The sequence below is a fragment of the Phasianus colchicus genome, chromosome Z (genome assembly GCF_987193195.1).
Source record: "Phasianus colchicus chromosome Z, bPhaCol1.hap1.1, whole genome shotgun sequence".
In the NCBI taxonomy this organism is placed as follows: Eukaryota; Metazoa; Chordata; class Aves; order Galliformes; family Phasianidae; genus Phasianus; species Phasianus colchicus.
The window spans coordinates 9564955-9634618 of NC_143476.1; the positions used below are offsets into that span (position 1 = coordinate 9564955).

Sequence of the window (69664 nt, forward strand, 5' to 3'; positions counted from 1 at the left end):
GCCCACACAGAGTGACAGCAGCTTTCGCTGTGAGCAGATTCCCAGGGGGCCTGAGCCATGGCAGTTCTTGATGGCAGCATGTTCCAATCAGCCCTGGAAGTCTTCTCTGGACGTCTGTCGCATTCTGGAATCCACACTGAGGACGCAGTCGCTGTGTCAGAGCAGCTGGCAGAGTCACGGGGAACCGTGACGTAGTTGGCCCAGGGAGCAACAACAAGGCCTGCACTGCTCAGCCAGCCCAGGCCAAAGGGGAGCACGAGAGAGAGCAGAGGAGAGAGGGGGGGAAAGAGGGCCAGGAAGGAAAGGCCTGTGCCTGAATGGACGTGTAGCAGCAGCTGCTGACAGCAAACTCGGTGATGGCAGGGGCACAGCAGAGCAGTGCAATGCTGGCAGCTTCCTGTGTCTTTCACACAGGCACTGCAGACATGGCCAGCACTGGGAGATCAGCAGAACTGCTGCACACCTCTGCCAGCCCAGGCCAGAGGAGTGCAGAACAGTGAGCTGCTGCTGAGGGGAGAGAGGATGGCCTGAGAGCTGACCTGAGAGGCAGGGCTGGCTGTGTTACAGCAGCCTCTGTGTCCTCCTCCTGTGTCTGTGAGGGCCAGAGGGCCAGAAGAGAACATGCCCAGACAACGAAGCCCTGCTGTCCTCTGCTGCTCAGCTGGAGAGATGTTCCGCCTTCCTGAAGGACGCTGATCCAAAGGGAAGGAATCAAAGGAAGTCCAGGCTGGCTGTCCTTGTGGGCATCAGCTGCTGGCAGCTGCCTCTGTGCTGCCATGGGCAGGGCACAGCACACACAGTGTTTGCAGTTCCCTGTGTGACACTGGCCCTGGTGACCTGACAGCCATAGGGAGACAAGAGAAAGAGCTGCCTCCCTCTGCCAGATGAGGCAAAGGTGAGAATCCCAGAATCACAGCATGGCCCGGGTTGGAAAGGAGCTCAAGGTTCATGAATCTCCAACCCTTGGCTCTCCAAGGGTGCACAGGGGGCTTTGTTCTCCCTGTGGTGCAGCTTCAGTGCCAACTCACAGCTGAGCTGGTTGGCACACTGTGACAGCCTGCCGCTCTGAAGCTCTTGGGGCAGTGCTCAGTTCTTTCTGAAGTACTCTGGAAAATGCTGCTTCTCCTTCACCAAATCAATGTCTGTTTCCAGACAGACGTCTTTTTCTCCTCTGTACACACAAACAGTATCTTGTAACTCCCTGGCACAGTGCTCAGAAGTGATACTTCTGGAAGCACGTCAGAGAAAAGTGGCCTTGTCCCAGTGGACTTTCAGAGCAGATGAGAACAAGTCTTGGTTGACGGCTTTCTTCAGCTTCTGGAACTGCACAGGCAGGTTGTGTGTTGTCATACTTTATGCCAGAGTGCCAAACTGAAGCAGTTTCTGCAACCTCTTTTTTTCATACTTGTCACTCTTTGCTATTTCTGAGACCTTAACTTAGTCATTTTTAATGCACTCTCATCTAAACTACTGTGTCCTCCAGTGTCAGTGTTGTATGAATCAGGACTGTGGGATTTCATCAGTGAAAGGATTCTGCTCTAATGACTGTCATTCTAAAGCTGATATTGTTTCTACCGCATCAGGCTTGCAGGAAGCATCTTTGATCAACAGAGAAATCAGAAAAATTGCTTTTCCTATTGCAGTTTCCTTTTAACTAGTGATGAAAGCTGTCAGTTTATTTTTGGCACCAGAAATCCTGGGATGCAACCAGGTTAGATAAGAAGTGAAACTGAGTGCACAGTAAAGGAACATAGATGAGATAGCATCACACAGCTCTGGAAAAGATGTTCCAGCTCTGTGTCTACCTACACCTTCAGGAGATGAAAAGTACTGGCTTACTGAGGTGTCCTGGGTTGCAGGTTCTGTTAATCTCCATTTTTGGAAGAGCTGCTTGCAATAAATACCTTGTAAGGTGAATGAGCTTGATAGAAGTAGGGTGTGAAAGAGATGGATTTGCTGTTTCCCTGAAGGTGCAGGAGTATTGCTGTGCCTACAGTCAGTAAACAAGGCAGAAATCACTGTGTTCCTCAGAATGAAAAGGAATAAAAATCTTTTTGTGAGTGACAGCACGCCTGAATGAAGCACAAATCTAAACATTTAAAATAAGGGCTAGTGTCAAAGGGACTTGCAGTAGTTCTCGTGAAGAAATATTTGATGCTTCTTTATGAAAGTCATCATAACAAAAGTGTACTGATGTCTTTGCTGAGGATTTCCTTGGTTCCAGCCTGAAGGTGTGCGCAGGCATGAGCAGGCAGTGCTGAGCTGCAGGTGAGTGCCTGTGTCCCACAGCAGGAAACCCGTGGATGTCTTCAGGGGTTTGAAATGGGCAGAGCAGTAAAACCTGCACGCTTTCACTGAAATTGTCCTCTGCTTTATTTTGTAATCTTAGTTTCACCAATGCTTTCCAATATTATTTTCGTATGAATGCAGATACATGGGATAGGATTTAAAGTTTTTATGGTGCTGCTGTATAGTTTTCTGTGGTCATCATAAGCCAATAAAAAAAATAAATGGTAATCAGGCAATCTATTAACAACCTGTGGCACGTGTAAAACAATGAAATTCCTTGCAGGAAGACAATATTGCCATATAATAATCTGGCTATCCAAAACTGTTAATTATACTTGATGAGCTGGAGATAATCCTGAAATGGGAAACTTTGATCTTAGCCAAGAATAATAAAACTTATTATCATTCTTAAATTGGCAGCTGCTATCAAAAGCCTGTGTCTTACTTCCCTTTTAGTAACACTGGCTAAATCAGAGAAACTGATAAAAGAATTTCATGATTGCAGCTTAGGGATTCTTTCCCACTTGACCAGAAGTAATCTATGTCCAAAAATGTCTGTAAATACTTTTTCTATCTTATTTTGCCAGATGTATTGATATTTGAGATGAATGGCAAAAACATTTTGCGTACATAGATAAGCAGTGCAAATTTGCAGGATTGTTTTAGAGAAAAAAGCTCCGGTTATCAGATCGTTTCCATACAGAAATAAGATTTACAGAAAAATTCTCCTTATTATTATTCACGCATGAATAAGTACAAAAAAGAGATGTGGGGGATGTTGTTTCAATTCCAGCTGATTGTAGGAAGGACTGTCAGGATGGAAAGGCTAGTGTCTGCCATGGGCAAAGAAACACTTCTGGTTTTCATCTTCTCTTTGCCTTTGAGTGTAAGAGGCCATGAGGAGAGTGTGCCCTAAACTTGGACCCTTTTTGACCATTGCAGCAGAGATGGAGAAGTGTTCAACCTTCTAGAAGGACTTCAGGACAAAGATATGTAATGAAAATAAGTCCAGGCTGGCTGTCCTTGTGGGCATCAGCTGCTGACATCTGCATAGTTGTTGCTATGGGAATGGCAGAACAGCTGGAATGTTGCATTTCCTTGTGTGACACAAGCACTGGTGAATTCAAAGCCAGAGGGGTATAATAGAAAGAGAATCACCTCCCTTCCAGATTAGGCAAAGGTGAGTGGGATGTTGTTTCAATTAGTGCTGAAGTCAGGAAGACTGTAAGGATGGAAAGGCTGGTGTTTGCCATGGGCTGGGAAACACATCTGGTTTTCATTTTCTCTTTCTCTTTGTGTGCCAGAAAAAGAGGAGAGTGTGCTCTCACCTTGGACCCCTCCTGCCCTCTTCTGCTGAGATGGAGAAATGTTCCAGCTTCTAGAAGGACATCAGAACAAAGATGTGTAATGAAAATAAGTCCAGGCTGGCTATCCTTGTGGGCATCAGCTGCTGGCATCTGCATTGCTGCTGCCATGAGCATGGCACAGCAGGTAAAAGATTGCTTTTCCTTGTGTGACACAGGAGCTCTTGACTTGACAGCTAGAGGGATGCAATAGAAAGAGCTGCAACCTCTGCCAGACATGGCAAAGGTGAGTGGGATGTTGTTTCAGTTGCTGCTGATGTCAGGAAGGACTGTAAGGATGGAAAGGCTGGTGTTTGCCATGGGCAGGGAAACACATCTGGTTTTCATTTTCTCTTTCTCTTTGAGTGCCAGATAAACAGGGGAGAGTGTGCCCTCACCTTGGAACTCTCCTGCCCTCTTCTGCTCAGAGGGAGAATGGCCAAGCTTGTAGAAGGACATCAGGACAAAGATATGTAATGAAAATAAGTCCAGGCTGGCTGTCCTTGTGGGCATCAGCTGCTGGCATCTGCATTGCTGCTGCCATGAGCATGGCACAGCAGGTAAAAGATTGATTTTCCTTGTGTGACACAGGAGCTCTAGACTTGAAAGCTAGAGGGATGCAATAGAAAGAGCTGCAACCTCTGCCAGACATGGCAAAGGTGAGTGGGATGTTGCTTCAGTTGCTGCTGATGTCAGGAAGGACTGTAAGGATGGAAAGGCTGGTGTTTGCCATGGGCAGGGAAACACATCTGGTTTTCATTTTCTCTTTCTCTTTGAGTGCCAGATAAACAGGGGAGAGTGTGCCCTCACGTTGGAACTCTCCTGCCCTCTTCTGCTGAGATGGAGAAATGTTACAGCTTGTAGAAGGACATCAGGACAAAGATATGTAATGAAAATAAGTCCAGGCTGGCTGTCCTTGTGGGCATCAGCTGCTGGCATCTGCATTGCTGCTGCCATGAGCATGGCAAAGCAGGTAAAAGATTGCTTTTCCTTGTGTGACACAGGAGCTCTTGACTTGAAAGCTAGAGGGATGCAATAGAAAGAGCTGCAACCTCTGCCAGACATGGCAAAGGTGAGTGGGATGTTGTTTCAGTTGCTGCTGATGTCAGGAAGGACTGTAAGGATGGAATGGCTGGTGTTTGCCATGGGCAGGGAAACACATCTGGTTTTCATTTTCTGTTTGTCTTTGAGTGCCAGATAAACAGGGGAGAGTGTGCCCTCACCTTGGAACTCTCCTGCCCTCTTCTGCTGAGATAGAGACATGTTCCAGCTTGTAGAAGGACATCAGGACAAAGATATGTAATGACAATAAGTCCAGGCTGGCTGTCCTTGTGGGCATCAGCTGCTGGCATCTGCATTGCTGCTGCCATGAGCATGGCAAAGCAGGTAAAAGATTGCTTTTCCTTGTGTGACACAGGAGCTCTTGACTTGAAAGCTAGAGGGATGCAATAGAAAGAGCTGCAACCTCTGCCAGACATGGCTAACTTGAGTGGGATGTTGTTTCAATTAGTGCTGATGTCAGGAAGGACTGTATGGATGGAAAGTCTGGTGTTTGCCATGGGCAGGGAAACACATCTTGTTTTCATTTTCTCTTTCTCTTTGAGTGCCAGATTAAGAGCAGAGTGTGCCCTCACCTTGGACCCCTCCTGCCCTCTTCTGCTGACATGGAAAAATGTTCCAGCTTCTAGAAGGACATCAGGACAAAGATATGTAATGTAAATAAGTCCAGGCTGGCTGTCCTTGTGGGCATCAGCTGCTGGCATCTGCATTGCTGCTGCCATGAGCATGGCAAAGCAGGTGAAAAGTTGCTTTTCCTTGTGTGACACAGGAGCTCTTGACTTGAAAGCTAGAGGGATGCAATAGAAAGAGCTGCAACCTCTTCCAGACATGGCAAAGGTGAGTGGGATGTTGTTTCAGTTGCTGCTTATTTCAGGAAGGACTGTAAGGATGGAAAGGCTGGTGTTTGCCATGGGCAGGGAAACACATCTGGTTTTCATTTTCTCTTTCTCTTTGAGTGCCAGATAAAGAGCAGAGTGTTCCCTCACCTTGGACCCCTCCTGCCCTCTTCTGCTGAGATGGAGAAATGTTCCAGCTTGTAGAAGGACATCAGGACAAGGATATGTAATGAAAATAAGTCCAGGCTGGCTGTCCTTGTGGGCATCAGCTGCTGGCATCTGCATTGCTGCTGCCATGAGCATGGCACAGCGGGTAAAAGATTGCTTTTCCTTGTGTGACACAGGAGCTCTTGACTTGACAGCTAGAGGGATGCAATAGAAAGAGCTGCAACCTCTGCCAGACATGGCAAAGGTGAGTGGGATGTTGTTACAATTAGTGCTGATGTCAGGAAGGACTGTAAGGATGGAAAGGCTGGTGTTTGCCATGGGCTGGGAAACACATCTGGTTTTCATTTTCTCTTTCTCTTTGACTGCCAGATAAACATGGGATAGTTTGCCCTCACCTTGGAACTCTCCTTCCCTCTGCTGCTGAGAGGGAGAAATGTTCCAGCTTGTAGAAGGACATCAGGACAAAGATATGTAATGTAAATAAGTCCAGGCTGGCTGTCCTTGTGGGCATCAGCTGCTGGCATCTGCATTGCTGTTGCCATGAGCATGGCACAGCGGGTAAAAGATTGCTTTTCCTTGTGTGACAGGAGCTCTTGACTTGAAAGCTAGAGGGATGCAATAGAAAGAGCTGCAACCTCTGCCAGACATGGCAAAGGTGAGTGGGATGTTGTTTCAGTTAGTGCTGATGTCAGGAAGGACTGTAAGGATGGAAAGGCTGGTGTTTGCCATGGGCTGGGAAACACATCTTGTTTTCATTTTCTCTTTCTCTTTGAGTGCCAGATAAAGAGGACAGTGTGCCCTCACCTTGGACCCCTCCTGCCCTCTTCTGCTGAGATGGAGAAATGTTCCAGCCTCTAGAAGGACATCAGAACAAAGATGTGTAATGAAAATAAGTCCAGGCTGGCTGTCCTTGTGGGCATCAGCTGCTGGCATCTGCATTGCTGTTGCCATGAGCATGGCACAGCAGGTAAAAGATTGCTTTTCCTTGTGTGACACATGAGCTCTTGTCTTGAAAGCTAGAGGGATGCAGTAGAAAGAGCTGCAACCTCTGCCAGACGTGGCAAAGATGAGTGGGATGTTGTTTCAATTATTCCTGAAGTCAGGAAGATTGTAAGGATGGAAAGTCTGGTGTTTGCCATGGGCTGGGAAACACATCTTATTTTCATTTTCTATTTCTCTTTGAGTGCCAGATAAAGAGCAGAGTGTGCCCTCACCTTGGACCCATCCAGCTCTCTGCTGCTCAGAGGGAGAAATGTCCAAGCTTCTAGAAGGACATCAGGACAAATATGTAATGAAAATAAGTCCAGGCTGGCTGTCCTTGTGGGCATCAGCTGCTGGCATCTGGACTTCTGCTGCCATGAGCATGGCAAAGCAGGTAAAAGGTTGCGTTTCCTTGTGTGACACAGGAGCTCTTGACTTGAAAGCTAGAGGGATGCAATAGAAAGAGCTGCAATCTCTGCCAGACATGGCAAAGGTGAGTGGGATGTTGTTTCAATTAGTGCTGATGTCAGTAAGGACTGTAAGGATGGAAAGGCTGGTGTTTGCCATGGGCTGGAAACACATCTGGTTTTCATTTTCTCTTTCTCTTTGAGGGCCAGATAAACAGGGGAGAGTGTGCGCTCACCTTGAACCCATCCTGCCCTCTTCTGCTGAGATGGAGAAATGTTACAGCTTGTAGAAGGACATCAGGACAAAGATATGTAATGAAAATAAGTCCAGGCTGGCTGTCCTTGTGGGCATCAGCTGCTGGCATCTGCATTGCTGCTGCCATGAGCATGGCAAAGCAGGTAAAAGATTGCTTTTCCTTGTGTGACACAGGAGCTCTTGACTTGAAAGCTAGAGGGATGCAATAGAAAGAGCTGCAACCTCTGCCAGACATGGCAAAGGTGAGTGGGATGTTGTTTCAGTTGCTGCTGATGTCAGGAAGGACTGTAAGGATGGAAAGGCTGGTGTTTGCCATGGGCAGGGAAACACATCTGGATTGCATTTTCTCTTTCTCTTTGAGTGCCAGATAAACAGGGGAGTGTGTGCACTCACCTTGGAACTCTCCTGCCCTCTGCTGCTCAGAGGGAGAATGGCCAAGCTTGTAGAAGGACATCAGGACAAAGATATGTTATGAAAATAAGTCCAGGCTGGCTGTCCTTGTGGGCATCAGCTGCTGGCATCTGCATTGCTGCTGGCATGAGCATGGAAAAGTAGGTAAAAGATTACTTTTCCTTGTGTGACACAGGAGCTCTTGACTTGAAAGCTAGAGGGATGCAATAGAAAGAGCTGGAACCTCTGCCAGACATGGCAAAGGTGAGTGGGATGTTGTTTCAATTAGTGCTGATGTCAGGAAGACTGTAAGGATGGAAAGGCTGGTGTTTGCCATGGGCCGGGAAGCACATCTGGTTTTCATTTTCTCTTTCTCTTTGAGTGCCAGATAAACAGGGGAGAGTGTGCCCTCACCTTGTAACTCCCCTGCCCTCTTCTGCTGAGAGGGAGATATGTCCCAGCTTCTAGAAGGACATCAGGACAAAGATATGTAATGAAAATAAGTCCAGGCTGGCTGTCCTTGTGGGCATCAGCTGCTGGCATCTGCATTGCTGCTGCCATGAGCATGGCACAGCAGGTAAAAGATTGCTTTTCCTTGTGTGACACAGGAGCTCTTGACTTGAAAGCTAGAGGGTTGCAATAGAAAGAGCTGCAACCTCTGCCAAACATGGCAAAGGTGAGTGGGATGTTGTTTCAATTAGTGCTGATGTCTGGAAGGACTGTAAGGATGGAAAGGGTGGTGTTTGCCATGGGCTAGGAAACACATCTGGTTTTCATTTTCTCTTTCTCTTTGAGTGCCAGATAAACACGGGACAGTGTGCCCTCACCTTGGAACTCTCCTTCCCTCTGCTGCTGAGAGGGAGAAATGTTCCAGCTTGTAGAAGGACATCAGGACAAAGATATGTAATGAAAATAAGTCCAGGCTGGCTGTCCTTGTGGGCATCAGCTGCTGGCATCTGCATTGCAGCTGCCATGAGCATGGCAAAGCAGGTAAATGATTGCTTTTCCTTGAGTGACATAGACTCTGTTGACTTGAAAGCAAGAAGGATGCTATAGAAAGAGCTACAACCTCTGCCAGACATGGCAAGGTTGAGTGTGATGTTGTTTCAGTTGCTGCTGATGTCAGGAAGGACTGTAAGGATGGAAAGGCTGGTGTTTGCCATGGGCAGGGAAACACATCTGGTTTTCATCTTCTCTTTGTGTGCCAGAAAAAGAGGAGAGTGTGCCTGCAACTTGGACCCCTCCTGCCCTCTGCTGCTCAGAGGGAGAAATATCCAAGCTTCTAGAAGGACATCAGGACAAAGATATGTAATGAAAATAAGTCCAGGCTGGCTTTCCTTGTGGGCATCTGCTGCTGGCATCTGCATTGCTGCTGGCATGAGCATGGCACAGCAAGTTAAAGATTGCTTTTCCTTGTGTGACACAGGAGCTCTTGACTTGAAAGCTAGAGGGATGCAATAGAAAGAGCTGGAACCTCTTCCAGACATGGCAAAGGTGAGTGGGATGTTGTTTCAATTAGTGCTGATGTCAGGAAGGACTGTAAGGATGGAAAGGCTGGTGTTTGCCATGGGCAGGGAAACACATCTTGTTTTCATCTTCTCTTTGTGTGTCAGAAAAAGAGGAGAGTGTGCCTGCAACTTGGACCCCTCCTGCCCTCTGCTGCTCAGAGGGAGAAATGTCCAAGCTTCTAGAAGGACATCAGGACAAAGATATGTAATGAAAATAAGTCCAGGCTGGCTGTCCTTGTGGGCATCAGCTGCTGGCATCTGCATTGCTGCTGCCATGAGCATGGCACAGCAGGTAAGGGATTGCTTTTCCTTTTGGGACAGCTGTTAAGCCATTCTCATTCACCCTTTGCATCCACATCATACAGTTTTTTCCCACACTGCTGTTTCTATCCAGCAATGCGCATATGTGCAGTGCTACAGAGGTTGGTGGCCCTGCCTGTGGCAGGGAGTTGGAGATTCCAGATCCTTGAGGTCCCTTCCAACTCTGGCCATTCTGTGTGTGTGTGTGTGTCTGGCTAAACACCAATTGTTGCTAGCTCAGCAGGTATACTGCTAATTATTGAACTCCTGACAGCTGCTTATCAACACTTGGCCACTATTTCTGGACACCTGCTCATCCCTAAAGAGAGAGAAGTTTGGAAGGAGGACAGTGGGGAGTCTCTTGATGCCTGCCTGTTGCATCCCAACTTGCCCACAGAGTGAGTCAATTCGGCCTTGTGTGGAGGCCCTGGCTTCTTTGGAGTCTGTTTTTCTTTTGCTGAGCTTCTCCTAGCCAAACAGAATGGCCTTACAACATGCTTTCTGGTCCTTAATACTAAACCCATGCAATTTGTAACTATTACAGTTCTGTAAGTGAGAATTGATCACATGATTGAACAACTGTATTTCTAAAATATGTTATGAAATAACTTCTTTTTACTAATACTAATAAAGTCTTTCTACTTTTTCAAACTGTTTCTAAGGGCAAATTACAAAACACATGGTGCTGTACTGCTTCAGAGCAATCCTACATTTGATAGCCAGTGCAGAAACAACATTCCATCCTACAGCATTAGCTAGTTCAGAGGTACCAGGCGTGTATCTGGATGTGGCTGTTGTGCATAACTGGGGCTGAGGGATCAGAAATGACAGCTCCACTCTTGGAGACCACAGAACTAAAATGGAAAGATAAAATAGTTGCAGGGCACTTGTTCTGTGTGCCTGAAGCAGGGACCGATTTATGGGGGAGAGATTTAACAGTTAAATGAGGATTACAGCTGCAAGTCTGTGAAACAGATATCAGGTGTCAATGAATGTGTTAACAGCTGTGATGAAGAAGAAATGAATCCAAAGCTGTGGGCAGGGGAAGGAAATCGGGGTGGACTCACAATTTTCCCTTACAAAGAACTGCCCAAGGAGGGAGTGGAGCTGTGAAACAGCAACAATATCCCATAGCCTTAGAAGGGAGAGTGGGTCTAAAAGCTGTAACACAGACAGTGGTTAAGGATGTCTTCTGGAACCTTGTCTGTGGCCTTATAACACCCCAATCCTGTCAGCACGGAAGGCAGACGGCACGTATCGGCTGGTGCAAGATGTAAGGAAATGACTGAACCCGTTCTCAAAAGACAGCCTGTGGTTCCTAAGCCCTATACCCTAATGAGTCAGATCCCACACGGACAGCAGTGGTTTGGTGTGAGAGACCTCACAGATGCTTTCCGGACAGCCTTTGGACTCAGAGAGAAATGGCTGCGTTTGTATGAGGACACATTGTAATCCTATCGTGATTCGTGATGATACTGTAGATACTGGAACTCGTGCTAATCTTTGTCTTTGCAGCATTTGAAGCAAGCAGCTGGTGCTGCTGTCATGCAGAAAGCTCCCTTCCAACCACTCAGCAAGCATTTGGATGAGACAGCTTCCTGCTGGGGAGCCCTCCGACATCACTGCTGCCTCCTCCAGAACCATACCTGCAGATGCTTCAGAGCTCTTCAGCATGGACTTCCTTCCTCCCATCAGCAGCTGCTCCTGCACTGACCTTCATTCACACTGGGATACCATCTGCTTCCAGCAGGAGCTGACCTGCGAGACAGAGAAAGGAAACGTGGGATGAGCACCAATGCAGAAGCACAAGGCTGTGTCACCACCACGTCTTGCAGCCTTGGGAAGTCAGCTGCAACTGCAGCCTTGGTCAGAATTCTTTTGCTTTGGGGAACAGATGGACTCGGAATGGAAGGACACGAGAAAAATGACATCTGTTTGAGCTCAGCAGACTTGAGAGGTGGGCCTGGGTGAACCTCATGAGGTTCAGCACAGCCAAGTGCAAGGTTTGGCATTTGGGCCGGAGGAATCCCAGGCATTCTTTTGTCATCGTGGTGGTTTCCAATAGACCCCAACAATGAGACATCAGGTCGCCGTGTGGGCTCCTGGGTGACACTGCCATTTCCCAGCCATTGCAGCCTAGGGGCAAATAAAGTAAAATACTTCAGAAAGATCTCACACTGATTGCATACTTTACTGTTCTTTTACACAAAACAGAAGGGGAGGGCAGCAGATGCATGCAGCTGCATCAACACCCAGGCTGCTAAAGGAATGGAAAGACAGAAACATCAAATATCAATGCCTTATTCTAATGCAAGGAGGGAAACTTTTTTCAATGTTACTTTTTATCATTTAAAATAAGCAGTTGGCACTCTTAAAGGAAAATCCTAGGCCCCAGGTTCTGGCAGTGTGGCAATCTGGCACAGACTCAGCTGTGAATGATCCAAACAGTCTGTTCCAGATTTTAACATCCCTTATATGCATTCACAAGTTTTCTCTCTTGACTTCCCCTTACAGCTGTTAGATGCCAGCAAAACATCCCACAAACACTCCTTAACTCTGTGCACACAGGCACCCATCCAACCAGAGCCATCAGTCATTCCCAGCCATGCGCTCTTCCTCCAATCATGGTCAGCATCACACGGCCGTCATGCAGCTCACTTGACTCAGTTTTTCTCTTCTTTCTGGAGGTGGCCTTGCTTCTCAGCCTTACCTTCTCGTGATGTTTATCTCGCTCTGCAGCTCCTGCTCTGAATAGGCTTTCTTGTATTCCCGCATGACAGGCACAAAATGCAGCCACAGCCCCTGCCACCAAGCAGCACACATTACCTGAGGAGCACTTGGCAACTCCTGCAACCTGAGCAGTGCCAGGAAGACTGTTTCACTTCTGCTTCTCCTGGCTCAGAAATTCATTTTCCTACCTAGAAAATGGAAAAAGAAAAGAAAGAAAAAAAATCCTGACATTAGCAGACACAATTGATACTATGGAATTCTGGAAGGCAAGGGATTTGCCCTCTATGATGAGAAGTTGAGTGCAAAGAACTAAGAAGAGCCATGAGCAGGTTGTGAACTTGTGGGTAAAATTAGGAACTGCAGCAGTGCAGGGCTTCTGGAGGTGAGGGTCTGCTACAGCCGCCTGGAAAGAGAGCCTGTTGGTGGGAGCTGCTTACTGCAGCCAGCAGAAGCATCGCACTCACTGACTCTCATCCTGATGGGGGATTCCAGTCAGTCTGGGAAATCAGCATGGCTGGCTGCAAGCAATCTGACAGACTCCTGGAGTGCAGTGAGAATCACTCTGTGGTGCAGGCATTGGGCACAGCAAGCAGAAGGGAAGCATTGCTGGACATGGTGCACACCAGGGGTTACGACAGGAGGCGGTCAGGGCTGCAGTGACCATGCCCTCCTTGAGTTGGTGATCTCAAGGAATGCGGGCCTGGCAGGAAGCAAAGGCAGGAGCCTGAACTTCAGGAGAGCCAGCTGCAGGCTGTTCCAGGAATTCTTGGACGAGATCCTCTGGACAACTGTTTGTAGGGGCAAAGGGATGGAAAAGAGATGGTCACTTTCTCAGAAAAAAACTTGCTCAGGTTGCAGGCTGAGCTGCAGGAGAGGAAGGGGAGGAGGTGCCAGCACGGCTCTGCACGATGCTCTGCCACACTGGGCAGCTTGATCATGGCTCAGCAGTGGGATCCGACGAGGAGAAGGGGAGAAGGAAATCAAGGATGGGAGGGAAACATCATACCCAGTCGGTGAGTGTCTGTGAATTCTTGCAGACCCAGAGATTCCCAGGTTGTTTCTGCTTTCGTAGCATTTGTGTGCTGCAGGGTGAGCAAAAGGTTCTGCTGCTTGATTCTTCTGCAGGAGCCGCCTAAAAGGGAAATGGCCACTGAGCTGCAGACCAAGCAGTACTGCCTGACGTTGGCCAGGGGGAGCTTCTCCTGCTGCAGTGTGCTGATGACAGGTCTGGAGATGATCTGCAGGGCCAGCTCGTAGGTGGGAGCCAGGAAAGGACATGATGGGAGGAGAGAGGTGTTAAGCAACATCCAAGGCATGGAAATGCATCAGAAAGTCCTGAAAAGCATCACATAGCCACAGCCAGGAAGCTTGGGAGTATCATGAGCAGCATCCAGGATGCGAGAGATTATTTGCTACCATGCCAAATGGTAGCAGAGCTCCCCCTGCAGACATCCCAAAGCCAGACAAAACAGGAACAAACCCGGAGCTGTGCTGCACGCACCCCACGGCCACAGCATTGCAAGCTGAGGTGCCTTGCTGTGTGCTGCATTCATCCCAGTCCGTGTGAATGAAGACTCTGGAGGCAGTCAAGGCGTTGGTTGAGCACAAGTGTGCTTTTATTATTATAGAAAGGACAGGAGGGTGTGAGAGGTCCACGGTGAAGATGGGACTCATCCTGTCTTGTCATGGAGAGAGTGGCTCAGAGCTCTCAGTGCTGCTGTCCGGTGCCTGAGACTGGAGGCCTGATTGAAAGTCCCCCTGCAAGAGGCTCTGCTCCTCCTCACTGATGCTGACCTGCTCCTGCATGGAGGTGCTGCTGTCGGGGCACTCACACTGTGCTTGGGATGGGCCGCACTGCATGGACTCCTGGTTACAATCCAGGCTGGCGACTGTGGTGTCTTGCAGGCCCAGGTCAGCAACTTCAGCAGAGCCAGGTGTAATGAGGGCATGGACTTCGATGAGCTCCTTCTCTCCATCACTGTTTTCATGTGGAAGGCTGCTGTTGGAACTGCAGCAATTTGTGCTTCCTAAGAGCTCTCCACTGATGGAAGCACACAGAGCTTCCTCGCTACTTGCCCTGGATCTCATGGCTTGGCAAGGGCTCGATTCACCTAGAAAGGATACACAGGGGTTAGTGTCAAACTTTCACAAGCTGAATTATGACAGTGGTTGATCAGAGGTGTACTGAAGACGTTAGGCAGGGGCTGGAATGGCAGAAGGAGATACAAGTGCAGAGCAAACTTGAATTCTATGTTCCTGAAAAGCAGGGATTTGGAAGCTGCATTTGCACCCTTACCTGCCAGGACTACCACTGCTGTTTCTGAGGGCTGCCTGGCATTGCGCTGCAGTTGGCATTTGCTGCCAGAGGATGGCTTTCTGAGGCTGAAACAGCAACACCAACTGCTAGCTGGTGATTCCTCCTTCTTGCTGGGTGGATTTTGTCTGGAGAGAGAAAACAGCCAATGCTGTGAGTCGTGCGTGATGCAGGGTGAGGGAAGAGCAGCACTGAGCTCTTGGCAGCAGTTGCTTGTTCCTAGCACTGCCTGGTTTCTGCAGAAACACAACTTAGAAACTCGCTCTGTTTCCAGCAGTTGAGGATGGCTCCGTTCTACAGCTCAGCCCTGAAGTCTTGCTGGCTAAATTCCCCTCAACTCTGTCAAGCAAGATGCAGAGCATGTGAGCAAAGGCTCCACAGCTGTACAGCACAGCATCTGAGGGATGGCTTTGATGGAGCTGGCAGGTGTAACTGCTTTCTGAGGAACCGTGCAGCCATAAAGGAAGTTCAGAAGCATCTCTGACTCTTACATTAGCACCTCATCGGCCTCATCTCACTGCCATGTTTAATTTCTAGTGCCAGCAAGTCTGACCAACTGCTCTGCTTAGAGGAGAACTGGATTTGGTTTCAGGCACGTGGCCCTGACATCTGGAAAATCCCACCTTAGCCTAACTTACTTTCAGCAACTTTTGGCACTAGAAATACTGGGAAAAAAAACCCACAAAAACCCTCCCAAACAATGATGCTAGGTGCTGGAAAAGAAAGTCCTCTTTACCTGTCAGATGGAAAGTCGACGACGGTGTGGAATTTGCCCTGCCCAGCTGCAGGGCTTTCTTCCACTTCAATGTCGTGGCTGCTCTCTGTCACAGGGGGAGAGCTGCTGTGGCCTCGCCTCTGTACCTGTGCCTCCTCCAGGCTGAGCAGCTTTGTGGCAGCAGAAGAGACCCCCACAGACTTGGGCCCTGGGAGAGAATTGTGCCCTGTCAGGGAAAACCACAGGTAAGAGCGAGGATCAGAAAGCAGCAGCACAGCCACCACAGTTCTGGGGGAGGTGCTGTATTTTTCTCAGGCTTGCTTATCCGAGCCACTGGAAGAAGAGGAGCCCAAAATAACCATGTGGGCAGAGGTGTGTTTATAGCAAAGGACATGGTCATCATTAAGAGCAGCTTACCCCTAGATAAAAGGGGCAGGGAACTGAGAAAGCTTCGCTGCCACGCTTGCATCAAGCTTTTCCTGCATGCAAACCATAATAATGATGGTTTCCTCCTTGTGAAGTTTGGGCTTGGACATTCTCAGCATCCAGCAACAGGATGCCATACCCTAATGGAAGCCCAGAGGTCTGCTGTCCCCTTGATGGTAAAAGAGTATCTCAAAGGTCCCAGAGAAGGCCTGCATTTGGTCAAGGTGTCAGGTCAAGATCAAGATAATGGAGGAAGACACTCACCTGCTGCATCTGCGATGTCTGCTCTGGATTTGGAGCAGAAGAGGACGTCGGTGTGGTTGATGATGAATTCCACCACATCCGACTGTGTCTGCAGCTCCATGCAGGCAGCTCTTCCACTGGCGCAGGCAGACTCGTTCTGCTGTGATCTGTAGAAAAGGCAGATTTTAGAAGTCATTTCTCCAAGACCGTTTCCCCGAGTCTGAATTGTTGCAGCCAAAAGCTGTCAGCTGAGGCTCTGGAGACTTCCGCAGTGGGCAATCAGTGATGCCACTGCAGAAATTCCCCTGGATGATCAAGGACACGTCAGTCCCATCTCACCAAGACTGCAGAAATTGTCACCTAGACATTGTGCCTGTGGGGTTGGAGAACAGCCCAGGCTCCTGCTCTTCTGTCAGCCACAGATTTTACAGGAGAAGAGCACATTTGATGGAGAAAAAGAGAGGACTGTTCTTTTTTAGTGGAGAACATATGAAGCGTTGTGTTGAAACAGAACCAGAAGTTTACCTTAAGAGGTTTGGAGCCCACACAATGGCTAGGTTCTTGGCATGCATGTTTGTTATCGTGGAGCTCCCAGCCAGACACGCCAAGTGTCTCATCAGGAACTCCAGTGTCCTGGAAAACAAGAGAGGCAAACGTTCAGCACCAACAAGCATGCCGTGCTGCAATTCAGAAAGACAAAGTCTGGAACCGCATCGTTGCCCTCTGCAATGCAGCAGGGCTGAGCTCAGCAGGCTGAGGGCAGCACTGACCTGTAGTGAGGAGCGGGCAGCTGCTGGATGACGTCCTGCATTCTGAGCAGCCGCTCCTCCTCTGTAGCGGCACCAACAGCATCCTGGAGTAGTGCAGAAAGGGAGCGAGACACCAATCAGGCTAGTACACCACTGCGAGTAAACCTCGTGGGGCTGACAGCAAAAGGGCCTCCGAGCTGGGGCACTGCTGCAGCCATCTGCCAAGAGGCCCAGGAAGAGGGAAATGAAAGATGTGGCCTTGTGCTTACCGAGAACTTGCCGTACAGCTGGTGGGTGAGCAGAGGGTTCGGGAGCTCCCTGAAGTACATCTTGCAGAGGGAGCTCACGCTGTGAATGTCACGGACGGTGAGCTCAGGAATCTGCTCCGACTCAAATTCCTGCCTGGAGAGAGGGACGCAAACCCGGTTGAGCGAGAGGAAGGCAAGCCCAAAGCCACACCAGATGCACTCAGGCTGTGTCAGTCGCAGCACTCTTACCGCAGTCTCTGGATGTTGGACGCGACGCCGGACAGGCGGTATATCCCCTGCACCACGCCGTGCTGCTCAATGAACTCAGCGCAGCTCTGGAGGACCTGGGGGACTGAAGAACACGTGCCAGCCGTCAGTGGAGCTCCTGATTCAGTCGTGCTGCAGGCTGTGCTTCACATCCCATCCACTAAGCCCAGCCAGGCTTGGCTGAAGCAAATGCAGATGTGCTTGTCTCTTAGGAGCATCCGCCTCACTTTATCCTTCAGCCATCAACTCCCATTACACGTGTCTCCAAGGCTATCAGCCTGCCCCCTGCTAGATATGAGCTCCCTTTCATCTTCTTTAGATGCCCAGCAGAGGAAGATCTCAGGAATGGGCAGCTCCTTACCATCACGACCGGAGTGGAGAAGATGCTCTCCCAGGTCACCGCCAAACACCCTTTCCTTCTCCACCTCCCGCTCGGTCGGTTTCTTTGGGCGGGCCTTCACCAAGGAACGAAGGAAGGTGAGGATCTTGCTGCGTTTCTTGGGCACTGCACAACAAAAGGAAGAAACCAGGTCATTTCAGGTCTGGCTCCGTTGGACGAGGCCGAGCACAGCACATTCTACAGAGCACGTCAGAACGGGAAGAACATTACCAACCAGTACATACAAAAAGGGATTTTCCCCATCTCTGGAGGAGCCCAAGGCCAGGTTGGATGGGGCCCTGGGCAGCCTGATCTAGTCTCACATTAACTGTGGGGGCTGGGAGACCATCCTGAGGCAGGAGGGTTGGAGCATGATGATCCCTGAGGTCCCTTCCATCCCAAGCCATTCTATGAAGATTCTATACTTTTCCCAAGTCCAATCATAAACACAGGAGGATTGGGCCAAATCTCTGCCCCATGGTGTGCATGAAGAATCATCAACCCAGAGGACAATGTGGCATGGATAAAGGAGGTATTAAACATGGAACACACCCCAAAAAAGACTCCCTTTTGCTTCCCCACACCATCAAATGTAACATCCCTACCTGGCTTTGGCACAGAGTTGATGAGTGCCTCAGGAATGTTCTTATTAATGAGTTCCACACACTCCCCTGGGAAAAATCCAACCTGTAACAAGAAGAGAAGCCAAATATTGCATGCAGCACTTCTCAGATCTGAACTGTTAAACCAAAAGCCACATAACATTTCCCTCGGAACGTGCTTGCCTGACGTTCCATAAGACTATCCAGCAGAAAATGGCCATAGTTCACAGCATAAAGGTAATAATTTTTCAACATTTGCAGCCAAAGGCAAGGTCCTCTGACACCGACACAGGGAAACTGTTTATGTCCACTAGGCGTCCTGTGCAGGCAGAGCAGCTCTAAGCTGAGATTCCTGCCTTTACTGAAGTTGCACTCTCCAGTCTGAAGCTTGTGCCTACCTGGAAGCCGAGCTTGCCTCTCCACCAGGGGGTCAGCTCCTTTGGTGGCATGTCGATGACACAGATGATGTCTCCCACCTGCAAGAGAGTGCAGTGTCAATCCCAGCTTCAGCACGGTTGGGAGGAAAGCACAGCTCAAATGACTGCATTCTTCTGCACTGCCAAACATCGCCGAGCATTAAAGCACTTGCACCAGTGCAGCTCTGAAGGCATTTGCCATTGTAAAATTGAGCAACAAGGAACGCCTTGAACTGCTTACCTCAAAGGAGAGTTCATCCGCTGCCTGGGCAACGTATCTCTTAATAGCATGGGCAGCAGCAATAGCTGGAACATTCACAGGTGCCACCTCATGGTCCAGCAGGGGCTTCCCCTTGTTCTCAGCCTGAAACAGAGAGCACAGGCCACGGTGAGGAGCTGGGAACCAACAAGGAGGATTTCAAGGTGAGGAGCACATCTGCAGAGAAAGCTGCAGGAAATGCACTCGGTCCTTATCATGGGCACTTCAGAAGGAACTGCAAGTCTAATAACGGCTGTTTCTCTCCCTGGTGTGCAGCAGGCACACGCCAGGCAATGCAAAGATGCATCTCTCCCCACCCAGACTAATCAGCAATGGCACTGACGCAGACAGGTGGCCTTGTCCATTTTGCCCCCTCCTTTCCTGCGCTCTTTGTGCAGGAAGGCTGGCTGTTTCAGATGCTAGGAGACCGTGAAGAGGGAAACCAAAGCTACGGCTGCAGTTACAAGGTGCAAACAGTTCCATTGCAAGCACCAAGCAGCTCTCTTGAGCAGTCCAACCAACAGCGAGGCCAAACAGAGCAGAGAATGATTGTTGATTCTGCAGCCATTTCAAGGGAAAAGTCAGTAGAGGACAAACACCACAGCCGAGATGGCTCTGGTACTTTTATAAACTTGCCACTCTTGCACTACTGTCTTGCCACAGAGGAGCTCTCTTGGAAAGCAGGAGAGCACATCTGCGGCTCACTCTGCTGGCTGCAGTCAGGGAACAAAGACCAATCAGAGCTTCATACTCTACCTCTGTCCATGCCAGGTCAGGCCCACAGCTGATCTCGCTGCACGCCACGGCCATCAGCGTAGGTGTGACAAGCTGGAACTGAAAAGAAACACACTTTTATTTTCTCTGTTCACATCTCTGCTGTGCTCCCTACAGCTGTCGGGCACACTCACACAGCCCAAGCACGCCTGCTGGTGTCCCTGGTGATGCTGTGCAGCTCTGCACAAGCTGGGGCTGGGACTCTTTGCCTAAGGGATTGGTTTCCTGTAGACCAGCTGGTCACAGCACCACAGACAGCTTCCTTTTGAGGGCTGAGCTGCAGAGCACGTGGAGAAAACCCACACGTGACCAGCGTCCCATCAAAGCTGGATGAGGCTGTGTTACTAAACACGGGGCGTCACGGGCTGCTAAAGCATGTGGGGGGACAAACCATGGCAGGTACCTGGCAAGAGATCAGAACGAGGGAGAGAAATCTCACGAATCCGCAGCCGTTCCTTGTCACTTTGCTCTGATCTTCCACGAGCAAAAGCTGCAGCAGGGAAGCAGGCAGAGGGTGGAGAGAGGAGAGAGAAAGAGCAGGTCAGTTTGCTTCCACGGTTTAGCAAAGACTACGAGGGAAAAACCAAAATCTGCCCTCCCTCAACTTAAAAACTTAAGTTTTCAACTTAAAACCATTTCCCCTTGCCATGAGGTCTCCCCACAGCCTTCATTTCTCCAGGCTGAACAAGCCCAGCTCCCTCAGCCTGTCTTTGCAGGGGAGGTGCTCCTGTCCCCTGATCATCTCTGTGGCTCGCCTCTGGACCCTCTCACACAGCTCCCTGTCTTTCTGGACACTGTACTGCAGCTGGGGCCTCACAAGAGCAGAGCAGGGGGGGACGATCACCTCCCTGTCCCTCATGGCCACCCCTCTGCTGATGGAGATAATGTGATCCTATGAGCTCCGCCAGCCAGCAGTTCTCAGCACTCACTGTCCCCCCGTCTCTCCCACACTGTCTCAGCTTACCTACAAGGTGCTGCACAGGACGGTGTGAAGACAAAGGGACGCAGTCGGTGCACAAGTGCAACAAGCGAGCTGCTCAGTCAGAGCTCCAGCGCTCCAATGAAGGGACGCAGCACGCACTGCTCCTCCCCTCATTCTAGCCCTTATGACATCACTGAGGGCCACCAGGCTGCTCCACCACGACGGACAGGGTGGGGAGGCAAGACCAGTCACAAGGGCAGAAGATTCCAACAGCCCAGCCCAACGTTCTGGAATCAGGGGCTGCTTGGAATTCTACCCCAGCCAAATCCTGGAGAAGCTGGCACGGGGTCGTCATGACCAAAGCGCAGGACCTGGCGCTTGCTCTTGTTGAGCCTCGCACAACTGGCCTCAGTGCATCCCTCTGGAGGGCCTTCCTGCCCTCAGCCAGATGGACGCTTCCTCCCAGCAGCGTACCTTGCAGTGCTGGGCCCATGTCAAATCCACACTAGAGTGGCTTTTGTTACATTCAAGGGCATGTTGCAGCACCCATCTATTTCACCTGGAAGGAAATAAAGCAGGAGATGGGAGAAACACAGAACTACTGCCAGACTGCTTTATCCCTTTCTCAGCCCAACTTCCCTTGCCTCATCCCCTACCCCAACTCCTAAATGATGCCCACAGGCTGATAGTTGGATCTCAAGTCCATAGGAATCCTTTCACAGGACTCCATCAAAAAGGCTGTCACACTTGTTCCGTACACTCACACTGACCCAGCAGTGGTATCACAGTCACTTAACACACACACAACAACCAAACCCCGAGCATGCACATCCCTTCCTGCGTGACTGCAGCCCACAGCTCCCCTTCACACCTCCGTGGATCTCTGGTGTTTTACACGGATGCAGCCTCGCTGCAGCTCCGTGGCTGTCACACAAGGCCTGCAGGACCTCTTTCTCTGCAAACCCCGTCTGCAGGCATTGGTTCACGAGGTTCACCTCCTGCCCTCCTGAGCAAAAACAAGCACTAAGAACAAGAGCAAAGCACGCTGGACTCGACCTGGCTGGATCCCCAACCCTCAGTCCTGTCAGACGGACCCTGGTGTGGAGACTCATCCCCAAAGCCTGGCTGGACATCAGCACAGGCATCATTCTTCAAACGCCCCATCCAAGCAGCAAGGGATCAAAGCGTTGGCACAGCTGAAACAGAAATGCTGTGTGAGTTTCCTGTTAGCACTGAGCAGGAACAAATCTACCGCTGAGCAGCAGGATGTGAGACAAGCAGCAGAAGACACCCAACCTGCAGAACCAGCTCGTTTGGGGTCGGTCCAGATGTTTGTCTGCTCCCTTCCCTGGCCCAGGCCAAGCTTGTGAGCTGCTCCTCCTTTGTGCAGGGGGAAATGGTGCAGATGCCATGTGGTGGCTATGCACAGCATGCCTTGGACTTGCTTTTCCTCTCTCCATCTGCCATTAGCAAACAGCATCTCCAGCCTCCAGAGATCACTGAGTCCAACCCCTGCACAACAGTGAAAAAAAAAGATATGATAAGGGGTACTTAAAGCACAGCATCTGTAATCAGATCAGACTCCTGCACTGTGAAGACTTCCATGAGTATTCCTGCAGAGTGCATCACTTAGTCTCTCTTTAGCCTTGTGTTCATGGTTTTCCTGTAAGAGCTTGTCTAAACACTGCCTGTAATCGTGGTTATGCTAGAAGCATTTGGATTTCTTGATCCTCAGTGTAATTTCAATAACAAATCCAGATGTTTTTTTGTTAGGGACAGCTTTCAATTTCTCAACTGAAATTTCAATATTGCATTAGGTGTTGACAACCACGGGGCTGCAGTACAGAGAATTACAGGAAGATTAATTTCTCCATCTCCATGCTCCTAGACATTTATGATTACAGTGATGTAGTTATAGACAAAGTTGCAAGATACCAAAGCTAGAATAACCTCTTGGTGCAGCAGGATGTCTGGAGCCCAAGTGCAGAGTCTCAGTGTTCCCAAGCCTTGAAGAGGTGCACCGTATGTGCTGGGGCTGATGACACAGACACTGGAGCAAGGCCAGTGTGATGTTAGAAACTTGACCAGCAGCTGATCTGTTGTCAGCCATTTCTGGACACAAACGGGATCTGGTCGACTTAGGACATGACCTTTGGGCTGGAGAGCAACTCCCCGAGGAATCACACAGCCACTGCAGACCGTTGGCAAGAACCCCATACCAAAACAGCTCATCTGCAATCAGTTTTTAATCTGTGCAGCAGTGAGTGGAACAGGCGCACGCTCTCTGGAATTGCAGGAATGTTCACAAGTGGAATGTACATCACCTGTGTGCTCCAGCTCTTCTGTGTGCATGCTAGGAGCAGTGATCCCCCTGCACCCAGGGCTGCAATAAGGTCCTGTGGGCTTTCTAACCTGCCAACCAGCAGCCCAGGCTGCCCAGAGCCACATCCAGCCTGGCCTTGGATGCCTGCAGGGATGGGGCATTCACAGCCTCCCTGGGCAACCTGTTCCAGTGCCTCACCACCCTCTGGCTGAAAAACTTCCTCCTCACATCCAACCTAAAAATCAACACCCCCTGTCTCAGTTTAAAGCCATTCCCCACTTGTCCCATCACTATCCACCCTCCAAAACAAAACACCTCGGCTGTTCAACACTGAAAGAGCAAAATACCCCACAGCTCTTACTTCCACTGTATGCATTTAATTCCAAACTTAAGGTCACAGGTTAATTACTCATGTGATCCTTCCTGACAGAAGAACTACTCGTAGTGATGTGTAGGAGTAAGGAACAGTTTGAAAAGGTCATGGACATATTAGAACTTGCAGCATTTATCTTAATAGATGCCTACATTGCAAAGCATTTTGTAAAACACACGTTACAAGTACTGTGCATTGGATTACACTATATCAAACTCTAAGTAACAATACAGGTTGCTTTTCAATCTACACTTACATGTTTTCTTCCAACTCCTTGATAAAATTCTTTACTACCTTCAGTTTTACAGCCAAAGCAGTGTTTGAGCTGGTAATGTACTCTTGAACAGCACTGTTGCCTTTAACATTTGTATGTTTAGATCTGAAGAGAGAATTTGGTCATTATTTCATGATGAGAGAATCTTATATGACAAAACAGAATTACAAAAATCTGACAATACTGTAAAATGCCAGCGTAAGAATGTGGCTTTGATTTTTTTTCTTTTTTTTTCCTCTTTTTTCTTTTCTTTTTTTTTTTTTCTTTTTTTTTTTTAAATGGTGAGTGTACCATTAATTCAAGACAAGAATTTTGTTTGTCAGTCGATCTCTATAACTGTTCTTGGCATCATTCTGTAGGATGAACTAGATACATGGAATTTGGCACTGGCTCCCCAGGGCAGTGGTTTGGCACTGAGCTGACAAAGGCCAAAGAGCATTTGCACAATGCTCTCAGACACAGGGCTTGACCCATAGGAGGTCCGGTGTGGAACCAGGAGGTGGAATACATGATCCTCGAGGTCCCTTCCAAATAAAGATATTCCATGATCCTCTAATACTTATATTCCCAAGTCCTGTACACAGCGCTCAGGTGCTTAATTGAAAGGTTCCATGAAACAGTGAGGTATCTATGTCCCTTTACCACCCAGTTATTCAATTTGCCACGTGGATCTTTTATCCAGTCACATTAAAAAACCCCTCAAAGTATTTCCTTCAGTCTTCCATTCTGATAGAGCTTTCTGGAGCAAATAAAGAGTTGCAACTCAGAATGTCCACACCTCCCTTCCTGCACCCTGCATACTTTTTTCATTGCACTGTGATTACGTACCATTCTATTGTCACCCTCATTCTGTCATTATCTAGGCAGTTTACTGCCATTAAATTTTCCAGCAACAGATGCCCACAAGTACAGCCAGCCTGGACTTATTTCCAATACTTACCTTTGTCCTGATGTCCTTGTAGGAGCTGGGACATTTCTCCATCTCAGCAGCAGAGGGCAGGAGGGGTCCAAGGTGAGGGCACGCTCTCCTCTATTTTTCTGGCACTCAAAGACAAAGGGAACAAGAAAACCAGATGTGTTTCCCTGCCCATGGCAAACACCAGCCTTTCCATCCTTACAGTCCTTCCTGCCATCAGCAGAGATATTTTGCTTTCTTGTGCCACTTCATCCCTTTAGCATCTGGCATTCTAACAAAAAAGTACTTACAAGGAATTTTAATATTTTCATATTAAATGTCAGAATTAGAACCATTATGTTTACCAAATATTTAAAACGTTCAACCCAGTGAGAAGTGAATTGATGTTGCATTTAGCATTCAGATAAGAACTTGTATACGAAGTAAAAAGTGCTGCTTTCATAAACTATAGTCTCATTGTCAAGCCTTGCGCTGTCTCAGCAGATTATTACAGAATGTTCATTCAAGCAGGAATTCAGAGATGCGTCTGAATTGATAAGAACAACGAATAATTAAGAAAGCTTGACTGCAGTCTGCTTGAGGATTCCAGTCTGAAGTGTGTTCCACCTGGTGACAACTGGGAATGTCTTTCTCTCACCATTAGAACCATTGCACCTCTAACTAAACACATAGCTAATCACCACTGAAAACCTAGATGCAATTTCTGCAGTGCACAGACCGACTACATGCTGATTAACATTCAGAGAGATTGTGCAGGTGTCCTTTTAGGAACTGGCCTACAGTATGCTAAGAGGGATGGATGTGGGGACATTAGGATAACGTGCCCTCTGCCTTTTAAGACAGCCCCAGCAGAGCAGGTCAGCAGGCTGAAGAGCTGCGTGGGTCACCAGGGCTCAGAGACTTCACTCGGCCATCTGCAAGTTGAGGGACTTCAGCCCAAGCTGCCCTTTTCCATGCAGGCAAGGAGGCCAAGAGAAGGTGGATCGGCACGGTTCTGGTGCAGACAGGGGCTGCAGTGTGAGCAGGCCTACACAGACAAGGCTGTGCCCACACAGAGTGACAGCAGCTTTCGCTGTGAGCAGATTCCCAGGGGGCCTGAGCCATGGCAGTTCTTGATGGCAGCATGTTCCAATCAGCCCTGGAAGTCTTCTCTGGACGTCTGTCGCATTCTGGAATCCACACTGAGGACGCAGTCGCTGTGTCAGAGCAGCTGGCAGAGTCACGGGGAACCGTGACGTAGTTGGCCCAGGGAGCAACAACAAGGCCTGCACTGCTCAGCCAGCCCAGGCCAAAGGGGAGCACGAGAGAGAGCAGAGGAGAGAGGGGGGGAAAGAGGGCCAGGAAGGAAAGGCCTGTGCCTGAATGGACGTGTAGCAGCAGCTGCTGACAGCAAACTCGGTGATGGCAGGGGCACAGCAGAGCAGTGCAATGCTGGCAGCTTCCTGTGTCTTTCACACAGGCACTGCAGACATGGCCAGCACTGGGAGATCAGCAGAACTGCTGCACACCTCTGCCAGCCCAGGCCAGAGGAGTGCAGAACAGTGAGCTGCTGCTGAGGGGAGAGAGGATGGCCTGAGAGCTGAGCTGAGAGGCAGGGCTGGCTGTGTTACAGCAGCCTCTGTGTCCTCCTCCTGTGTCTGTGAGGGCCAGAGGGCCAGAAGAGAACATGCCCAGACAACGAAGCCCTGCTGTCCTCTGCTGCTCAGCTGGAGAGATGTTCCGCCTTCCTGAAGGACGCTGATCCAAAGGGAAGGAATCAAAGGAAGTCCAGGCTGGCTGTCCTTGTGGGCATCAGCTGCTGGCAGCTGCCTCTGTGCTGCCATGGGCAGGGCACAGCACACACAGTGTTTGCAGTTCCCTGTGTGACACTGGCCCTGGTGACCTGACAGCCATAGGGAGACAAGAGAAAGAGCTGCCTCCCTCTGCCAGATGAGGCAAAGGTGAGAATCCCAGAATCACAGCATGGCCCAGGTTGGAAAGGAGCTCAAGGTTCATGAATCTTCAGAGCCTGCCGCTCTGAAGCTCTTGGGGCAGTGCTCAGTTCTTTCTGAAGTACTCTGGAAAATGCTGCTTCTCCTTCACCAAGTCTGTTTCCAGACAGACGTCTTTTTCTCCTTTGTGCACACAAACAGTATCTTGTAACTCCCTGGCACAGTGCTCAGAAGTGATACTTCTGGAAGCACGTCAGAGAAAAGTGGCCTTGTCCCAGTGGACTTTCAGAGCAGATGAGAACAAGTCTTGGTTGACGGCTTTCTTCTGCTTCTGGAACTGCACAGGCAGGTTGTGTGTTGTCATACTTTATGCCAGAGTGCCAAACTGAAGCAGTTTCTGCAACCTCTTTTTTTCATACTTGTCACTCTTTGCTATTTCTGAGACCTTAACTTAGTCATTTTTAATGCGCTCTCATCTAAACTACTGTGTCCTCCAGTGTCAGTGTTGTATGAATCAGGACTGTGGGATTTCATCAGTGAAAGGATTCTGCTCTAATGACTGTCATTCTGAAGCTGATATTGTTTCTACCGCATCAGGCTTGCATGAAGCATCTCTGATCAACAGAGAAATCAGAAAAATTGCTTTTCCTATTGCAGTTTCCTTTTAACTAGTGATGAAAGCTGTCAGTTTATTTTTGGCACCAGAAATCCTGGGATGCAACCAGGTTAGATAAGAAGTGAAACTGAGTGCACAGTAAAGGAACATAGATGAGATAGCATCACACAGCTCTGGAAAAGATGTTCCAGCTCTGTGTCTACCTACACCTTCAGGAGATGAAAAGTACTGGCTTACTGAGGTGTCCTGGGTTGCAGGTTCTGTTAATCTCCATTTTCGGAAGAGCTGCTTGCAATAAATACCTTGTAAGGTGAATGAGCTTGATAGAAGTAGGGTGTGAAAGAGATGGATTTGCTGTTTCCCTGAAGGTGCAGGAGTATTGCTGTGCCTACAGTCAGTAAACAAGGCAGAAATCCTTGATTGCCGAGGATCGCCGCTTCGGAGCTGGTCCAGCCAGAAGCGCAGCGACTGATCGCGAGGTACAAGGGGGTTTCGGTCGGTTCCCTCACTCAGGGATCCCCGAGAGAGCAGAGTAGCCGGGCAGCTCTCGGCCGGGAAGTTCTCGCGAGAGCGGACGTCGCGGCGGGGGCGTTGCCAGGGCAACGGTTCCGCACCCACCCCTTCTTGCTTTAAAAAGCCTCGGGGAGGGCAGCGACGTGTCGCTGCCCACCAGAGAAGGTGTGTGGGAAACACCTGGGCTTATCTGTCGAGGAGAATCAGTAAGCCACTCCTGCACGGAACTCCCCAGCCTAGGACGGTTGACATTGCCAGGGTGAGTGATAAGTGGGGGGGCTCCTGTTAACGACCCGGCAACGGTGCGGGGGCAGCGCCAGCACTACCGGCAGCAGGGCGGGCCTGATCAGGCACACCCCGTTAAGGCTATCTAATAGTGTTGGTGTGCCTGCTGGTTGGCAATGCCTGCACCCCGGAGGAAGGCTAATAGCACAAGAATTGTGGAGTCCCAGGTGGAAGTCCCATGCTCCCGCAGAAAAAAGGCTGCGGCCATAAAGAGTGTGGAGACTCAGACTGAGGCCCCAACGCGAGATGCTAGTACACAGGTCGCTGGCTGTTATGAGTGCCAGAGCCTGGCCTTTGCAGTGCTGGGTGATGACAGTGGTAGATGTATAAGATGTGACCAACTGCATGACTTACTCAGCCTTGTGGTTGACCTGAAAGAGGAGGTAGAGAGGCTGAGGACCATAAAAGAGTGTGAGAAGGAGATTGACTGGTGGTGCCAGTCCCTATCGGCCCCGAGATCTGGGCGCATAACTGAGGCATCATGTGGAGCTTGTCACCCCCCCCTGCCTCATAAACAGGTGGGAGAGGGGAAGCGGCACGTGGGTGCAGGGAGCCGGCGGGCTGACGGTGCTGCAGTGAGCCTCCTGTCCTCTCCTCCTCCTAAGAACAATTCAAGAAAGGGGGATGAGTGGAAACATATACCGGCTCGACAAAGTAGGCGTCCCCCATCCCGACCATCCTCGGCTCCCCAGGTGCCTCTGAGTAATAGGTTTGAGGCCCTGGAACTCGAGGGAGAGGTGAGTGAGGATGTAGGGGGAGGTCAACCTGTGAGGTTGCCTCGGGAAAAGCACTTGGCCCCACGCCTCAAGACTGCCTCTGCCCGGAAGGACAGAAGAGTGGTTGTTGTAGGAGACTCCCTGCTGAGAGGAACAGAAGGTCCCATATGTCGGCCTGACCCTACCCGCAGGGAGGTGTGCTGCCTCCCTGGGGCACGGGTCAGAGACATTTCTAGGAGACTTCCTGGTCTGATTCGCCCTTCCGATTATTACCCATTATTGATAATCCAGGCTGGCAGTGACGAAGTTGCAGAGAGGAGTCTCAGAGCTATCAAGAAAGACTTCAGGGGACTGGGGCGGGTAGTCGAGGGAGCGGGTGTGCAGGTGGTGTTTTCTTCCATACCTTCAGTGGCAGGGCGGGATACCGAGAGATACCAAAAAACACACCTCATAAATAAATGGCTCAAAAGTTGGTGCAAATCCAGGGATTTTGGGTTTTTTGACCATGGGGAAACTTACTCAGCACCTGGCATGATGGCAGCAAATGAAAGTAGTCTGTCTCTGAGGGGGAGGAGGATCTTAGCTGAGGAACTAGCAGGACTCATTGACAGGTCTTTAAACTAGGTATGAAGGGGGAAGGGAGCAAAATCAGGGATGTTGAGCTTGAGCGAATCATTCCAGGGCTCGTACCAAACCTGCTGGGCGACGACAGTCAAGTACGAAGGGATGGACTGGGGCAGGGGGGTGTTGGGGATGCTGCTGTTCTAGGGGAACCTAGACCATCTATAAAGGCGGTGCGACGGAAAGCCGAGCTGAAGTGCCTTTATACTAATGCACGCAGCCTGGGAAACAAGCAGGATGAGTTGGAAACCGTGATGTGCTTAGAAAATTACGACCTTGTTGCTATCACGGAAACGTGGTGGGATGATTCCCATAACTGGAATACCACCATTGAGGGCTATCGGCTCTTTAGAAGAGATAGGCTAGGTAGGAAGGGTGGGGGAGTAGCCCTCTATGTCAAAGAGTGGATAGACTGTGAGGAGCTTCCTCTGAGAAACAGTCATGATCAGGTTGAGAGCCTGTGGGTTAGAATTAGGAATGGGTCTAACAAAGGCCAGCTGGTGATAGGAGTATACTATAGGCCACCTGATCAAGGGGAGACTGTTGACGAGGCTTTCTTGCTTCAGATGCGGGAGGCTTCGTGCTCACGGGCTCTTGTCCTGATGGGGGACTTCAACCATCCGGATATCTCCTGGATAGATCACACGGCGAGTTGCAAGAGGTCCAGGAGGCTCTTGGAATGTGTTGATGATAACTTTCTGGTCCAGGTGTTGGACAGACCGACCAGAGGTGAAGCGCTGCTGGACCTGCTGCTCACCAATGTGGAGGAAATAATTAATGGTGTTAAGGTCGGAGGCAGCCTGGGTTGCAGTGACCACGCTCTGATTGAGTTTGTGATCTCGAGAACTGTGGGCCTGGTGAAGAGTGGCATCAGGACCCTGAACTTTGGGAGAGCAAACTTTAAGCTGTTCAATGGACTGTTGGCCGAGATCCCCTGGGATGCTCTCTTTAAAAACAAAAATGCTGAAGAGAGCTGGTTACTCTTCAAGGATGCCTTCCTAAGAGCGCAAGAACTCTCTGTCCCACTGAACAAGAAAGCGGGCAGAGGAGGGAGGATGCCAGCGTGGCTCAGTAAGGACCTGCTGAGAGAGCTGAGGGCGAAGAAAGGTGTGTACAAACTCTGGAAACAAGGGCATGCCACCTGGGAAGAATACAGGGATGTTGTCCGGACTTGCAGATGTGGGATCAGGAAAGCCAAGGCGCAGGTGGAACTGAACTTGGCGAGGGACGTGAAAAACAACAGGAAGACTTTCTATAGGTACATTAGCCAGAAGAGACAGGCCAAAGCGAGTGTACCTCCTTTGGTAAACGTAAAAGGAGAACTGGTTTCAACGGACGAAGAGAAGGCCGAGGTACTGAATGAGTTCTTTGCCTCGGTCTTCACTGGCGGCCAGGACTCCAGTACTCCTTCCGTCCCTGTGCCCTGCATCCCTACACCTCTGGGTGGGGACTGGGGTGGTAAATCCCCCCCTGCTGTGAGGACAGAGCAGGTCCGAGACCGCCTCATGAGACTGAATGTGTACAAGTCTATGGGGCCGGATGGCGTGCATCCCAGGGTTCTGAAGGAGCTGGCTGAGGTGGTTGCCGAGCCGCTCTCCATCATATTTGAGAAGTCGTGGCTGTCTGGTGTGGTCCCGGATGACTGGAGGAAGGGTCACGTCACTCCCATTTACAAGAAAGGGAGCAAGGAGGACCCTGGGAACTACAGGCCGGTGAGTCTCACCTCTGTGCCTGGGAAGATCATGGAACAGATCATCCTGGATGACATGCTTGATCACATGAGGAAAGGGCGTGTGATCCGTGACAGCCAGCACGGCTTCACCAGAGGAAGGTCATGCTTGACCAATCTGGTGGCCTTTTATGATGGAGTGACGGCATCGGTGGACAAGGGAAAGGCGACCGATGTCATTTACCTGGACTTGAGCAAGGCCTTTGACATGGTCCCCCACCACATCCTTCTCTCCAAACTGGAGGGATGTGGATTTGATGGGTGGACCACTCGATGGATAAGAAACTGGTTGAAAGGCCGCAGACAGAGGGTGGTCATCAATGGCTCCATGTCCAGGTGGAGGCTGGTAACGAGCGGCGTCCCCCAGGGGTCTGTCTTGGGACCGGTGCTCTTTAACATCTTTATCAATGACATTGATGACGGAATTGAGTGCACCCTCAGCAAGTTTGCTGACGACACCAAGCTGAGTGGTGTGGTTGACACAGTTGAAGGACGGGATGCCATTCAGAGGGACCTCGAGAGGCTAGAAAGGTGGGCCAGGGTGAACCTGATGAGGTTCAACACGGCAAAGTGCAGAGTTTTGCACTTGGGCCGGAGGAATCCCAAGCATCCCTACAGACTGGAAGGAGAGGTCCTTGAGAGCAGCCCTGTGGAGAAGGACCTGGGGGTCTTGGTAGACGAAAAACTTAACATGAGCCAGCAGTGTGCCCTTGCGGCTCGGAAGGCAAATGGGATCCTGGGCTCCATCAGAAGAGGGGTGGCCAGCAGGGACAGAGAGGTGATTGTTCCCCTCTACTCTGCTCTTGTGAGGCCCCATCTGGAGTACTGCGTCCAGGTCTGGAGCCCCCAGTACAAGAAAGACAGGGAGCTGTTGGAGAGGGTCCAGAGGAGGGCCACAAAGATGATCAGGGGACTGGAGCACCTCCCCTATGAGGACAGGCTGAGGGAGCTGGGCTTGTTCAGCCTGGAGAAAAGAAGGCTGCGGGGTGACCTCATTGCAGCCTGTCAGTACCTAAAGGGAGCCTACAAAGAGGAGGGGAATCAACTCTTTGAAAGGGTAAGTGACAGCAGGACAAGGGGAAATGGTTTTAAGCTGAGGGAAGGGAGATATAGGTTGGATGTCAGGGGGAAATTCTTTACGGAGAGAGTGGTGAGGTACTGGAACAGCTGCCCAGGGAGGTTGTGGATGCCCCGTCCCTGGAGGTGTTCAAAGCCAGATTGGATGGGGCCCTGGGCAGTCTGGTCTAGCATTAGGTGGAATGGTGGTGGCCCTGCATGTGGCAGGGGGGTTGGAGATTCATGATCCTTGAGGTCCCTTCCAACCCTGGCAATTCTGTGATTCTGTGAAATCACTGTGTTCCTCAGAATGAAAAGCAAAAGAATAAAAATCTTTTTGTGAGTGACAGCACGCCTGAATGAAGCACAAATCTAAACATTTAAAATAAGGGCTAGTGTCAAAGGGACTTGCAGTATTTCTCGTGAAGAAATATTTGATGCTTCTTTAGGAAAGTCATCCTAACAAAAGTGTACTGATGTCTTTGCTGAGGATTTCCTTGGTTCCAGCCTGAAGGTGTGCGCAGGCATGAGCAGGCAGTGCTGAGCTGCAGGTGAGTGCCTGTGTCCCACAGCAGGAAACCCGTGGATGTCTTCAGGGGTTTGAAATGGGCAGAGCAGTAAAACCTGCACGCTTTCACTGAAATTGTCCTCTGCTTTATTTTGTAATCTTAGTTTCACCAATGCTTTCCAATATGATTTTCGTATGAATGCAGATACATGGGATAGGATTTAAAGTTTTTATGGTGCTGCTGTATAATTTTCTGTAGTCATCATAAGCCAATAAAAAAAATAAATGGTAATCAGGCAATCTATTAACAACCTGTGGCACGTGTCAAAACAATGAAATTCCTTGCAGGAAGACAGTATTGCTATACAATAATGTGGCAATCCAAAACTGTTAATTATACTTGATGAGCTGGAGATAATCCTGAAATGCGGGACTTTGATCTTAGCCAAGAATAATAAAAGTTATTATCATTCTTAAATTGGCAGCTGCTATCAAAAGCCTGTGTCTTATTTCCCTTTTAGTAACACTGGCTAAATCAGAGAAACTGATAAAAGAATTTCATGATTGCAGCTTAGGGATTCTTTCCCACTTGACCAGAAGTAATCAATGTCCAAAAATGTCTGTAAATACTTTTTCTATATTATTTGGCCAGATGTATTGATATTTGAGATGAATGGCAAAAACATTATGCGTACATAGATAAGCAATGCAAATTTCCTGGATTGTTTTAGAGAAAAAAGCTCCGGTTATCTGATCAGACTCCTGAGATTTACAGAAGAATTCTCATTACTATTATTCATGCATGAATAAGTTCAAAAAAGAGATGTGGGGGATGTTGTTTCAATTCAAGCTGATTGTAGGAAGGACTGTCGGGATGGAAAGGCTAGTGTTTGCCATGGGCAGGGAAACACATCTGGTTTTCATTTTCTCTTTCACTTTCAGTGCCAGATAAACAGGGGAGTGTGTGCCTGCAACTTGGACCCATCCTGCCCTCTTCTGCTGAGATGGTGAAATGTTCCAGCTTCTAGAAGGACATCAGGACAAAGATATGTAATGAAAATAAGTCCAGGCTGGCTGTCCTTGTGGGCATCAGCTGCTGGCATCTGCATTGCTGCTGCCATGAGCATGGCAAAGCAGGTAAAAGATTGCTTTTCCTTGTTTGACACAGGTTCTGTTGACTTGAAAGCAAGAGGGATGCAATAGAAAGAGCTGCAACCTCTGCCAGACATGGCAAAGGTGAGTGGGATGTTGTTTCAGTTGCTGCTGATATCAGGAAGGACTGTAAGGATGGAAAGGCTGGTGTTTGCCATGGGCAGGGAAACACATCTGGTTTTCATTTTCTCTTTCTCTTTCAGTGCCAGATAAACAGGGGAGAGAGTGCCCTAACCTTGGACCCCTCCTGCCCTCTTCTGCTGAGATGGAGAAATGTTCCAGCTTCTAGAAGGACATCAGGACAAAGATATGTAATGAAAATAAGTCCAGGCTGGATGTCCTTGTGGGCATCAGCTGCTGGCATCTGCATTGCTGCTGCCATGAGCACGGCAAAGCAGGTAAAAGATTGCTTTTCCTTGTGTGACACAGGAGCTCTTGACTTGAAAGCTAGAGGGATGCAATAGAAAGAGCTGCAACCTCTGCCAGACATGGCAAAGGTGAGTGGGATGTTGTTTCAATTAGTGCTGATGTCAGGAAGGACTGTAAGAATGGAAAGGCTGGTGTTTGCCATGGGCAGGGAAACACATCTGGTTTTCATTTTCTCTTTGTATTCCAGAAAAACAGGAGAGTGTGCCCTCACCTTGGACCCCTCCTGCCCTCTTCTGCTGAGATGGAGAAATTCTCCAGCTTCTAGAAGGACATCACGACAAAGATATGTAATGAAAATAAGTCCAGGCTGGCTGTCCTTGTGGGCATCAGCTGCTGGCATCTGCATTGCTGCTGCCATGAGCATGGCACAGCAGGTAAAAGATTGCTTTTCCTTGTGTGACACAGGAGCTCTTGACTTGAAAACTAGAGGGATGCAATAGAAAGACCTGCAACCTCTGCCAGACATGGCAAAGGTGAGTGGGATGTTGTATCAATTATTGCTGAGGTCAGGAAGACTGTAAGGATGGAAAGGCTGGTGTTTGCCATGGGCAGTCAAACACATCTAGTTTTCATCTTCTCTTTGTGTGCCAGAAAAAGAGGAGAGTGTGCCCACAGCTTGGACCCCTCCTGCCCACTTCTACTTAGATGGTGAAATGTCCCAGCTTCTAGAAAGACATCAGGACAAAGATATGTAATGAAAATAAGTCCAGGCTGGCTGTCCTTGTGGGCATCAGCGGCTGGCATCTGCATTGGTGTTGCCATGAGCATGGAAAAGCAGGTAAAAGGTTGCTTTTCCTTGTGTGACACAGGAGCTCTTGACTTGAAAGCTAGAGGGATGCAATAGAAAGAGCTGCAACCTCTGCCAGACATGGCAAAGGTGAGTGGGATGTTGTTTCAGTTGCTGCTGATGTCAGGAAGGACTGTAAGGATGGAAAGGCTGGTGTTTGCCATGGGCAGGGAAACACATCTGGTTTTCATTTTCTCTTTGAGTGCCAGATAAAGAGCAGAGTGTGCCCTCACCTTGGACCCCTCCTGCCCTCTTCTGCTGAGATGGAAAAATGTTCCAGCTTCTAGAAAGACATCAGGACAAAGATATGTAATGAAAATAAGTCCAGGCTGGCTGTCCTTGTGGGCATCAGCTGCTGGCATCTGCATTGCTGCTGCCATGAGCATGGCACAGGAGGTAACAGATTGCTTTTCCTTGTGTGACACAGGAGCTCTTGATTTGAAAGCTAGAGGGATGCAATAGAAAGAGCTGCAACCTCTGCCAGACATGGGAAAGGTGAGTGGGATGTTGTTTCAATTAGTGCAGATGTCAGGAAGGACTGTAAGGATGGAAAGGCTGGTGTTTGCCATGGGCTGGGAAACACATCAGGTTTTCATTTTCTCTTTCTCTTTGAGTGCCAGATAAAGAGCAGAGTGTGCCCTCAACTTGGACCCCTCCTGCCCTCTCCTGCTGAGATGGAGAAATGTTCCAGCTTGTAGAAGGACATCAGTACAAGGATATGTAATGAAAATAAGTCCACGCTGGCTGTCCTTGTGGGCATCAGCTGCTGGCATCTGCATTGCTGCTGCCATGAGCATGGCACAGCAGGTAAAAGATTGCTTTTCCTTGTGTGACACAGGAGCTCTTGACTTGAAAGCTAGAGGGATGCAATAGAAAGAGCTGCAACGTCTGCCAGACATGGCAAAGGTGAGTGGGATGTTGTTTCAATTAGTGCTGATGTCAGGAAGGACTGTAAGAATGGAAAGGCTGGTGTTTCCCATGGACAGAGAAACACATCTGGTTTTCATCTTCTCTTTGTCTTTGTGTGCCAGAAAAAGAGCAGAGTGTGCCCTCACCTTGGACCCCTCCTGCCCTCTTCTGCTGAGATGGAGAAATGTTCCAGCTTCTAGAAGGACATCAGGACAAAGATATGTAATGAAAATAAGTCCAGGCTGGCTGTCCTTGTGGGCATCAGCTGCTGGCATCTGCATTGCTGCTGCCATGAGCATGGCACAGCAGGTAACAGATTGCTTTTCCTTGTGTGACACAGGAGCTCTTGACTTGAAAGCTAGAGGGATGCAATAGAAAGAGCTGCAACCTCTGCCAGACATGGCAAAGGTGAGTGGGATGTTGTTTCAATTAGTGCAGATGTCAGGAAGGACTGTAAGGATGGAAAGGCTGGTGTTTGCCATGGGCAGGGAAACACATCTGGTTTTCATTTTCTCTTTCTCTTTGAGTGCCAGATAAAGAGCAGAGTGTGCCCTCACCTTGGACCCATCCTGCCCTCTGCTGCTCAGTGGGAGAAATGTCCAAGCTTCTAGAAGGACGTCAGGACAAAGATATGTAATGAAAATAAGTCCAGGCTGGCTGTCCTTGTGGGCATCAGCTGCTGGCATCTGCATTGCTGCTGCCATGAGCATGGCACAGCAGGTAAAAGATTGCTTTTCCTTGTGTGACACAGGAGCTCTTGACTTGAAAGCTAGAAGGATGCAATAGAAAGAGCTGCAACCTCTGCCAGACATGGCAAAGGTGAGTGGGATGTTGTTTCCATTGCTGATGATTGCAGGAAGGACTGTAAGGATGGAAAGGCTGGTGTTTGTCTTGGGCTGGGAAACACATCTTGTTTTCATTTTCTCTTTCTCTTTGTGTGCCAGATAAAGAGCAGAGTGTGCCCTCACCTTGGACCCATCCTGCCCTCTTCTGCTGAGATGGAGAAATGTTCCAGCTTCTAGAAGGACATCAGGACAAGGATATGTAATGAAAATAAGTCCAGGCTGGCTGTACTTGTGGGCATCAGCTGCTGGCATCTGCATTGCTGCTGCCATGAGCATGGCACAGCAGGTAAAAGATTGCTTTTCCTTGTGTGACACAGGAGCTCTTGACTTGAAAGCTAGAGGGATGCAATAGAAAGAGCTGCAACCTCTGCCAGACATGGCAAAGGTGAGTGGGATGTTGTTTCCATTGCTGATGATTGCAGGAAGGACTGTAAGGATGGAAAGGCTGGTGTTTGTCATGGGCTGGGAAACACATCTTGTTTTCATTTTCTCTTTCTCTTTGAGTGCCAGATAAAGAGCAGAGTGTGCCCTCACCTTGGACCCATCCTGTCCTCTTCTGCTGAGATGGAGAAATGTTCCAGCTTGTAGAAGGACATCAGTACAAGGATATGTAATGAAAATAAGTCCACGCTGGCTGTCCTTGTGGGCATCAGCTGCTGGCATCTGCATTGCTGCTGCCATGAGCATGGCACAGCAGGTAAAAGATTGCTTTTCCTTGTGTGACACAGGAGCTCTTGACTTGAAAGCTAGAGGGATGCAATAGAAAGAGCTGCAACCTCTGCCAGACATGGCAAAGGTGAGTGGGATGTTGTTTCAATTAGTGCTGATGTCAGGAAGGACTGTAAGGATGGAAAGGCTGGTGTTTCCCATGGACAGAGAAACACATCTGGTTTTCATCTTCTCTTTGTCTTTGTGTTCCAGAAAAAGAGCAGAGTGTGCCCTCACCTTGGACCCATCCTGCCCTCCTCTGCTGAGATGGAAAAATGTTCCAGCTTCTAGAAAGACATCAGGACAAAGATATGTAATGAAAATAAGTCCAGGCTGGCTGTCTTTGTGGGCATCAGCTGCTGGCATCTGCATTGCTGCTGCCATGAGCATGGCACAGCAGGTAAAAGATTGCTTTTCCTTGTGTGACACAGGAGCTCTTGACTTGAAAGCTAGAGGGATGCAATAGAAAGAGCTGCAACCTCTGCCAGACATGGCAAAGGTGAGTGGGATGTTGTTTCAATTAGTGCTGATGTCAGGAAGTACTGTAAGGATGGAAAGGCTGGTGTTTGCCATGGGCAGGGAAACACAGCTGGTTTTCATCTTCTCTTTCTCTTTGAGTGCCAGATAAACAGGGGAGAGTGTGCCCTCACCTTGGAACTCCCCTGCCCTCTTCTGCTGAGATGGTGAAATGTCCCAGGTTCTACAAGGACATCAGGACAAAGATATGTAGTGAAAATAAGTCCAGGCTGGCTGTCCTTGTGGGCATCAGCTGCTGGCTTCTGCATTGCTGTTGCCATGAGCATGTCACAGCAGGTAAGGGATTGCTTTTCCTTGTGGGACAGCTGTTAAGCCATTCTGATTCACCCTTTGCATCCACAGCATACAGTTTTTTCCCACACTGCTGTTTCTATCCAGCAGTGTGCATATGTGCAGTCGTACAGATGTTGGTGGTCCTTCCTGTGGCAGGGGCTTGGAGATTCCTGATCCTTGAGGTCCCTTCCAACCCAGGCTATTCTGTGTGTGTGTGTGTGACTGGCTAAACACCAATTGTTGCTAGCTCAGCAGGTATACTGCTAATTATTGAACGCCTGACAGCTGCTTATCAACACTTGGCCACTATTTCTGGACACCTGCTCATCCCTGAAGAGAGAGAAGTTTGGAAGGAGGACAGAGGGGAGTCTCTTGATGCCTGCCTGTTGCATCCCAACCTGCCCACAGAGTGAGTCAGTTCGGCCTTGTGTGGAGGCCCTGGCTTCTTTGGAGTCTGTTTTTCTTTTGCTGAGCTTCTCCTATCCAAACAGAATGGCCTTACAACATGCTTTCTGGTCCTTAATACTAAACCCATGCAATTTGTAACTATTACAGTTCTGTAAGTGAGAATTGATCACATGATTGAACAACTGTATTTCTAAAATATGTTATGAAATAACTTCTTTTTACTAATACTAATAAAGTCTTTCTACTTTTTCAAGCTGTTTCTAAGGGCAAATTACTAAAGACATTGTGCTGTACTGCTTCAGAGCAATCCCACATTTGATAGCCAGTGCAGAAACAACATTCCATCCTACAGCATTAGCTAGTTCAGAGGTACCAGACGTGTATCTGGATGTGGCTGTTGTGCATAACTGGGGCTGAGGGATCAGAAGTGACAGCTCCACTCTTGGAGACCACAGAACTAAAATGGAAAGATAAAATAGTTGCAGGGCAATTGTTCTGTGTGCCTGAAGCAGGGACCGATTTATGGGGGAGAGATTTAACAGTTAAATGAGGATTACAGCTGCAAGTCTGTGAAACAGATATCAGGGGTCAATGAATGTGTTAACAGCTGTGATGAGAAGAAATGAATCCAAAGGTGTGGGCAGGGGAAGGAAATCGGGGTGGACTCACAATTTTCCCTTACAAATAACTGCCCAAGGAGGGAGTGGAGCTGTGAAACAGCAACAATATCCCATAGCCTTAGAAGGGAGAGTGGGTCTAAAAGCTGTAACACAGACAGTGGTTAAGGATGGTCTTCTGGAACCTTGTCTGTGGCCTTATAACACCCCAATCCTGTCGGCACGGAAGGCAGACGGCACGTATCGGCTGGTGCAAGATGTAAGGAAATGACTGAACCCGTTCTCAAAAGACAGCCTGCGGTTCCTAACCCCTATACCCTAATGAGTCAGATCCCACACGGACAGCAGTGGTTTGGTGTGAGAGACCTCAAAGATGCTTTCCGGACAGCCTTTGGACTCAGAGAGAAATGGCTGCGTTTGTATGAGGACACATTGTAATCCTATCGTGATTCGTGATGATACTGTAGATACTGGAACTCGTGCTAATCCTTGTCTTTGCAGCATTTGAAGCAAGCAACTGGTGCTGCTGTCATGCAGAAAGCTCCCTTCCAACCACTCAGCAAGCATTTGGATGAGACAGCTTCCTGCTGGGAGCCCTCCGACATCACTGCTGCCTCCTCCAGAACCATACCTGCAGATGCTTCAGAGCTCTTCAGCATGGACTTCCTTCCTCCCATCAGCAGCTGCTCCTGCACTGACCTTCATTCACACTGGGATACCATCTGCTTCCAGCAGGAGCTGACCTGCGAGACAGAGAAAGGAAACGTGGGATGAGCACCAATGCAGAAGCACAAGGCTGTGTCACCACCACGTCTTGCAGCCTTGGGAAGTCAGCTGCAACTGCAGCCTTGGTCAGAATTACAACAGGCACCGTAAATTAAGTGTGACCTCTGAAGTTGTTGCCATGATCAGAAGTAGACGCTGAAATCGCTCACATAACTGTCGGTGGTTCCCTCCAAATTCTTTTGCTTTGGGGAACAGATGGACTCGGAATGGAAGGACACGAGAAAAATGACATCTGTTTGAGCTCAGCAGACTTGAGAGGTGGGCCTGGGTGAACCTCATGAGGTTCAGCACAGCCAAGTGCAAGGTTTGGCATTTGGGCCGGAGGAATCCCAGGCATTCTTTTGTCATCGTGGTGGTTTCCAATAGACCCCAACAATGAGACATCAGGTCGCCGTGTGGGCTCCTGGGTGACACTGCCATTTCCCAGCCATTGCAGCCTAGGGGCAAATAAAGTAAAATCCTTCAGAAAGATCTCACACTGATTGCATATTTTACTGTTCTTTTACACAAAACAGAAGGAGAGGGCAGCAGATGCATACAGCTGCATCAACACCCAGGCTGCTAAAGGAATGGAAAGACAGAAACATCAAATATCAATGCCTTATTCTAATGCAAGGAGGGAAGCTTCTATCAATGTTACTTTTTATCATTTAAAATGAGCAGTTGGCACTCTTAAAGGAAAATCCTAGGCCCCAGGTTCTGACAGTGTGGCAATCTGGACTCAGCTGTGACTGATCCAAACAGTCTGTTCCAGATTTTAACATCCCTTCTATGCATTCACAAGTTTTCTCTCTTGACTTCCCCTTACAGCCGTTAGATGCCAGCAAAACATCCCACAAACACTCCTTAACTCTGTGCACACAGGCACCCATCCAACCAGAGCCATCAGTCATTCCCAGCCATGCGCTCTTCCTCCAATCATGGTCAGCATCACACGGCCGTCACGCAGCTCACTTGACTCAGTTTTTCTCTTCTTTCTGGAGGTGTCCTTGCTTCTCAGCCTTACCTTCTCGTGATGTTTATCTCGCTCTGCAGCTCCTGCTCTGAATAGGCTTTCTTGGATTCCCGCATGACAGGCACAAAATGCAGCCACAGCCCCTGCCACCAAGGTCAGCTCTTCAGCACACATTACCTGAGGAGCACTTGGCAACTCCTGCAACCTGAGCAGTGCCAGGAAGACTGTTTCACTTCTGCTTCTCCTGGCTCAGAAATTCATTTTCCTATCTAGAAAATGGAAAAAGAAAGGAAAGAAAAAAAATCCTGACATAAAGCAGACACAATTGATACTATGGAATTCTGGAAGGCAAGGGATTTGCCCTCTATGATGAGAAGTTGAGTGCAAAGAACTAAGAAGAGCCATGAGCAGGTTGTGAACTTGTGGGTAAAATTAGGAAGTGCAGCAGTGCAGGGCTTCTGGAGGTGAGGGTCTGCTACAGCCGCCTGGAAAGAGAGCCTGTTGGTGGGAGCTGCTTCCTGCAGCCAGCAGAAGCATCGCACTCACTGACTCTCATCCTGATGGGGGATTCCAGTCAGTCTGGGAAATCAGCATGGCTGGCTGCAAGCAATCTGACAGACTCCTGGAGTGCAGTGAGAATCACTCTGTGGTGCAGGCATTGGGCACAGCAAGCAGAAGGGAAGCATTGCTGGACATGGTGCACACCAGGGGTTACGACAGGAGGCGGTCAGGGCTGCAGTGACCATGCCCTCCTTGAGTTGGTGATCTCAAGGAATGCGGGCCTGGCAGGAAGCAAAGGCAGGAGCCTGAACTTCAGGAGAGCCAGCTGCAGGCTGTTCCAGGAATCCTTGCACGAGATCCTCTGGACAACTGTTTGTAGGGGCAAAGGGATGGAAAAGAGCTGGTCACTTTCTCAGAAAAAAACTTGCTCAGGTTGCACGCTGAGCTGCAGAAGAGGAAGGGGAGGAGGTGCCAGCACGGCTCTGCACGATGCTCTGCCACACTGGGCAGCTTGATCATGGCTCAGCAGTGGGATCTGTCGTGGAGAAGGGGACAACGAAATCAAGGATGGGAGGGAGCCATCAGACACAGTCGGTGAGTGTCTGTGAAGTCTTGCAGACCCAGAGGTTCCCAGTTTTTTTCTGCTTTCGTAGCATTTGTGTGCTGCAGGGTGAGCAAAAGGTTCTGCTGCTTGATTCTTCTGCAGGAGCCGCCTAAAAGGGAAATGGCCACTGAGCTGCAGACCAAGCAGTACTGCCTGACGTTGGCCAGGGGGAGCTTCTCCTGCCGCAGTGTGCTGATGACAGGTCTGGAGATGATCTGCAGGGCCAGCTCGTAGGTGGGAGCCAGGAAAGGACATGATGGGAGGAGGGAGGTGTTAAGCAACATCCAAGGCATCAAAATGCATCAGAAGGCCCTGAAAAGCATCACAAAGCCACAGCCAGGAAGCTTGGGAGTATCATGCGCAGCATCCAGGATGCGAGAGATTATTTGCTACCATGCCAAATGGTAGCAGAGCTCCCCCTGCAGACATCCCAAAGCCAGACAAAACAGGAACAAACCTGGAGCTGTGCTGCACGCACCCCACAGCCACAGCATTGCAAGCTGGGGTGCCTTGCTGTGTGCTGCATTCATCCCAGTCCGTGTGAATGAAGACTCTGGAGGCAGTCAAGGCGTTGATTGAGCACGAGTGTGCTTTTATTATTATATAAAGGACAGGAGGGTGTGAGAGGTCCACGGTGAAGATGGGACTCATCCTGTCTTGTCATGGAGAGAGTGGCTCAGAGCTCTCAGTGCTGCTGTCCGGTGCCTGGGACTGGAGGCCTGATTGAAAGTCCCCCTGCAAGAGGCTCTGCTCCTCTTCACTGATGCTGACCTGCTCCTGCATGGAGGTGCTGCTGTTGGGGCACTCACACTGTGCTTCAGATGGGCTGCACTGCAGAGACTCTGGGTTAAAATCCACACTTGTGACTGTGGTGTCTGGGAGGCTCAGGTCAGCAACTTCAGCAGAGCCAGGTGTAATGAGAGCATGGACTTCGATGAGCTCCTTCTCTCCATTAATGTTGTTAGATGGAAGGCTGCTATTGGAACTGCAGCAATCTGTGCTTCCTATGAGCTCTCCACTGATGGAAGCACACAGAGCATCCTCGCTACTTGCCCTGGATCTTATGGCTTGGCAAGGGCTCGATTCACCTAGAAAGGATACACAGGGGTTAGTGTCAAACTTTCACAAGCTGAATTACGACAGTGGTTCTTGATCAGGGGTGAAGATTTAGGCACGGGATTGAACGCTAGAAAGAGATACATGTGCAGAGCAAGCTTGAATTGTATGTTCCTGAAAAGCAGGGATTTGGAAGCTGCATTTGCACCCTTACCTGCCAGGACTACCACTGCTGTTTCTGAGGGCTGCCTGGCATTGCGCTGCAGTTGGCGTTTGCTGCCAGAGGATGGCTTCCTGAGGCTGAAGCAGCAACACCAACTGCTAGCTGGTGATTCCTCAGTCTTGCTGGGTGGATTTTGTCTGGAGAGAGAAAACAGCCAATGCTGTGAGTCGTGCGTGGTGCAGGGTGAGGGAAGAGCAGCACTGAGCTCTTGGCAGCAGTTGCTTGTTCCTAGCACTGCCTGGTTTCTGCAGGAAAACACAAAAACCCACCCAAACAATGATGCTAGGTGCTGGAAAAGAAAGTCCTCTTTACCTGTCAGATGGAAAGTCAACGACGGTGTGGAATTTGCCCTGCCCAGCTGCAGGGCTTTCTTCCACTTCAATGTCCCTGCTGCTCTCTGTTACCACAGAAGAGGTGCTGTGGCCTCGCCTCTGTGCCTGTGCCTCCTCCAGGCTGAGCAGCTTTGTGGCAGCAGAAGAGACCCCCACAGACTTGGGCCCTGGGAGAGAATTGTGCCCTGTCAGGGAAAACCACAGGTAAGAGCGAGGATCAGAAAGCAGCAGCACAGCCACCACAGTTCTGGGGGAGGTGCTGTATTTTTCTCAGGCTTGCTTATCTGAGCCACTGGAAGAAGAGGAGCTCAAAATAACCATGTGGGCAGAGGTCTGTTTATGGCAAAGGACACGGTCATCATTAAGAGAGCTCACCCCTAGATAAAAGGGGCAGGGAACTGAGAAAGCTTCGCTGCCACACTTGCATCAAGCTTTTCCTGCGTGCAAACCATAATAATGACGGTTTCCTCCTTGTGAAGTTTGGGCTTGGACATTCTCAGCATCCAGCAACAGGATGCCATACCCTAATGGAAGTCCAGAGGTCTGCTGTCCCCTTGATGGTAAAAGAGTATCTCAAACATCCTGGAGAAGGCCTGCATTTGGTCAAGGTGTCAGGTCAAGATCAAGCTAATGGAGGAAGACACTCACCTGCTGCATCTGCAATGTCTGCTCTGGATTTGGAGCCGAAGAGGACGTCGGTGTGGTTGATGATGAATTCCACCACATCCGACTGCGTCTGCAGCTCCATGCAGGCAGCTCTTCCGCTGGCGCAGGCAGACTCGTTCTGCTGTGATCTGTAGAAAAGGCAGATTTTAGAAGTCATTTCTCCAAGACCGTTTCCCCGAGTCTGAATTGTTGCAGCCAAAAGCTGTCAGCTGAGGCTCTGGAGACTTCCGCAGTGGGCAATCAGTGATGCCACTGCAGAAATTCCCCTGGATGATCAAGGACACGTCAGTCCCATCTCAACAAGACTGCAGAAATTGTCACCTAGACATTGTGCCCGTGGGGATGGAGAACAGCTCAGGCTCCTGCTCTTCTGTCAGCCACAGATTTTACAGAAGAGCACATTTGATGGAGAAAAAGGGAGCACTGTTTTTTTTTTTAATGGAGAACAGATGTAAGCGTTGTGTTGAAACAGAACCAGAAGTTTACCTTAAGAGGTTTGGAGCCCACACAATGGCTAGGTTCTTGGCATGCATGTTTGTTATACTGGAGCTCCCAGCCAGACACGCCAAGTGTCTCATCAGGAACTCCAGAGTCCTGGAAAACAAGAGAGGCAAACGTTCAGCACCAACGAGCATGCCGTGCTGCAATTCAGAAAGACAGAGCCTGGAACCGCATCGTTGCCCTCTGCAATGCAGCAGGGCTGAGCTCAGCAGGCTGAGGGCAGCACTGACCTGTAGTGAGGAGCGGGCAGCTGCTGGATGACGTCCTGCATTCTGAGCAGCCGCTCCTCCTCTGTAGCGGCACCAACAGCATCCTGGAGTAGTGCAGAAAGGGAGCGAGACACCAATCAGGCTAGTACACCACTGCGAGTAAACCTCGTGGGGCTGACAGCAAAAGGGCCTCCGAGCTGGGGCACTGCTGCAGCCATCTGCCAAGAGGCCCAGGAAGAGGGAAATGAAAGACGTGGCCTTGTGCTTACCGAGAACTTGCCGTACAGCTGGTGGGTGAGCAGAGGGTTCGGGAGCTCCCTGAAGTACATCTTGCAGAGGGAGCTCACGCTGTGAATGTCACGGACGGTGAGCTCAGGAATCTGCTCCGACTCAAATTCCTGCCTGGAGAGAGGGACGCAAACCCGGTTGAGCGAGAGGAAGGCAAGCCCAAAGCCACACCAGATGCACTCAGGCTGTGTCAGTCGCAGCACTCTTACCGCAGTCTCTGGATGTTGGACGCGACGCCGGACAGGCGGTATATCCCCTGCACCACGCCGTGCTGCTCAATGAACTCAGCGCAGCTCTGGAGGACCTGGGGGACTGAAGAACACGTGCCAGACATCAGTGGAGCTCCTGATTCAATCGTGCTGCAGGCTGTGCTTCACATCCCATCCACTAAGCCCAGCCAGGCTTGGCTGAAGCAAATACAGATGTGCTTGTCTCTTAGGAGCATCCGCCTCACTTGATCCTTCAGCCATCAACTCCCATTACACGTGTCTCCACTGCTGTCAGCCTGCCCCCTGCTAGATACGAGCTCCCTTTCATCTTCTTTAGATGCCCAGCAGAGGAAGATCTCAGGAATGGGCAGCTCCTTACCATCACGACCGGAGTGGAGAAGATGCTCTCCCAGGTCACCGCCAAACACCCTTTCCTTCTCCACCTCCCGCTCGGTCGGTTTCTTTGGGCGGGCCTTCACCAAGGAACGAAGGAAGGTGAGGATCTTGCTGCGTTTCTTGGGCACTGCACAACAAAAGGAAGAAACCAGGTCATTTCAGGTCTGGCTCCGTTGGACGAGGCCGAGCACAGCACATTCTACAGGGCACGTCAGAACGGGAAGAACATTACCAACCAGTACATACAAAAAGGGATTTTCCCCATCTCTGGAGGAGCCCAAGGCCAGGTGGGATGGGGCCCTGGGCAGCCTGATCTAGTCTCACATTAAATGTGGGGGCTGGGAGACCATCCTGAGGCAGGAGGGTTGGAGCATGATGATCCCTGAGGTTCCTTTCCATCCCAAGCCATTCCATGAGTATTCTATAGTTTCCCCAAGTCCAATCATAAACACAGGAGGATTGGGCCAAATCTCTGCCCCACGGTATGCATGAAGGATCATCAATCCAGATGACAATGTGGGATGGATAAAGGAGGTATTAAGCACGGAACCACACCAAAAAAGACTTCATTTTGCTTCCCGACACCATCAAATGTAACATCCATACCTGGCTTTGGCACAGAATTGATGAGTGCCTCAGGAATGTTCTTATTAATGAGTTCCACACACTCCCCTGGGAAAAATCCAACCTGTAACAAGAAGAAAAGAGAGGCCAACTATTGCATGCAGCACTTCTCAGATCTGAACTGTTAAACCAAAAGCCACGTAACATTTCCCTCGGAACGTGCTTGCCTGACGTTCCATAAGACTATCCAGCAGAAAATGGCCATAGTTCACAGCATAAAGGTAATAATTTTTCAACATTTGCAGCCAAAGGCAAGGTCCTCTGACACCGACACAGGGAAACTGTTTATGTCCACTAGGCATCCTGTGCAGGCAGAGCAGCTCTAAGCTGAGATTCCTGCCTTTACTGAAGTTGCACTCTCCAGTCTGAAGCTTGTGCCTACCTGGAAGCCGAGCTTGCCTCTCCACCAGGGGGTCAGCTCCTTTGGTGGCATGTCGATGACACACACGATGTCTCCCACCTGCAAGAGATTGCAACGTCAATCCCAGCTTCAGCACCGCTGGGAGGAAAGCACAGCTCAAATGTCTGCATTCTTCTGCACTGCCAAACATCGCCGAGCATGAGAGCACTTGCACCAGTGCAGCTCTGAAGGCATTTGCCATTGTAAAATTGAGCAACAAGGAACGCCTTGAACTGCTTACCTCAAAGGAGAGTTCATCCGCTGCCTGGGCAACGTATCTCTTAATAGCATGGGCAGCAGCAATAGCTGGAATGTTCACAGCTGACTCCCCATGGTCCAGCAGGGGCTTCCCCTTGTTCTCAGTCTGAAACAGAGAGCACAGGCCACGGTGAGGAGCTGAGAACAAGCGAGGAGGACTTCAAGGTGAGGAGCACATCTGCAGAGAAAGCTGCAGGAAATGCACTCGGTCCTTATCATGGGCACTTCAGAAGGAACTGCAAGTCTAATAACGGCTGTTTCTCTCCCTGGTGTGCAGCAGGCACACGCCAGCAAAGATGCATCTCTCCCCACCCAGACTAATCAGCAATGGCACTGACGCAGACAGGTGGCCTTGTCCATTTTGCCCCATCCTTTCCTGCGCTCTTTGTGCAGGAAGGCTGACTGTTTCAGATGCTAGGAGACCGTGAAGAGGGAAACCAAAGCTACGGCTGCAGTTACAAGGTGCAAACAGTGCCATTGCAAGCACCAAGCAGCTCTCTTGAGCAGCCCAACCAACAGCGAGGCCAAACAGAGCAGAGAATGATTGTTGTTTCTGCAGCCATTTCAAGGGAAAAGTCAGTAGAGGACAAACACAACAGCCGAGATGGCTCTGGTACTTTTATAAACTTGCCACGCTTGCACTACTGTCTTGCCACAGAGGAGCTCTCTTGGAAAGCAGGAGAGCACATCTGCGGCTCACTCTGCTGGCTGCAGTCAGGGAACAAAGACCAATCAGAGCTTCATACTCTACCTCTGTCCATGCCAGGTCAGGCCCACAGCTGATCTCGCTGCACGCCACAGCCATCAGCGTAGGTGTGACAAGCTGGAACTGAAAAGAAACACACTTTTATTTTCTCTGTTCACATCTCTGCTGTGCTCCCTACAGCTGTCGGGCACACTCACACAGCCCAAGCACGCCTGCTGGTGTCCCTGGTGATGCTGTGCAGCTCTGCACAAGCTGGGGCTGGGACTCTTTGCCTAAGGGATTGCTTTCCATAAAACCAGCTGGTCACAGCACCACAGACAGCATCCTTCTGAGGGCTGAGCTGCAGAGCACGTGGAGAAAACCCACACGTGACCAGCGTCCCATCAAAGCTGGATGAGGCTGTGTTACTAAACACGGGGCGTCACGGGCTGCTAAAGCATGTGGGGGGACAAAGCATGGCAGGTACCTGGCAAGAGATCAGAACGAGGGAGAGAAATCTCTCGAATCCGCAGCCGTTCCTTGTCACTTTGCTCTGATCTTCCACGAGCAAAAGCTGCAGCAGGGAAGCAGGCAGAGGGTGGAGAGAGGAGAGAGAAAGAGCAGGTCAGTTTGCTTCCACGGTTTAGCAAAGACTACAAGGGAAAAACCAAAATCTGCCGTCCCTCAACTTAAAAACTTAAGTTTTCAACTTAAAACCATTTCCCCTTGTCCTGCAGTTATCTACCCTTTCAAAGAGTTGATTCCCCTCCTCTTTTTAGGCTCCCTTTAGGTACTGAAGGCTGCCATGAGGTCACCCCACTGCCTTCTTTTCTCCAGGCTGAACAAGCCCAGCTCCCTCAGCCTGTCTTTGCAGGGGAGGTGCTCCTGTCCCCTGATCATCTCTGTGGCTCGCCTCTGGACCCTCTCCAGCAGCTCCCTGTCTTTCTGGACACTGTACTGCAGCTGGGGCCTCACAAGAGCAGAGCAGGGGGGGACGATCACCTCCCTGTCCCTCATGGCCACCCCTCTGCTGATGGAGATAATGTGATCCTATGAGCTCCGCCAGCCAGCAGTTCTCAGCACTCACTGTCCCCCCGTCTCTCCCACACTGTCTCAGCTTACCTACAAGGTGCTGCACAGGACGGTGTGAAGACAAAGGGACGCAGTCGGTGCACAAGTGCAACAAGCGAGCTGCTCAGTCAGAGCTCCAGCGCTCCAATGAAGGGACGCAGCACGCACTGCTCCTCCCCTCATTCTAGCCCTTATGACATCACTGAGGGCCACCAGGCTGCTCCACCACGACGGACAGGGTGGGGAGGCAAGACCAGTCACAAGGGCAGAAGATTCCAACAGCCCAGCCCAACGTTCTGGAATCAGGGGCTGCTTGGAATTCTACCCCAGCCAAATCCTGGAGAAGCTGGCACGGGGTCGTCATGACCAAAGCGCAGGACCTGGCGCTTGCTCTTGTTGAGCCTCGCACAACTGGCCTCAGTGCATCCCTCTGGAGGGCCTTCCTGCCCTCAGCCAGATGGACGCTTCCTCCCAGCAGCGTACCTTGCAGTGCTGGGCCCATGTCAAATCCACACTAGAGTGGCTTTTGTTACATTCAAGGGCATGTTGCAGCACCCATCTATTTCACCTGGAAGGAAATAAAGCAGGAGATGGGAGAAACACAGAACTGCTGCCAGACTGCTTTATCCCTTTCTTAGCCCAACTTCCCTGCCTCATCCCCTACCCCAACTCCTGCATGATGCCCACGGGCTGACAGTTGGATCTCAAATCCATAGGACTCCTTTCACAGGACTCCAGCAAAAAGGCTGTCACACTTGTTCCGTACACTCACACTGACCCAGCAGTGGTATCACAGTCACTTAACACACACACAACAACCAAACCCCGAGCATGCACATCCCTTCCTGCGTGACTGCAGCCCACAGCTCCCCTTTACACCTCCGTGGATCTCTGGTGTTTTACACGGATGCAGCCTCGCTGCAGCTCCGTGGCTGTCACACAAGGCCTGCAGGACCTCTTTCTCTGCAAACCCCGTCTGCAGGCATTGGTTCACGAGGTTCACCTCCTGCCCTCCTGAGCAAAAACAAGCACTAAGAACAAGAGCAAAGCACACTGGACTCGACCTGGCTGGATCCCCAACCCTCAGTCCTGTCAGACGGACCCTGGTGTGGAGACTCATCCCCAAAGCCTGGCTGGACATCAGCACAGGCATCCTTCTTCAAACGCCCCATCCAAGCAGCAAGGGATCAAAGTGTTGGCACAGCTGAAACAGAAATGCTGTGTGAGTTTCCTGTTAGCACTGAGCAGGAACAAATCTACCGCTGAGCAGCAGGATGTGAGACAAGCAGCAGAAGACACCCAACCTGCAGAACCAGCTCGTTTGGGGTCGGTCCAGATGTTTGTCTGCTCCCTTCCCTGGCCCAGGCCAAGCTTGTGAGCTGCTCCTCCTTTGTGCAGGGGGAAATGGTGCAGATGCCATGTGGTGGCTATGCACAGCATGCCTTTCACTTGCTTTTCCTCTCTCCATCTTCCATCTTCCATTAGCAAACAGCATCTCCAGCCTCCAGAGATCACTGAGTCCAACCCCTGCACAGCAGTGAAAAAAAAGATATGATAAGGGGTACTTAAAGCACAGCATCTGTAATCAGATCAGACTCCTGCACTGTGAAGACTTCCATGAGTATTCCTGCAGAGTGCATCACTTAGTCTCTCTTTAGCCTTGTGTTCATGGTTTTCCTGTAAGAGCTTGTCTAAACACTGCCTGTAATCGTGGTTATGCTAGAAGCATTTGGATTTCTTGATCCTTAGTGTGATTTCAATAACAAATGCAGATGTTTTTTTGTTAGGGACAGCTTTCAATTTCTCAACTGAAATTTCAATATTGCATTAGGTGTTGACAACCACGGGGCTGCAGTACAGAGAATTACAGGAAGATGAATTTCTCCATCTCCATGCTCCTAGACATTTATGATTACAGTGATGTAGTTATAGACAAAGTTGCAAGATACCAAAGCTAGAATAACCTCTTGGTGCAGCAGGATGTCTGGAGCCCAAGTGCAGAGTCTCAGTGTTGCAAAGCCTTGAAGAGGTGCACCGTATGTGCTGGGGCTGATGACACAGACACTGGAGCAAGGCCAGTGTGATGTTAGAAACTTGACCAGCAGCTGATCTGTTGTCAGCCATTTCTGGACACAAACGGGATCTGGTCGACTTAGGACATGACCTTTGGGCTGGAGAGCAACTCCCCGAGGAATCACACAGCCACTGCAGACTGTTGGCAAGAACCCCATACCAAAACAGCTCATCTGCAATCAGTTTTTAATCTGTGCAGCAGTGATTGGAACAGGCGCATGCTCTCTGCAATTGCAGGAATGTTCACAAGTGGAATGTACATCACCTGTGTGCTCCAGCTCTTCTGTGTGCATGCTAGGAGCAGTGATCCCCCTGCACCCAGGGCTGCAATAAAGTCCTGTTGGGTTTCTAACCTGCCCACCAGCAGCCCAGGCTGCCCAGAGCCACATCCAGCCTGGCCTTGGATGCCTGCAGGGATGGGGCATCCACAGCCTCCCTGGGCAACCTGTTCCAGTGCCTCACCACCCTCTGGCTGAAAAACTTCCTCCTCACATCCAACCTAAACCTCAACACCCCCCGTCTCAGTTTAAAGCCATTCCCCACCTGTCCCATCACTGTCCACCCTCCAAAACAAAACACCTCGGCTGTTCAACACTGAAAGAGAAAGAAAATAACCCACAGCTCTTACTTCCACTGTATGCATTTAATTCCAAACTTAAGGTCACAGGTTAATTACTCAGGTGATCCTTCCTGACAGAAGAACTACTCGTAGTGATGTGTAGGAGTAAGGAACTGTTTGAAAAGGTCATGGACATATTAGAACTTGCAGCATTTATCTTAATAGATGCCTACATTGCAAAGCATTTTGTAAAACACACGTTACAAGTACTGTGCATTGGATTACACTATATCAAACTCTAAGTAACAATACAGGTTGCTTTTCAATCTACACTTACATGTTTTCTTCCAACTCCTTGATAAAATTCCTTACTACCTTCAGTTTTATAGCCAAAGCAGTGTTTGAGCTGGTAATGTACTCTTGAACAGCACTGTTGCCTTTAGCATGTGTATGTTTAGATCTGAAAAGAGAACTTGATCATTATTTCACGATGAGAGAACCTTGATCTGACACAACAGAATTACAAAAACCTGACAATACTGTAAAATGCCAGTGTAAGAATGTGGCTTTGATTTTTTATTTATTTATTTATTTATTTTTTAAATGGTGAGTGTACCATTAATTCAAGACAAGAATTTTGTTTGTAAGTCGATCTCTATAACTGTTCTTGGCATCATTCTGGAGGATGAACTAGATACATGGAATTTGGCAGTGGCTCCCCAGGGCAGTGGTTTGGCACTGAGCTGACAAAGGCCAAAGAGCATTTGCACAATGCTCTCAGACACAGGGCTTGACCCATAGGAGGTCCGGTGTGGAACCAGGAGGTGGAATACATGATCCTCAAGGTCCCTTCCAAATACAGATATTCCATGATCCTCTAATACTTATATTCCCAAGTCCTGTACACAGTGCTCAGATGCTTAATTGAAAGGTTCCATGAAACAGTGAGGTATCTATGTCCCTTTACCACTCAGTTATTCAATTTGCCACATGGATCTTTCATCCAGTCACATTAAAAAAACACTCAAATATTTCCTTCAGTCTTCCATTCTGATAGAGCTTTCTGGAGCAAATAAAGAGTTGCAACTCAGAATGTCCACACCTCCCTTCCTGCACCCTGCATACTTTTTTCATTGCACTGTGATTACGTACCATTCTATTGTCACCCTCATTCTGTCATTATCTAGGCAGTTTACTGACATTAAATTTTCCAGCAACAGATGCCCACAAGTACAGCCAGCCTGGACTTATTTCCAATACTTATCTTTGTCCTGATGTCCTTGTAGGAGCTGGGACATTTCTCCATCTCAGCAGCAGAGGGCAGGAGGGGTCCAAGGTGAGGGCACGCTCTCCTCTATTTTTCTGGCACTCAAAGACAAAGGGAACAAGAAAACCAGATGTGTTTCCCTGCCCATGGCAAACACCAGCCTTTCCATCCTTACAGTCCTTCCTGCCATCAGCAGAGATATTTTGCTTTCTTGTGCCACTTCATCCCTTTAGCATCTGGCATTCTAACAAAAAAGTACTCTAACACAGGAATTTTAATATTTTCATATTAAATGTCAGAATTAAGGAACCATTATTATTACCAAATATTTAAAACATTCAACCCAGTGAGAAGTGAACTGATGTTGCATTTAGCATTCAGATAAGAACTTGACATTTCTCCGGGAAATTCTGTAATCATCATAGTGTTTCACAGTTTTCAGTTTATGAATACTAGTTAAGTCTTCACTAATACATTATCTTCTTCCCCCTTTATGCTTTCTATATTGCTTCTGAAGCAGACTTACCTCATGATTGAATAAATGTATAGTAACGTCCAAGGTGCTTGGATTGAACAAAAATAATCCCAGTATGGGGTTCAGTCAGACTTCTATAGAATAGGTGAATCTTATGCACTGGTGCCAGAGATTTCCAATAGACGACAGGAAGTTCAACAGATGAAAAGTGCACCTAAGTAAAAAGTGCTACTTTAATAAACTATAGTCTCATTGTCAAGCCTTGCGCTGTCTGAGCAGATTATTACAGAATGTTCATTCAAGCAGGAATTAAGAGATGCGTCTGAATTGATAACAACAACGAATAATTAAGAAAGCTTGACTGCAGTCTGCTTGAGGATTCCAGTCTGAAGTGTGTTCCACCTGATGACAACTGGGAATGTCTTTCTCTCACCATTAGAACCATTGCACCTCTGACTAAACACATAGCTAATCACCACTGAAAACTAACTACATGTTGATTAACATTCAGAGAGATTGTGCAGGTGTCCTTTTAGGAACTGGCCTACAGTATGCTAAGAGGGATGGATGTGGGGACATTAGGATAACGTGCCCTCTGCCTTTTAAGACAGCCCCAGCAGAGCAGGTCAGCAGGCTGAAGAGCTGCGTGGGTCACCAGGGCTCAGAGACTTCACTCGGCCATCTGCAAGTTGAGGGACTTCAGCCCAAGCTGCCCTTTTCCATGCAGGCAAGGAGGCCAAGAGAAGGTGGATCGGCACGGTTCTGGTGCAGACAGGGGCTGCAGTGTGAGCAGGCCTACACAGACAAGGCTGTGCCCACACAGAGTGACAGCAGCTTTCGCTGTGAGCAGATTCCCAGGGGGCCTGAGCCATGGCAGTTCTTGATGGCAGCATGTTCCAATCAGCCCTGGAAGTCTTCTCTGGACGTCTGTCGCATTCTGGAATCCACACTGAGGACGCAGTCGCTGTGTCAGAGCAGCTGGCAGAGTCACGGGGAACCGTGACGTAGTTGGCCCAGGGAGCAACAACAAGGCCTGCACTGCTCAGCCAGCCCAGGCCAAAGGGGAGCACGAGAGAGAGCAGAGGAGAGAGGGGGGGAAAGAGGGCCAGGAAGGAAAGGCCTGTGCCTGAATGGACGTGTAGCAGCAGCTGCTGACAGCAAACTCGGTGATGGCAGGGGCACAGCAGAGCAGTGCAATGCTGGCAGCTTCCTGTGTCTTTCACACAGGCACTGCAGACATGGCCAGCACTGGGAGATCAGCAGAACTGCTGCACACCTCTGCCAGCCCAGGCCAGAGGAGTGCAGAACAGTGAGCTGCTGCTGAGGGGAGAGAGGATGGCCTGAGAGCTGACCTGAGAGGCAGGGCTGGCTGTGTGACAGCAGCCTCTGTGTCCTCCTCCTGTGTCTGTGAGGGCCAGAGGGCCAGAAGAGAACATGCCCAGACAACGAAGCCCTGCTGTCCTCTGCTGCTCAGCTGGAGAGATGTTCCGCCTTCCTGAAGGACGCTGATCCAAAGGGAAGGAATCAAAGGAAGTCCAGGCTGGCTGTCCTTGTGGGCATCAGCTGCTGGCAGCTGCCTCTGTGCTGCCATGGGCAGGGCACAGCACACACAGTGTTTGCAGTTCCCTGTGTGACACTGGCCCTGGTGACCTGACAGCCAGAGGGAGACAAGAGAAAGAGCTGCCTCCCTCTGCCAGATGAGGCAAAGGTGAGAATCCCAGAATCACAGCATGGCCCGGGTTGGAAAGGAGCTCAAGGTTCATGAATCTCCAACCCTTGGCTCTCCAAGGGTGCACAGGGGGCTTTGTTCTCCCTGTGGTGCAGCTTCAGTGCCAACTCACAGCTGAGCTGGTTGGCACACTGTGACAGCCTGCCGCTCTGAAGCTCTTGGGGCAGTGCTCAGTTCTTTCTGAAGTACTCTGGAAAATGCTGCTTCTCCTTCACCAAGTCTGTTTCCAGACAGACGTCTTTTTCTCCTCTGTACACACAAACAGTATCTTGTAACTCCCTGGCACAGTGCTCAGAAGTGATACTTCTGGAAGCACGTCAGAGAAAAGTGGCCTTGTCCCAGTGGACTTTCAGAGCAGATGAGAACAAGTCTTGGTTGACGGCTTTCTTCTGCTTCTGGAACTGCACAGGCAGGTTGTGTGTTGTCATACTTTATGCCAGAGTGCCAAACTGAAGCAGTTTCTGCAACCTCTTTTTTTCATACTTGTCACTCTTTGCTGAGACCTTAACTTAGTCATTTTTAATGCGCTCTCATCTAAACTACTGTGTCCTCCAGTGTCAGTGTTGTATGAATCAGGACTGTGGGATTTCATCAGTGAAAGGATTCTGCTCTAATGACTGTCATTCTAAAGCTGATATTGTTTCTACCGCATCAGGCTTGCATGAAGCATCTTTGATCAACAGAGAAATCAGAAAAATTGCTTTTCCTATTGCAGTTTCCTTTTAACTAGTGATGAAAGCTGTCAGTTTATTTCTGGCACCAGAAATCCTGGGATGCAACCAGGTTAGATAAGAAGTGAAACTGAGTCAACAGTAAGGGAACACAGATGAGATAGCATCACACAGCTCTGGAAAAGATGTTCCAGCTCTGTGTCTACCTACACCTTCAGGAGATGAAAAGTACTGGCTTACTGAGGTGTCCTGGGTTGCAGGTTCTGTTAATCTCCATTTTTGGAAGAGCTGCTTGCAATAAATACCTTGTAAGGTGAATGAGCTTGATAGAAGTAGTGTGTGAAAGAGATGGATTTGCTGTTTCCCTGAAGGTGCAGGAGTATTGCTGTGCCTACAGTCAGTAAACAAGGCAGAAATCACTGTGTTCCTCAGAATGAAAAACAAAAGAATAAAAATCTTTTTGGGAGTGACAGCACGCCTGAATGAAGCACAAATCTAAACATTTAAAATAAGGGCTAGTGTCAAAGGGACTTGCAGTATTTCTCGTGAAGAAATATTTGATGCTTCTTTATGAAAGTCATCATAACAAAAGTGTACTGATGTCTTTGCTGAGGATTTCCTTGGTTCCAGCCTGAAGGTGTGCGCAGGCATGAGCAGGCAGTGCTGAGCTGCAGGTGAGTGACTGTGTCCCACAGCAGGAAACCCGTGGGTGTCTTCAGGGGTTTGAAATGGGCAGAGCTGTAAAACCTGCAGGCTTTCACTGAAATTGTCCTCTGCTTTATTTTGTAATCTTAGTTTCACCAATGCTTTCCAATATAATTTTCGTATGAATGCAGATACATGGGATAGGATTTAAAGTTTTTATGGTGCTGCTGTATAATTTTCTGTAGTCATCATAAGCCAATAAAAAAAAAATAAATGGTAATCAGGCAATCTATTAACAACCTGTGGCACGTGTCAAAACAATGAAGTTCCTTGCAGGAAGACAATATTGCTATACAATAATGTGGCTATCCAAAACTGTTAATTATACTTGATGAGCTGGAGATAAACCTGAAATGCGGGACTTTGATCTTAGCCAAGAATAATAAACCTTATTATCATTCTTAAATTGGCAGCTGCTATCAAAAGCCTGTGTCTTATTTCCCTTTTAGTAACACTGGCTAAATCAGAGAAAGTGATAAAAGAATTTCATGATTGCAGCTTAGGGATTCTTTCCCACTTGACCAGAAGTAATCTATGTCCAAAAATGTCTGTAAATACTTTTTCTATATTATTTTGCCAGAAGTATTGATATTTGAGATGAATGGCAAAACCATTTTGCGTACATAGATAAGCAATGCAAATTCGCAGGATTGTTTTAGAGAAAAAAGCTCTGGTTATCAGATGGTTTCCATGCAGAAATAAGATTTACAGAAAAAAATCTCATTATTATTATTCATGCATGAATAAGTTCAAAAAAGAGATGTGGGGGATGTTGTTTCAATTCCAGGTAATTGTAGGAAGGACTGTCAGGATGGAAAGGCTGGTGTCTGCCATGGGCAAAGAAACACTTCTGGTTTTCATGTTCCCTTTCTCTTTGAGTGCAAGAGGCCACGAGGAGAGTGTGCCCTAAACTTGGACCCTTTTTGACCATTGCAGCTGAGATGGAGAAATGACCCACCTTCTAGAAGGACATCAGGACAAAGAGATATAATGAAAATAAGTCCAGGCTGGCTGTCCTTGTGGGCATCAGCTGCTGGCATCTGCATTGCTGCTGCCATGAGCATGGCACAGCAGGTAAAATATTGCTTTTCCTTGTGTGACACAGGAGCTCTTGACTTGAAAGCTAGAGGGATGCAATAGAAAGAGCTGCAAACTCTGCCAGACATGGCAAAGGTGAGTGGGATGTTGTTTCAATTTAGTGCTGATGTCAGGAAGGACTGTAAGGATGGAAAGTCTGGTGTTTGCCATGGGCAGGGAAACACATCTGGTTTTCATCTTCTCTTTGTGTGCCAGAAAAAGAAGAGAGTGTGCCCTAACATTGGACCCCTCCTGCCCTCTTCTGCTGAGATGGTGAAATGTTCCAGCTTGTAGAAGGACATCAGGACAAAGATATGTAATGAAAATAAGTCCAGGCTGGCTGTCCTTGTGGACATCAGCTGCTGGCATCTGCATTGCTGCTGCCATGAGCATGGCAAAGCAGGTAAAAGATTGCTTTTCCTTGTGTGACACAGGAGCTCTTGACTTGACAGCTAGAGGGATGTAATAGAAAGAGCTGCAACCTCTGCCAGACATGGCAAAGGTGAGTGGGATGTTCTTTCCATTGCTGCTGATGTCAGGAAGGACTGTAAGGATGGAAAGTCTGGTGTTTGCCATGGGCAGGGAAACACATCTGGTTTTCATCTTCTCTTTGTGTGCCAGAAAAAGAAGAGAGTTTGCCTGCAACTTGGACCCCTCCTGCCCTCTTCTGCTGAGATGGAGAAATGTTCCAGCTTCTAGAAGGACATCAAGACAAAGATATGTAATGAAAATAAGTCCAGGCTGGCTGTCCTTGTGGGAATCAGCTGCTGGCATCTGCATTGCTGCTGCCACGAGCATGGCAAAGCAGGTAAAAGATTGCTTTTCCTTGTGTGACACAGGAGCTCTTGACTTGAAAGCTAGAGAAATGCAACAGAAAGAGCTGCAACCTCTTCCAGACATGGCAAAGGTGAGTGGGATGTTGTTTCAATTAGTGCTGATGTTAGGAAGACTGTAAGGATGGAAAGGCTGGTGTTTGCCATGGGCAGGGAAACACATTTCAGTCTGGAGAAGAGGAGGCTCAGGGGAGACCTTATTGCTCTCTATAACTACCTGAAGGGAGGTTGTAGCGAGCTGGGGGTCGGCCTCTTCTCTCGTGTAACTGGTGATAGGACTAGAGGGAATGGTTTCAAGCTTCGCCAGGGAAGATTCAGGCTGGATATTAGGAAATACTACTTCTCTGAAAGGGTGGACAGGCACTGGAATGGGCTGCCCAGGGAGGTGGTGGAGTCACCGACCCTGGAGGTGTTCAAAGAACGTTTGGATGTTGTGTTGAGGGATATGGTTTAATGAGAACCATTGGTGACAGGTGGATGGTTGGACTGGATGATCCTATAGGTCTTTTCCAACCTTAGTGATTCTGTGATTCTGTGATTCTGTGACATCTGGTTTTCATCTTCTCTTTGTTTTCCAGAAAAAGAAGAGAGATTGCCTGCAACTTGAACCCCTCCTGCCCTCTTCTGCTGAGATGGAGAAATGTTCCAGCTTGTAGAAGGACATGAGGACAAAGATATGAAATGAAAATAAGTCCAGGCTGGCTGTCCTTGTGGGAATCAGCTGCTGGCATCTGCATTGCTGCTGCCATGAGCATGGCACAGCAGGTAAAAGATTGCTTTTCCTTGTGTGACACAGGAGCTCTTGACTTGAAAGCTAGAGGGATGCAATAGAAAGAGCTGCAACCTCTGCCAGACATGGCAAAGGTGAGTGGGATGTTGTTTCAATTAGTGCTGATGTTAGGAGGACTGTAAGGATGGAAAGGCTGGTGTTTGCCATGGGCAGGGAAACACATCTGGTTTTCATCTTCTCTTTGTTTTCCAGAAAAAGAGGAGAGTGTGCCTGCAACTTGGACCCCTCCTGCCCTCTTCTGCTGAGATGGAGAAATGTTCCAGCTTGTAGAAGGACATCAGGACAAAGATATGTAATGAAAATAAGTCCAGGCTGGCTGTCCTTGTGGGAATCAGCTGCTGGCATCTGCATTGCTGCTGCCATGAGCATGGCACAGCAGGTAAAAGATTGCTTTTCCTTGTTTGACACTAGAACTCTTGACTTGAAAGCTAGAGGGATGCAATAGAAAGAGCTGCAACCTCTGCCAGACATGGCAAAGGTGAGTGGGATGTTGTTTCAATTAGTGCTGATGTCAGGAGGACTGTAAGGATGGAAAGGGTGGTGTTTGCCATGGGCAGGGAAACACATCTGGTTTTCATCTTCTCTTTGTGTGCCAGAAAAAGAGGAGAGTGTGCCTGCAACTTGGACCCATCCTGCCCTCTGCTGCTCATAGGGAGAAATGTCCAAGCTTCTAGAAGGACATCGGGACAAAGATATGTAATGAAAATAAGTCCAGGCTGGCTGTCCTTGTGGACATCAGCTGCTGGCATCTGCATTGCTGCTGCCATGAGCATGGCAAAGCAGGTAAAAGATTGCTTTTCCTTGTGTGACACAGGAGCTCTTGACTTGACAGCTAGAGGGATGTAATAGAAAGAGCTGCAACCTCTGCCAGACATGGCAAAGGTGAGTGGGATGTTCTTTCCATTGCTGCTGATGTCAGGAAGGACTGTAAGGATGGAAAGTCTGGTGTTTGCCATGGGCAGGGAAACACATCTGGTTTTCATCTTCTCTTTGTGTGCCAGAAAAAGAAGAGAGTTTGCCTGCAACTTGGACCCCTCCTGCCCTCTGCTGCTCATAGGGAGAAATGTCGAAGCTTCTAGAAGGACATCAGGACAAAGATATGTAATGAAAATAAGACCAGGCTGGCTGTCCTTGTGGGCATCAGCTGCTGGCATCTGCATTGCTGCTGCCGTGAGCATGGCACAGCAGGTAAAAGATTGCTTTTCCTTGTTTGACACTAGAACTCTTGACTTGACAGCTAGAGGGATGTAATAGAAAGAGCTGCAACCTCTGCCAGACATGGCAAAGGTGAGTGGGATGTTGTTTCAATTAGTGCTGATGTCAGGAGGACTGTAAGGATGGAAAGGCTGGTGTTTGCCATGGGCAGGGAAACACATCTGGTTTTCATCTTCTCTTTGTGTGCCAGAAAAAGAGGAGTGTGTGCCCTCACCTTGGACCCCTCCTGCCCTCTTCTGCTGAGATGGAGAAATGTTCCAGCTTGTAGAAGGACATCAGGACAAAGATATGTTATGAAAATAAGTCCAGGCTGGCTGTCCTTGTGGGCATCTGCTGCTGGCATCTGCATTGCTGCTGCCATGAGCATGGCAAAGCAGGTAAAAGATTGCTTTTCCTTGTGTGACAGAAGAGCTCTTGACTTGAAAGCTAGAGAAATGCAACAGAAAGAGCTGCAACCTCTGCCAGACATGGCAAAGGTGAGTGGGATGTTGTTTCAGTTGCTGCTGATGGCAGGAAGGACTGTAAGGATGGAAATGCTGGTGTTTGCCATGGGCAGGGAAACACATCTGGTTTTCATCTTCTCTTTGTTTTCCAGAAAAAGAGGAGAGTGTGCCCTCACCTTGGACCCCTCCTGCCCTCTTCTGCTCATAGGGAGAAATGTCCAAGCTTCTAGAAGGACATCAGGACAAAGATATGTAATGAAAATAAGTCCAGGCTGGCTGTCCTTGTGGGCATCAGCTGCTGGCGTCTGCATTGCTGCTGCCATGAGCATGGCACAGCAGGTAAAAGATTGCTTTTCCTTGAGTGACACAGGCTCTGTTGACTTGAAAGCTAGAGGGATGTAATAGAAAGAGCTGAAACCCCTGCCAGACATGGCAAACTAGAGTGGGATGTTTTTCAGTTGCTGCTGATGTCAGGAAGGACTGTAAGGATGGAAAGGCTGGTGTTTGCCATGGGCAGGGAAACACATCTGGTTTTCATTTTCTCTTTCTCTTTGAGTGCCAGATAAGCAGGGGAGAGTGTGCCCTCACCTTCGAGCTCTCCTGCCCTCTGCTGCTCAGAGGGAGATATGTCCCAGTTTCTAGAAGGACTTCAGGACAAAGCTATGTAATGAAGATAAGTCCAGCCTGGCTGTCCCTGTGGGCAGCAGCTGCTGGCATCTGCATTGCTCTTTCCATGAGCATGGCACAGCAGGTATAAGATTGTTTTTCCTTGTTTGAAACAGGCTCTGTTGACTTGAAAGCAAGACGGGTGCAATAGAAAGAGCTGAAAGCTCTGCCAGACATGGCAAAAGTGTGTGGGATATTCTTTGAATCAGTGCTAATGGCATGAAGGACTGTAAGGATGGAAAGGCTGGTGTTTGCCATGGGCAGGGAAACACATCTGGTTTTCATGTTCTCTTTTTTTTTGACTTCCACAGGCCAGGAGGAAGCCTGGTTCCATGGACCTGTAGTAGGCGTGGCGAGGACACGGTGTGTGACGGGGTCAGGTCCCCTATGCTCAGGGCTTGCCAGGTGCTGTCCCACGATAGGACAGCGTGAATGCAAGGGGTGTAGACAAAGCGGGACGAGAATATTTAAGTGCCTGCTACATTTTAATAAACGCCATTTTGCTTCACCTATACTTGGGGTCTGTGTGAGCATTTGGCCCCGACCTGGTATGGGGTCGGTTTCGCTGGCAAAGCAGCACCTTATGGGGTGGAAAACGAGTGTTGCAGAGAGAACGGCAACAAATGGTGACCCCGACGTGATTCACCCTGTGAGTAGTAGCTGCCCGGCGTGCCCGTAAGGCGGTGGAACCTGTGAGGTGGCGGCAGGTCGCCTACAGAAGACACACTGCGGTGGAACCTGTGAGGTGGCGGCAGGTCGCGTGTGTAATTATGGATCAAGTAATTAAGGTACTTTTATATTTTTGTAAAACTTATTGCGGTAAGACCGTTCCTTCTAAGAAGGAGATCGCGGCCGTGTTATCGCGGCTAGAAAAGGAGGGTGAGCTGGACTCCCCTAAACAGGTGCTCGATTCAAATAAGTGGGACTCACTCACTTCGGCGCTGTGCCAGCGCGCCATGTTCGACCAAAAAGCCTCAGAGCTTAAAACGTGGGGCTTGATACTTGAGGCTCTTAAAGCGGCAAAGGCAGAAGGAGGGTTCGGGGAGGACCGGAGCGCGACGGGGGCTGCCGGGAGCGGGTCTTTGCTTTCTCATAGATCCAGCGAGGCAAAGATGGCGCCGACGGCGGAGAGCGGAGGCGGAGAGACGGAGAAGAAGGAGTCGCCGAGTCAGTCATGTGAGCCGACAGCCCCGCCCTTGCCTTACCCTGCTCCGTCTTTATGCCCTTCTTTGGACAAAACGTCACAGCCAGAACCGCCCCTTGAAGAACGCGATAGGGCGGTAGGCGGAGCGCGCCGGTGTGGGAGCCCGCACCCGGGAGGGAGCCCGCGCCGGTGGGGGGGCCCGGTTACTGACTGGGCTAAAATTAAAGAGGCAGCAGAAGAAAAGGGCTTAGCGAATCCAGCTGCGTTTCCGGTTGTAGCCTCAGAAGACGGCCCAATTTGGGTTCCTCTAGACCCGAAAGGGATCACGAGGGTGCTTGAGGCAGTTGAGAAAAAGGGTTTGAAATCCCCCTTGACAATGAATGCCCTCGAGAACCTTACCGCACAGGGGCCTCTCTTGCCCTATGATATAGAGAATTTGATGCGTATGGTTTTGAAGCCGGTGCAGTATACATTGTGGAAGGAGGAGTGGCAGGCCCGGCTCAGACAATTATTGGTTACAGCGCAAAACGATCCAGCGAACGTATTACATAACTCCGACCTTCAGAGATTGATGGGTAGCGCACCAGGTCTGTTAACTGCCCAGGCACAAGTTACCAACCTGAGACCTGGGGAATTAATTGCTACATCTGACGCCGCTTTAGAGGCGTTTAGAAGGCTCGCAAGGAATGCAGAGCCATCTACTCCGTGGACAGAAATTACACAGGGCCCCACGGAGTCATTTCAGGATTTTGCAAATAGGCTGATAAAAGCTGTAGAAGGGTCAGACCTTCCTAGGGCGGTCCATAGCCCTGTTATTCTGGACTGCCTTTATCAAAAGTCGAACGGGGACGTACGTGCTTTGCTGAGAGCGGCGCCGGAAAAGTTTCACACCCCCGGTGAGGCCATCAAGTATATCGTAGAGAAACAAAAGTCAAATCCGTCTGTGGCAGGCGAGGTTGCTGCCGCAGTGACTGGAGTGATGATGGCGCACGGGGGCTTTGGTTATCATCACCCCGGCTATCCGGCAGTGGATCAAGAGGCTCAAGGCCCATGTTTTAGGTGCGGCCAGTGGGGTCATATCAGGGCCCAGTGTAGGGCCAGAATAGGCAGCAACGAAAGTCCAGTATGCCAGTTGTGTGGGAGAAGGGGCCACAAGGCGCCGCAGTGTAGAGCTCGGAGTAGACCGCAGCAGCCTAATAGATCGAGAGGGAGACCGCGTTCGACCGGGGACCTCCCTGTCCGCTTGCAGTTGGGAGACCTGAGCCAGCCTATGGTTGCTTTGTCTTTGGGTTGTGAGGAGCGCCCTCTAGTGAGGGCCACTATTACGATCACTGATCTCCCACCTGATTCAGCGGGGCCACGGTCCATCTTTGTCACTGCATTGATAGACTCTGGCGCAGATGTGACGGTTATTGCGGAATCTGATTGGCCCTCTACATGGCCTACAGGGGCGGCACAGATGATAGCGGGAGTGGGAGGAACAACACCCACCCGGAGGTCCGCCCAGAAGATTGAGGTTATCGTAATCAACAGGGATGGCTCCCTGGAAAGGCCTGTTCTGCTTACCCCGTTAGTGGCGCAGGTGCCAGGAACCCTCTTAGGGAGGGACTTTCTGCGGGGTGTGGCAGCACGCATAACAAATTTATAGTGGGGGCCACGATCTGCCAATTGTCAGAGCAGTATGCGATCCCACTGCGCTGGAGACAGGAAGTGCGACCTGTCTGGGTGGATCAGTGGCCCTTACCGACAGAAAAGCTTGTAGCGCTTCACGCATTAGTACAGCAAGAGCTTCGCTTAGGTCATATAGAACCCTCTCTTAGTCAATGGAACACTCCTGTATTTGTGATAAAGAAGCGGTCAGGATCCTATCGCTTGCTGCATGACTTGCGCGCAGTTAACGCTCAGTTAGTGCCTTTTGGTGTAGTTCAGCAGGGTGCGCCCGTACTATCCGCCGTGCCTGCAGGCTGGGGGGTTGTTGTTATCGATTTGAAGGATTGCTTTTTCTCCATACCCCTGGCTGAGCAAGACAGGGAGGCTTTTGCCTTTACGGTTCCTGTCCGTAATAACCAAGGCCCGGCTCGTCGGTATCACTGGCGAGTGCTCCCACAAGGGATGGCGTGCTCTCCCACGATCTGTCAGATAGTGATTGACAGAGTCCTGAGTCCGGTCCGACAGTCCCCTAGGCAGTTCCTCCTGCTGCACTATATGGATGATCTACTGCTATCATCCCCGACCCCATCGGGGCTCCAGTCATTAGAAGCCCAAGTGGTGACACTCCTGACATCAGCCGGCTTCACTATTTCTGCTGAAAAGATCCAGAGAGGATCGGGGGTTCAGTTTTTAGGATATCGGCTGGGAGACAAAACTGTCCACCCAGTCGGGGTTGACATCAAACCCCGGATACGCACGCTATGGGATGTGCAGAAGCTAGTAGGAGCCCTACAATGGATTCGAGGGGCACTGGGGATCCCTCCTCGCCTCATGCAGCCATTTTATGAGCAGCTTAAGGGCTCGGATCCGAACGAGGCGCGTTCCATCACGCCCGAAATGGCAGAGGCATGGAAGGAAATAACAGAATCCTGTTGTCAATCGGCTCTGTCTCGATATGATCCTGGAAAGGAGCTAGAAGTAGCTGCCTGTAAATGCGAGAGTGGGGCGGCTGCTGTTATAGGCCATGACTTGGGAGCCAAACCGCAACCATTGTGGTGGCATTTTTCCGTTCAGCCCACGCGTGCGTACTCCTCCTGGCTGGAAATATTGGCTAGGCTTCTTCGTAAGTGCCGTCATACAGCTGTCAGAACCTTTGGACAAGAACCTTCTATTATCTATCTCCCTACATCATTTCGTGATTCTTTACCGCTCCCAGAGCCCATCTTGCTTGCTGTGGAAGGGACGTCAGCTTCCCTCACATTTGCGGACTCGCCCCCTATTTTCGAACTGGCGAGACCATTGCAGCTGTCGTTACGGTGCAGGGTGCAAGACTCGCCCGTGGAAGGGCCTACCCTGTTTACCGATGCATCATCATCAACGGGGCAAGGGGCAGTAGTGTGGGAAACAAATGGTCGCTGGGAATCCATAATCTTCACAGATCCGGGCGCCAGCGTTCAGATGCTCGAGGTCAGGGCTGTTGCGATGGCGATTGTTTATTGGCCCTCCCTTCCCTGTAACATAGTCACAGATTCTGCTTTTGCAGCTAAGCTCGCTTTGAAAATGGGCCAAGAAGGCATCCCTAGTACGGAAGCAGCGCTTATCTTAGAAGATGCTTTGTGCACCCGAGTAGAGCCTGTAGCAATTTTACATGTAAGAAGTCATTCGGATGTACCAGGATTCTTTTCAGAGGGCAACGCAGCCGCAGATGCGGCTGCAGGGTCCCGTGTCCTGACGATCCGAAAGGCCAGAGACCTTCACTCCACGCTTCACATAGGCGCCCGGGCACTCGCTCGAGCCTGTGGTATTTCCATTACAGCTGCAAGGGATGTGGTGCAGGCTTGCCCTCACTGTAATTCAGCTCCTGCTATTGGGGCGGGGGTCAACCCCCGCGGCTTAGGGCCGCTGCAGATATGGCAGACGGACTTTACGTGGGAGCCGCGAATGTCACCTCGGTCGTGGTTGGCAGTTACTGTTGACACAGCCTCCACGATGATCGTGGCTACCCAACACGGAAAAGCTAATTCTACCTCGGCCCAGGCCCACTGGGCTGTAGCTATTGCGGTCCTTGGCTTGCCAGTGCAGATTAAAACGGACAATGGCTCATGTTTTACATCACGGTCTACCAAGAATTGGTTAGAGGCCTGGGGAATTCAGCACACTACGGGTATTCCGGGAAACTCACAAGGACAGGCCATTGTTGAAAGGGCTAACCGCCTCCTCAAAGAAAAGATCTATGTTCTTGGGGAGGGGGAGGGATATAACGACAGAATCCCAATAGCAAGACAAGGAGAGATACTGGCCAAAGCTCAGTTTGCCTTAAATCACTATGAAAGAGGGGATGCCAGCAGGGCACCAGTAGAAAAGCATTGGCGACCCAGAATTCTAGAGGAAGGCCCTCTAGTCAAAATAAGAACGGAGGCAGGAATATGGGAGTCAGGATGGAGGATTTTAGTATGGGGTAGAGGGTATGCTGCTGTAAAACATGTCAGTACGGGAAGTGTCATGTGGATCCCGGCGAGAAAGGTCAAACCAGATCTGATGAAAGAGAACAGTAACGAGGGACTCTGAGTTTTGCAGGTATGGCTCCTGTGAACACCGAAGAAGAAGGAGACAGCCCAGGAACCCCGAAAGAAGGCCGGGAGAAGCGTGGAGGAAGACTCAACCGTTGCTGCCAACGAGAAAACGCGTTTCTATCAGGCGAATGCTATGTTTAGTGTGTGTGGTGGTTATTGCTTTATCACAGGGAGCGAGGGAATTCACCTTTTGTCACTGTCAGGGAATTCACCTTTTGTCACTGTCAGGGAATTCACCTTTTGTCACTGTCAGGGAATTTACGGGTTACTTAGGTAAATAAGACGAGCCAAAACAACTTTTGCTTTAGTTTGCAATCGGCTACCTCACTCTTTTGCACTTGCCTAATGGGCATCCCTCAATACACGTTAGAAGCCTTTGCGAGGTACACTACAAACCATTCCAGCTGCCGTAACAACACCGATCTAGCTAGCCAAACGGCATGTTTGATAAAATCTCTGAACGACCCTGGGGTTGCTGCAGCACAGGGCTTGGCTCAGATAGAACGCCTAGCATGTTGGTCAGTTAAGCAGGTGAATTTAACAACATTAGTATTGAATGCGATGCTAGAGGACACAAACAGCATTCGGCATGCGGTGCTGCAAAACAAAGCAGCCATCTACTTCTTGCTCCTGGCACAGGAGCATGAATGTGAAGACCTAGAAGGAATGTGTTGCTTCAATCTTAGCGACCACAGCGTATCCATCCATAAAGCGCTGAAAGCCCTGCGAGACCATACGGAGAGGATCCAGGTGGACAACGACCCCATCGGAGACGGGTTCAAGAAGACGTTTGGCAACTTCGGGAGTTGGATTGAGAAGATCATTAAGGACATAGTATTAGCACTTTTAGTAATTGTGTGTATTGCCACTATTCTGCCGTGTGTGATTATGTGCTTTCAGAATTGCTTGCTAAGGATTATGTAGTAGCTTAGGGACCAATGCATAGAGTATAGAGTATCACAGGTATCGGGAACAATTGTAGCGTTTGCGTTCGCGCTGTTACGGGATATTACTGAGCATAGGGAGGGGGAGATGTAGTAGGCGTGGCGAGGACACGGTGTGTGACGGGGTCAGGTCCCCTATGCTCAGGGCTTGCCAGGTGCTGTCCCACGATAGGACAGCGTGAATGCAAGGGGTGTAGACAAAGCGGGACGAGAATATTTAAGTGCCTGCTACATTTTAATAAACGCCATTTTGCTTCACCTATACTTGGGGTCTGTGTGAGCATTTGGCCCCGACCTGGTATGGGGTCGGTTTCGCTGGCAAAGCAGCACCTTATGGGGTGGAAAACGAGTGTTGCAGAGAGAACGGCAACAGGACCATCAGCAAATTGTCTGTCACTTGGGAATTCACACGTTCTTATGGACCTTGAAAAACCACCTGACAGTTGGCCAATGTTTCAAACTAGAGAATCACAGACTGAAGAAACACTCAGGTTTCAGAAGGTGCTACTCAGGTTTCACTTTGTTCCTCTCTTCCAGGCTGCATGACATCTCTGGAATATTACCAGAGAGGGAAATAAAATGTTGTGGATTAACTCAAAATTTAAGTGTTCCTGATATCTCCTCATAAGATGCCCATAATCAGTCAGCAAGTCCTGCAGTACTCCAGAAGAAACACTGCAGTTCATTTAATTCAGCCAATTATTCCGTGCACTCTGTTGCTACCAGGCTACTTAGTCCTCTACAGCTGCTGGTCTTCTGAAAAACATCAGTGTTTGGTTATTCATTTGGAAGCTCAGTGTTACATCCTGTAATCTCTCTAGATTTCTCCATGAGAATATGTAGAAATCTGTAAAGCTCTGAAGTCTGGTCTGGACGATCAAGTAGTGAGCTGGACTGTGAACCAGCTAAAGGAAAGAAGCCAGAGAGTTCTGGTCAGTGGAACAGAGTGAGTCTAGTTGCTGATGACACAAAACTGTGAGTGGCTGACATGCCTGAAGGCTGTGCTGCCACCCAGCGAGACCTAGACAGGCTGGTGAGTTTGGCAGGGAGAAACGTAATGAAATATAACAAGGGCAAGTGCAGAGACTTGCGTCTGGGTAAGAACAGCTCCCCAGGTACCAGAATAGGTTGGGGACTGACCTGTTGGAGAGCAGTGTAGGAGAAAGAGACTTGGGGGTCCCAGTGAACAGTGGGCTGACCGTGAGCCAGCATTGTGCCCTTGTGGCCAAGAAGACCAATGGCATCCTGGGGCAGACTAGAAGGGCTGTGATTAGCAGGTCGAAAGAGGTTCTCCTTCCCTTCTACTCTGCCCAGGTGACCGCAACTGGAGTATTGTGTCCAGTTCTGGGCCTCTCCGTTCACAAGAAGGACAGGGAACTGCTTGAGAGAGTCCAGTGCAGAACTTCTTTACGGTGGGGGCGACAGAACACTGGAACAGGCTGCCCAGAGAGGCTGGGGGGACTCCTTCTCTGGAGACATTCAAAACCTGTGTGGATGCGTTCCTGTATGACCTGATCTAGGTGTTCCTGCTAGGGCAGGGGGATTGGACTAGATGATCATACAGGGTTCCTTCCAATCCCCAACATTCGGTGATTCTGTGATTCCGTAACTGGTGTGGAGAAGAGATAGCAGCTATTAAAATGAAGACTTGGTAAAAAAAACCCTTTTCACATCTTAGCCAGGATTCTGGTATTTAATTTATTTAAATAAATAATACATTTCTAAGCTCATCTTTTCTCTTCTCTTCCTCTTCTATCCTCTTCTTTCCACTTCTCTCCTCTTCCTCTTCTCTCCACTTCCCCTTCCTTTTCTCTTCTCTCCTCTTCTCTCCTCTTCCTCTCCTTTTCTCTTCCTCTCTTCTTCCTCTTCTCTTCCTCTTCTCTCCTCTCCTCTTCCTCTTCCTCTTCTCTCCTCTTCCTCTTCTCCTCCTCTTCTCTCCTTTTCCTCTTCTCTCCTCTTCCTCCTCTCCTCCTCCTTTT

General features: G+C 49.4%; 3 protein-coding genes across 3 annotated transcripts; 1 reads left to right on the forward strand and 2 right to left on the reverse strand.

The window, feature by feature from the left end:
* Positions 1 to 15960: 15960 nt before the first annotated feature.
* On the reverse strand, positions 15961 to 28481 carry LOC149912441 (rho GTPase-activating protein 32-like). The gene is made up of 8 exons (XM_090131087.1): positions 28455 to 28481; positions 28352 to 28412; positions 17591 to 17734; positions 17212 to 17314; positions 16984 to 17116; positions 16736 to 16818; positions 16491 to 16598; positions 15961 to 16132 (listed from the first exon to the last, which is right to left on the reverse strand). Exons 1-8 carry the CDS (start codon positions 28479 to 28481, stop codon positions 15961 to 15963), a joined length of 831 nt encoding a protein of 276 aa, XP_089987213.1.
* A 91-nt stretch (positions 28482 to 28572) lies between these two features.
* On the reverse strand, positions 28573 to 46890 carry LOC149912442 (rho GTPase-activating protein 32-like). The gene is made up of 9 exons (XM_090131089.1): positions 46840 to 46890; positions 46440 to 46521; positions 45817 to 45960; positions 45438 to 45540; positions 45210 to 45342; positions 44962 to 45044; positions 44717 to 44824; positions 44213 to 44358; positions 28573 to 28628 (listed from the first exon to the last, which is right to left on the reverse strand). Exons 1-9 carry the CDS (start codon positions 46888 to 46890, stop codon positions 28573 to 28575), a joined length of 906 nt encoding a protein of 301 aa, XP_089987215.1.
* A 15141-nt stretch (positions 46891 to 62031) lies between these two features.
* On the forward strand, positions 62032 to 64734 carry LOC149912443 (uncharacterized). The gene has a single exon (XM_090130928.1). The coding sequence runs from the start codon at positions 62145 to 62147 to the stop codon at positions 64164 to 64166; it is 2022 nt and encodes a 673-aa protein (XP_089987054.1). The 5' UTR covers positions 62032 to 62144; the 3' UTR covers positions 64167 to 64734.
* Positions 64735 to 69664: the final 4930 nt, after the last annotated feature.

Coding starts and splice junctions, on each gene's coding strand:
- LOC149912441 (XM_090131087.1), bottom strand. CDS start 28,481: ATGGGGGACGCCTACTTTGTCGAGCCG. Junction 28,413..28,454: donor ACGCCTACTTTGTCGAGCCG/GTATATGTTTCC, acceptor AATTGTTCTTAG/GAGGAGGAGAGGACAGGAGG. Junction 17,735..28,351: donor CGCCGGCTCCCTGCACCCAC/GTGCCGCTTCCC, acceptor TTTGTTGTGCAG/TGCCCAAGAAACGCAGCAAG.
- LOC149912442 (XM_090131089.1), bottom strand. CDS start 46,890: ATGCCACCAAAGGAGCTGACCCCCTGGTGGAGAGGCAAGCTCGGCTTC. Junction 46,522..46,839: donor GAGGCAAGCTCGGCTTCCAG/GTAGGCACAAGC, acceptor TTCTTGTTACAG/GTTGGATTTTTCCCAGGGGA. Junction 45,541..45,816: donor TCTCCACTCCGGTCGTGATG/GTAAGGAGCTGC, acceptor CGTGTTCTTCAG/TCCCCCAGGTCCTCCAGAGC.
- LOC149912443 (XM_090130928.1), top strand. CDS start 62,145: ATGGATCAAGTAATTAAGGTACTTTTATATTTTTGTAAAACTTATTGC.